The sequence below is a fragment of the Salvelinus sp. IW2-2015 genome, unplaced genomic scaffold (assembly GCF_002910315.2).
Source record: "Salvelinus sp. IW2-2015 unplaced genomic scaffold, ASM291031v2 Un_scaffold1716, whole genome shotgun sequence".
Taxonomy (NCBI): domain Eukaryota; kingdom Metazoa; phylum Chordata; class Actinopteri; order Salmoniformes; family Salmonidae; genus Salvelinus; species Salvelinus sp. IW2-2015.
In genome coordinates, this window is record NW_019943104.1 from 93806 (window position 1) to 165894 (window position 72089).

A 72089-nucleotide genomic window follows, 5' to 3' on the forward strand; every position below is an offset into this window, starting at 1 on the left:
GTTTGGTATTCTTTAAAACACTGTTGGACTATGGATTTTATTAGTTGTCCCAATTGACTTTTTCTGCCACCTAGCCATGTCAAATATGACCACACCATGTGTAGCAAAAGATTTTCCTCACCAGAGAAAAATATGCAGAATATATTTTATACCTACGGGCACTGTTGCTCACTGACATATCAAACTGCAAGTTTAATCAATTCTCAAGACCTTTCTACTTGGGATTCTTTATGGCACTGCTGATTGGAAAGAAGAGAGTGTATTGATTGAGTGACCATTTCACCTCCATAAATGGAAGGCATTTTTCACTTCAATGGTCCAGTGGTACACCGTCCAGCCGAGGAACTGTGGCATCGACTCCATGAATTTAAAATGGCTGTAGCATGGGCAAAGTCAACAGAGAATAAATTCAGTCTGATGTTTCAGATGACTCATCTAGCCAAAGTTTGGGAAACAGACATAGAAATAGATTTAGTTGTATAAACTCTAGGAGCAGAATTTGCACTATTTTTAAGACAGAACCTGCAGAGTGAAATCCCCAGAAGTACAGTACGCAGAAGATTTGAGGTGACAATTTTTATGGACCGAACGGTTTCCTATAATACAGTATGCAATAAAGAACAGATTGTACTGTTTTCTTGTGAATATACTGTATGTCAAAGAGAGTATCGTAACTTGTTGACTATACTCTACCCTTGGGAAATCCATGAGAAAATCCATTGAGTTCCACTTGTTACATCACTCGCAGTTTCAATAATGGCAAAGAAACAATAGGTGCTTTTCAATCATGGCATTGTGTTTTTCATGAAAAGGAATTGAAGACGATAGAATGTTCAGTTCATAGGCCTGATCTAGAAAATAAATCAAATCAAATCTTATTGGTCACATACACATATTTAGCAGATGTTATTGTGGGTGTAGCGAAATGCTTGTGTACCTAAATCCAACAGTACAGTAGTATCCAACAATTCACAACAATACACAAATCTAAAAGTAAAAGAATGGAATTAAGAAACACATAAATATTAGGCCAAGCAATGTCAGAGTGGCATTGACTAAAATACAGTAGAATAGAATACAGTATATACATATGAGATGAGTAAAGCAGAATGTAAACAATATTAAAGTGACTAGTGTCCCATTATTAAAGTGACCAGTGATTCCATGTCTATGTATTTAAGGCAGCAGCCTCTAAGGTGCAGGGTTGAGTAAGCAGGTGATAGCCGGCTAGTGATGGCTATTCAACAGTCTGATAGCCTTGAGATAGAAGCTGTTTTTCAGTCACTCGGTCCCAGCTTTGATGCACCTGTAGTGACCTTGCCTTCTGGATGATAGCTGGGTGAACAGGCCGTGCCTCGGGTGGTTGATGTCCTTGATGATCTTTTTGGACTTCCTGTGACATCGGGTGCTGTAGGTTTCCTGGAGGGCAGGCAGTGTGCCCCCAGTGATGCGTTGGGCAGACAGCACCACATCGGCCTCTGGATAGCCCTGCGGTTGCGGGCAGTGCAGTTGCCATACCAGACGGTGATATAGCTCGACAGGATGCTCTCAATTGTGCATCTGTAAAAGTTTGTGAGGGTCTTAAGGGCCAAGACAAATTTCTTCAGCCTCCGGAGGTTGAAGAGGCACTGTTGCACCTTCTTCACCATACTGACTGTGTGGGTGGACCATTTCAGAGTGTCCGTGATGTGTACGATGAGGAACTTGAAGGTTTCTACCTTCTCCAATGCGGTCCTGTCGATGTGGATATGGGCGAGCTCCCTCTGCTGTTTCCTGAAGTCCACGATCAGCTCTTTTGTTTTGTTGAGGGAGAGGTTATTTTCCTGGCACCACTCTGCCAGGGCTCTCACCTTCTCCCTGTAGGCTGTCTCGTCATTGTTGGTAATCAGGCCTACTACCGTTGTGTCGTCTGCAAACTTGATGATTGAGTTGGAGGCGTGCGTTGCCACGCAGTCATGGGTGAACAGGGAGTGATTTTGGAGGGTACTATGGTGTTGAAGGCTGAGCTATAGTCAATGAAAAGCATTCTTATGTAGGTATTCCTCTTGTCCAAATGGGACAGGGCAGTGTGCAGTGCAATGGCGATTGCATCGTCTGTGGATCTATTGGGGCAGTAAGCAAATTGAAGTGGGTCGAGGGTGTCAGGTAAGGTAGAGGTGATATGATCCTTAACTAGCCTCTCAAAGCACTTCATGCTGACAGAAGTGAGTGCTACGGGGCGATAGTCATTTAGTTCAGTTACCTTTGCTTTCTTGGGTACAGGAACAATGGTGGACATCTTGAAGCAAGTGGGGACAGCAGACTGGGATAGGGAGAGATTGAATATGTCTGTAAACACTCCAGTCAGTCTTGTGACACTGTATATCAAATAGATTTCCATAACATCTACTAGGCCTACACCATACTACAGCCATTAGATGCCTGTGGACCAAAAAAGTTATCATATCGCTGAACGGTTTAATGAAGTTTGAGATGTATATAGTTTGTTATGCAGCAGCAACCCAACAATAACCTTGGGTTCTCTGTATGCTCCACTTGTATTGTCAAGAAATGGCCACAGAAATTACTAGTAAAATGGAAGTGTACTGATGTATTTCTTATGTGTACAGCCTTTGCAGTCTCAGATGTAGTGTCCATTTCAGGACATCCTCTGTCTTCTTTTGAAAGTCTTTCATTCCTGCCAAATATTTAGTCGATTCACATCTAAAATGTATTGGATGGATTGCAGTTTCACAAAGTCTGCACTTGCAATTATACTTTGGTGGGAAACCTTGTTGATTCTTGTAGTGAATTACATTTACAGTGCCTTCAGAAATTATTCACACCCCTCGACTTTTTCCACATTTTGCTGTGTTACGAAGTGGGATTAAACATTTATTTTTTATTTTTTTAAATCAACGATCTACACAAAATACTCTGTAATTTAAAAAACTGCTTTAAATAATGGAAAATAAAAAATKTATATATTTTGATTAGATACAGTATCTATTCAACCCACTGAGTCAATACATGATAGAATCACCTTTGGCAGCAATTACAGCTGTGAGTTGTTCTGGGTAAGTCTCTAAGAGCTTGGAAAACCTGGATGTACAATATTTGACCATTAATCTTTTTTAAATTCTTCATGCTCTGTTAAGTTGGTTTTTGATCATTGCTAGATAGACATTTTCAAGTCTTGCCATTGATTTTCAAGCCGATTTAAGTCAAACCGGTAATTAGGCCACTCAGGAACATTAAACATTGTCTTGGTAAGTATATTTGGCCTTGCATTTTAGGTTATTGTCCTGCTGAATGGTGGATTTGTCTCCCAATTTCTGTTGGAAAGCAGACTGAACCAGGTTTTCCTCTAGAATTTTGCCTGTACTTAGCTCTATTCCGTTTCTTTTTATCCAAAGAAACTCCCTAGTACCTGCCAATGACAAGCATACCCATAACATGATGCATCCATCACCATGCTTGAAAATATGAAGATTGATACTCAGTAATGTGTTATGTTGGATTTGCCCCAAACATAATGCTTTGTATTCAGGATAAAAAGTTAATTTCTTTGCCACATTTTTTTGCAGTGTTACTTTAGTGCCTTATTGCAAAAAGGATGCATGTTTATATTAATATATTTGTATATATTATTCTGTACAAGCTTCCTTCTTTTCGTTCTGTCATTTAGGTTAGTATTGTGGAGTAACTACAATGTTGTTGATCCATCCTTAGATTTCTCCTATCACAGCAATTTAACTCTGTAACTGGTTTAAAATCACCATTGGCCTAATGGTGAAATCCCGGAGCGGTTTTCTTCCTCTCCGTCAACTAAGCTAGGAAGGACGCCTGTATCTTTGTAGTGACTGTGTGTATTGATACACCATCCAAAGTGTAATTAATGACTTCCCTATGCTCAAAGGGATATTCAATATCTGCTTTTTGTTGTTTTCCCCATCTACCAATAGGTGCCCTTCTTTGCGTGGCATTGGAAAACCTCCCTGGTCTTTATCATTTACTCTGTGTATGGAATTCACTGCTCGAGTGAGAGACCTTACAGATAATTGGATGTGTGGGGTACAGAGATGGGGTAGTCATTTATCATGTTAAACACCATTATTGCACACAGAGTTAGTCCATGAAACTTATCTGACTTGTTCAGCAAACTTTTACTCCTAAAGTTATTTAGGCTTGCCATAACAAAGGGGTTGAATACTTATTGACTCAAGACATTTCAGCTTTTCTAAAAACATAATTCCACTTTGACATTATGGGGTATTGTGTGTAGAACAGTGACACAAAACCAAAATTTCATCCGTTTTAAATTTAGGCTGAAACACAATTTTTTGGGGGAAAAGGATCGAGGGAGCCAGGCCGACAAATCTGTGAGGACAGATGCTGGGAGACGAGAACCAAGTACAGGGAGTGAAGATTTAATGGGTAAATGGGCATGAAACAAAACAAGAACAGCATCTGGACAGGGGGAACAAAATGACGTTAATGCAGACACAGGGATGAAACTGAGGAAGTGACAGATATAGGGGAGGCAATCAATAAGGTAATAGAGTCCAGGTGAGTCCCATGAAGCGCTGATGCGCGTAACGATGTTGACAGGTGTGAGTAATGATGGGTCGCCTGGCGTCCTCGAGCGCCAGAGAGGGGGAGCGGGAACAGACATGACAGGTGTGAAAACTGTATGAAGGCACTATATATTCATTTTGTCATCTGGACAGTGTTGCTATGAATTTTATTGGTTCCATTATTTTGCTTCTAATGTCTTTAATATTTTGTAGTCATAAGCCATTCAAACTCTCTGTTAAGTATCCAAGAAAAGGTAGATGAATGCATCTGTATTTATGAGATCACATTTCACAATTTACCCATACATCCAGAACATTCATTTGTAGCCAGTGATGTTTTGATAAGACATTAATGTGGAAAGAATCACAAAATGTAAATCACCAGTCAGACTTTTCTCCCAGGTAAATACATCTATTTATTGTGTAGCACCGATGTGTGGTCAGGTTACTAATCAGGAATGGAAAGAAAATACATGACCACTTTGGACAGAAATGTGGGCATGACTGATTTAGCTGTATTGCAAATTACTTTGTTGTACCCACTTACACATTCCTTTTCCTTCAGGCTCTTTGGCTGTAATAAGTGTTAGTGCTAGAATAAAGAATAGTGTAACATTGCATTTAGGACATTTTGTCATAACAGATTTATATAACAGTGTATAACTTTTATATCACCTATGCATATCACTGTGGTTGATCACTAACAATATTTATCGATACAAGGCAATGGGACAATGTGCAATCCATTAAAGTAGTCACCTCAGATGTCTTCAGACTGTATCTTCATTTTATCCCTGAGGATTTCAAAATATAAGTGCAGATTCCAGGCATACAGTACAACTTCTAAGCTATTTTCTTAAGCTTTGGCTGACAAGGCTTCAGAGCCTCAGAGGAGTGTCTGATTTCCAGAGGTAGAAAGTTAGAAATATCAGTCTGGAAATTGCTTGAAATCCATTGAAATCCACAGAACTGATGGAACTGATGGATTATTTTGTGAAATAGACAGATAGAAGGATAGATTATTATAGGAGATGAATCATAGAAATAGACAGAGCCTCTATCGTTTGAAAGAACATGACTAACATCACTAACAACAAAACCAAACATGTAACCCTATGGAAAGGTCAGGGTACAGTGTGATGGCCACAAATCGATCGTCAATATTTGCTATAGGTTTATGACTTTGAGTAGAAGCATCAGACAGCTGTTATGGCATTTGCTCTTGTGCAAATGGACGTATTAAAGGATGACTCATGTTTTTATTCCATCTCCACATTGTGACTGACGGTGTCTATAATTGTCTTAACTGGGGTTCACGTAATGTGAATGCTGACAAGGGAAAACATAGTCATCCACCTCTAAAAACAACCATAGCCACTGATTGATTAACAAATCAATAATTGTGTTAACTCCAAAATGATCATTGTTTATTGTTTTTGCTTCCTCTGACAGATGTCACACCATCCCCTCAGTCACAATTAAAGGTAACAAAGCATCTACTAGACTGAGCAGACAGAACATACCATTGACACTTCATAAAATATTGAAATAATATTCCAATATGGCTAAGACATCTTCTTAAAACAAGAACTGTGCAGCAAAAGGTTAGTATGTGTACTAGTATGTGTACTGTAGCTTAGAAGGCAGTCATATAAAAATAGAAGTCCACAGGAAATTGTTTTTTTGCAGGAGACTTTCTTTGAAGCTTCAATCTCAGATAGAATAGTTCAACAGCACTTCACTGCAATATTCCTGGTGCTGGTGGTCTTTTACAAGACACTTGAAGTTGAATCTGTGAATACATTTAAGTTTGCAGTCCGCAGGCACCAAACATGCCTTGGTTAGGTTACACATTGTATGTTTACTTGTAATAACTGTATTATACATTGTAATAACAAAGGAAAAACATACAAATATCACACAACATACTTTACACTCACCCCAACATTTTCTGAATTCTTCCTGTTTGATGTGCTGTTAGGAAAGGTGTTTTAGTTGACGTCTTGATCCATTGTTGATTGAGTAGGCCTTCTTTCCTAGGAAAAGGCTTGCCACTTTCTGAGATCAAGAGGAAGTATCTGGATCTGGAAAAGGCATTCCAGCTTGGAGCGTGTTATACTTCTGAAATCTTTTCAACTTTCAAGAGGCTGAGCACAGCCTGAAGATTAGTATGGTCAAACTTCCATCCCGGCACTGGCAGTGACAAAATGTGACTGGTGTTCAATAAATCTGGGTGGCAATGATAACACAGGACTGAAATATTAATAAGATGGATGACAACCATTTTCGTCCAGAATTGGTATAAGATTTTCTCTGTTGACTGATAGAAAGAGGCAACCTCTGAGCCATATGCTTAGGGAGAAAGGGTGGAACGGTAGACAGATCACCCAAGCCACACGCACCGTTACTTTACTGGGTGACGGGATAAAAGCAGAGGCCCAGCACTATGTGAACCTCAGGCTGTCTCATAACAACCACTCGTTTTACTCCCACATCAAATAAGCACTGTAATGCTAATAAACCCTAGAAAATAAATGTCCTGGTAATAGAAATACACTGCTCAAAAAAATAAAGGGAACACTTAAACAACACAATGTAACTCCAAGTCAATCACACTTCTATGAAATCAAACTGTCCACTTAGGAAGCAACACTGATTGACAATAAATTTCACATGCTGTTGTGCAAATGGAATAGACAAAAGGTGGAAATTATAGGCAATTAGCAAGATACCCCAAAAAAGGAGTGATTCTGCAGGTGGTGACCACAGACAACTTCTCATTCCTAATTCCTATGCTTCCTGGCTGATGTTTTGGTCACTTTTGAATGCTGGCGGTGCTCTCACTCTAGTGGTAGCATGAGACGGAGTCTACAACCCACACAAGTGGCTCAGGTAGTGCAGTTCATCCAGGATGGCACATCAATGCGAGCTGTGGCAAAAAGGTTTGCTGTGTCTGTCAGCGTAGTGTCCAGAGCATGGAGGCGCTACCAGGAGACAGGCCAGTACATCAGGAGACGTGGAGGAGGCCGTAGGAGGGCAACAACCCAGCAGCAGGACCGCTACCTCCGCCTTTGTGCAAGGAGGTGCACTGCCAGAGCCCTGCAAAATGACCTCCAGCAGACCACAAATGTGCATGTGTCAGCATATGGTCTCACAAGAGGTCTGAGGATCTCATCTCGGTACCTAATGGCAGTCAGGCTACCTCTGGCGAGCACATGGAGGGCTGTGCGGCCCCACAAAGAAATGCCACCCCACACCATGACTGACCCACCGCCAAACCGGTCATGCTGGAGGATGTTGCAGGCAGCAGAACATTCTCCACGGCGTCTCCAGACTCTGTCACGTCTGTCACATGTGCTCATGTGCTCAGTGTGAACCTGCTTTCATCTGTGAAGAGCACAGGGCGCCAGTGGCGAATTTGCCAATCTTGGTGTTCTCTGGCAAATGCCAAACGTCCTGCACGGTGCTGGGCTGTGAGCACAACCCCCACCTGTGGACGTCGGGCCCTCATACCACCCTCATGGAGTCTGTTTCTGACCGTTTGAGCAGACACATGCACATTTGTGGCCTGCTGGAGGTCATTTTGCAGGGCTCTGGCAGTGCACCTCCTTGCACAAAGGTGGAGGTAGCGGTCCTGCTGCTGGGTTGTTGCCCTCCTACGGCCTCCTCCACGTCTCCTGATGTACTGGCCTGTCTCCTGGTAGCGCCTCCATGCTCTGGACACTACGCTGACAGACACAGCAAACCTTTTTGCCACAGCTCGCATTGATGTGCCATCCTGGATGAACTGCACTACCTGAGCCACTTGTGTGGGTTGTAGACTCCGTCTCATGCTACCACTAGAGTGAGAGCACCGCCAGCATTCAAAAGTGACCAAAACATCAGCCAGGAAGCATAGGAATGAGAAGTTGTCTGTGGTCACCACCTGCAGAATCACTCCTTTTTTGGGGGTGTCTTGCTAATTGCCTATAATTTCCACCTTTTGTCTATTCCATTTGCACAACAGCATGTGAAATTTATTGTCAATCAGTGTTGCTTCCTAAGTGGACAGTTTGATTTCATAGAAGTGTGATTGACTTGGAGTTACATTGTGTTGTTTAAGTGTTCCCTTTATTTTTTTGAGCAGTGTATATCAACCTTGAGACACTAGAGAAGTAAAACATTGTTAATTGTTTCTAAAGAGCTTAATTATAAATGCTACAGCTTGTTACACTCACACCATTGGCCATGATATCATACCAAAGCATACTATACTGTGTGTCTACTTCTTCAACTTGATCGTGCTTGTTGATGCTTTCAAATAACTCCAGTTGCTGTTGCATGGCTATATGCATATGGCATTTATTGTTAAATGTATCCTATTCATGATCCAATGATTTGTCATTCTGCATCAACTGCTCTGGGCTTGAATAGGTTACCTGTCCTGTTCTGTGAGCCAGCCTTGTCTGAAAACCCATTCTATTATTCGATATGGAACAGTTTGATTTGGCCAACTTGGTCAATATCTATTGACTTAGGCAAGTAATCACTGTTTGTTTCTCCTCAATGGCATTGAGGAGTACACCACATCTGTCATTGGCTTCATCAATAAGTGCATCGATGACGTCGTCCCCACAGTGACCGTACGTACATACCCCAACCAGAAGCCATGGATTACAGGTAGCATCCGCACTGAGCTAAAGGCTAGAGCTGCCGCTTTCAAGGAGCGGGACTCTAACCCGGAAGCTTATAAGAAATCCCGCTATGCCCTCCGACGAACCATCAAACAGGCAAAGCATCAATACARGACTAAGATCGAGTTGTACTACACCGGCTCTGGCACTCGTCGGATGTGGCAGGGCCTGCAAAACATTACAGCCTACCAAGGGAAGCACAGCCGAGAGCTGCCCAGTGACACAAGCCTACCGGACGAGCTAAACTACTTCTATGCTTGATTCGAGGCAAATAACACTGAAACATGCATGAGAACACCAGCTCTACCGGAAGATTGTGTGATCACGCTCTACGCAGCCGATCACACAAGGCATTCACAAGGCCGCAGGGCTAGACGGATTCCCAGGATGTGTACTGCGAGCATGCGCTTACCAACTAGCAAGGGTCTTCACTGACATTTTCAACCTCTCCCTGTCCGAGTCTGTAATACCAACATGTTTTAAGCAGACCACCATAGTGCCTGTGCCCAAGAACACTAAGGTATACCTGCGTGAAGATGAAAGAACGTAACGACCCGTAAAGGGCGCTCACGCTGTAGCCATGAAGTGTTTGAAAGGCTGTCATGGTCACATCAAACACCATCTTCCCAGAAATCCTAGAAACCCTAGAACCTCCAATTTGCATACCCCCAAGCAATCCACAGATTGACAGCAGTCTCATTTGCAACGTAACCTTCTCACCTGGACAAAAGGAACACCTATGTGAGAATGCTATTCATTAGTGGGTCATCACCAAGTGCCGTAATGCTATTCAATAAGCTTAAGACCCTGGGACTGAACACCTCCCTCTGCAACTGGATCCTGGCCTTCCTGACGGGCCGCCCCCAGGTGGTAAGGGTAGTAACAACACATCTGCGCACTGATCGTCAACACGGGGGCCCCTCAGTGTGCTGCTCAGCCCCCTCATGTACTCCCTGTTCACTCATAGACTGCACGCCCAGCACGACTCCAACACCATCATTAAATTTGCCGATGACACGACAGTGTAGGCTGATCACCGACAGCAACGAGACAGCCTATAGGTGAGGGTCAGAGACCTGGCCGTTGTGGGTGCCAGGACAACAACCTCTTCCTCACGGATTCCAAAGTAAGGGAGCGGATTGTGTGACTACAGGAAACAAGAGAGACCGAACACGCCCCCATTCTCATCACGGGCTGCAGAGCGACCAGTTGAGAGCTTCAAGTTCCTTAGTGTCACCACCTATAACTAACATGGTCCAAGCACACCATGACAGTCGTGAAGCGGGCACGACAAACTTAGTCCCCTCAGGAGACTGAAAAGATTGGCATGGTCCTCAGATCCTCAAAAGTTCTCACGACAGCATAGCAGCCCTGGAGCATCTGACTGATGTGCATCACTGCCTGGTATGGCAACTGCTCGGCCTTCTAACCGCAGGCACTACAGAGGTAGTGCGTGCGGCCGTACATCACTGGCCAAGCTTCCTGCCATCCAGGACATCTATACCCAGCCGGTGTCAGAGGAAGGCCTAAAGAATTGTCAAAAGACTCCAGCCACCCTAGCATAGACTGTTCCTGTTCTGCTACCACACGGCAAGCGGACCTGAGCACCAAGTCTACGTCAAGAGGCTTCAAAACAGCTTCTACCCCCAAGCACCAAGACTCCTAACATCGAGCAAATGGCTACCCGGACTATTTGCATTCCCCCAACCCCCTCTCCACTCCACTGCCACTCTCTGTTGTCATTATGCTATGAGCACTAATTAACTCAACCTTAACATTACAATTGCCTAACCTAACCAATGAACCATACTATGTCCAGACCTTTGTGGCAAAAAAGTATTTAGCCAGTCCACCAATTGTGCACATGTTCTCCCACTCAACAAAAAGAGTGAAGAGAGTGCCTGTATTTATCATCAATAGTCTCACTCAACTATGGACGACCAAATTAGAAAAATAAAATCCAAAACAAGCACATTGTAGGATTTTTTATAAATTTATTGCAAGATTTATGGTAGGAAAAATAAGTATTTGGTGATAGTAATCAAGTTATATTCGTCAAACAAGTAATTAGGTATACCCTTTGTGTGGCAATGACAGAGGTCAAATGTTTCTAGGTTAAAGTCTTCACAAGGTTTTCACTGCTATCTGTTGCTGTGTATGGTTGCCCGTATTTGCCTCGCATGCGAAGAGTCGCCTTAAGTGTGAGCGAATATGATGTTTTGGGGCTGTGTGTCTGTGCGAGTTAGCACTGGGGATCGGTTTTTCAGTACTCCTGCTTCAAGAATGGATTCGTTATGTGTAATGCTGGTAGACTGGTCGTGCAGGTCCACTCCTGTATGACCATGAAATGCTTCGTGTCGACGTAGCCACCTCCGTCTCGTGCCGTCGCCGGGTGCGGCTGGTGTTGGCTCGTGGCAGTGGCTGCAGCGCTGAAGAAGACCCAGTGCCGTACGGTCCATCTTGTCTCGCAATCCCTTTGCGGATGGCGGCGTAAGCGAGGTCTTGCGCACTGTCGACGTAATGCCTCTCGTACGACCGAGTGCGCGTGCCGCTCATGTCGCTTCTGTCCTGCTATCGCACGGCACAGTCACCGCGTCCCTTTTGCAGAAAAACAGCCCCAAAGCATCATGTTTCCACCCCCATTGCTTCACAGAGTAGTAGGGTGTGCTTCTTTGGATGCAACTCAGCTTCTTTGTCCTCCAAACACAGACGGAGTTGAGTTGTTTACCACCAAAAAAGTTATATTTTGCGGTTCATCCTGACCAATGATTGACATCTCCCAATCTCTCGGATCATCAAGAGTCCTCTGCTAGCAAAAACTTACAGACGGCTGGAAGTTTACGTGGCTTAAGCAGGGGGGAACTGCTGCACTGCGGATTTGAGTCCCCTGGCGGCGTAGTGTGGGTTACTGATGAGGTAGAAGCAATTTTTATTCGAATATGTGGTCCAGCTCTCTGCAGGTCAATTCACTAGGGTCCCTGTGTGGTTCCTTGGGATTGTTGCTCACCGTTATTGTTGATCATTTAAGACACCCACGGTTGAATCTTTGCGTCGGCACAGCCCGAATATCGCGAGAGGAACATATAACCACTGGATCGAGTTAACATGATGCTCCACTATTTTCATACAATTAGTCCTAACAATTTACCGTCCCACATGTGATTTTTACAAAACAAGCTGACACCAACATAAATACCCCGAGTGCAGGAGATTCAGTAGGGCTTCCCTGAGCCTATGGTGCAGTGTCGGTATCAGCATTTGTTATCAATGGATTCCTTATGACTCCATCTCTTTGGCGTCTTGGCCATATATGTGTGAGTTTGGAACGTTTTAGACTGTTGATAGGTCTCGATTTCTTAATGACAGGACTGATCTTTTATCAATCTGATAATCATAGTTACAAATTGAGCAGGTGCCACTTTCGCAGCTACAGGTAACGAGTGCGAGGACAGAGGAGCCTCTTAAAGTATAGCAAAGTAGCAGCGTCGGCAGAGCACAGAAATCTTGCTTGTTTGTAGGTGACCAAATACTTATTTTCCCCCATAATTTGCAAATAAATTCATTAAAAATCCTACAATGTGATTTTCTGGATTTTTTTTTCTCATTTTGTCTGTCATAGTTGAAGTGTACCTATGATGAAAATGACAGGCCTCTCTCATCTTTTTAAGTGGGAGAACTTGCACAATTGGTGGCTGACTAAATACTTTTTTGCCCCACTGTACATACTACCTCAACTAATCAGTGCCCCCGCACATTGACTCTGTCCCGCACCCCCCTGTATATAATGTTATTTTTTACTGCTCCTCTTAAATTACTTGTTACTTATTTCTCTTATTCTTATCTGTATTTTTTAAAACTGCACTGTTGGTTAGGGGCTCGTAAGTAAGCATTTCACTGTAAGGCCAATTGTTGAATTCGGCGCATGTGACTAATACAATTTCATTTGATTTGATATACGCTTCAGTTGTCTCTAAGTCAATGRCATTTGTGCCTCTTTTTTTGCCAGTCATCTGAAAGACACACATAGCCTATACCAATAATTAAATGTTCAGTTTAGTTGGGAGATGAGACCATTTTAAATATTTGGACTATTCCTTATTCACATGCACCTCAGAGCATACTGAACAGAGATGTAAATTAATTCAATGTGATTAGATACTCTCTTTAATTAGGGGTAATCAGCAAAACTGTGAAACCTATTGTTATTCTGTGAAATCGTATTATTTACTTTTCCTTGGTCAAATAACGTAAGTATAGATTGATATTTATTTTTTACTTTTTTTTGCATAGAGAAACTATAAGCCGTGAGTAACTTGGTAAAAAAATAATGGCACCAATGGCCTATAGAGGGCGCTGTTACAAGCAGTCTCACTTAAACCCTCATATCCATCACTCCTTTTGACCTAGATACTTGAAGCTTGGTATGTAGGTGTATTTCCTCATGCAGAACAAATTTGCCTCAAGGATCAATAAGGTCCGTCAGTATAGATTTTCCTCCATCTTTTTTGAAAGCCATTCACAAAGTGCTATACAGAAACCCAGCCTAAAATCCCAAACAGCAAGCAATGCAGCTGTGGAAGCACAGTGGCTAGGAAAAAATCCCAAGAAAGGCAGGAACCTAGGAAGAAACCTAGAGAGGAACCAGGCTCTGAGGGGTGGTCAGTCATCTTCTGACTGTGCCGGGTGGAGATTATAAGAGTACATGGCCATTAAGGTCAGAGTGTTCTTCAAGATTCAAACTTCTGACCCACTGGGAATGTGATGAAAGAAATAAAAGCTGAAATAAATAGTTCTCTCTACTATAATTCTGAAATTTCACATTCTTAAAATAAAGTGGTGATCCTAACTGACCTAAAACAGGGAATTTTTACTCAGATTAAATATCAGGAATTGTGAAAAACTGAGTTTAAATGTATTTGGCTAAGGTGTATGTAAACTTCCGACTTCAACTGTATATACTAGGCTGTGTCAGAGGAATGCCAAAAAAATGTACTCCAGTCACCCAAGTCTTAGACTGTTCTCTCTGCTACTGCACGGCAAGTGGTATCGGAGCTCCAAGGTTAGGTCCAAAAGGCTCCTTATCAGCTTCCACCCCCAAGCCATAAGACTGCTGAACAATTAATCAAATGGCCACCCGGAGTATTTACATGCACCCCCCCCAGGTTAGTCAAGGTAGAAATTACCTTGACTAACTAGTACCCCTGCATGTTGACTCGGTACCGGTACCCCCTGTATATAACCTCGTTATTGTTATGTAATTTTATTGTGTTACTTTTTTTTATTTTTTTATATTTCATTTATTTAGTAAAACATTTTCTTAACTCTATTTCTTGAACTGCATTGTTGGTTAAGGGCTTGTAAGTAAGCATTTCACACTAAGGTGTTGTATTCGGCGCATGTGAAAAATAACATTTAATTTGATTTGATTTACACCAATACACCAACACTGAAAATATTTCACAAATCTTAACATAAACCATTAGTAAAATTAATAGAATTGGTATACAAAGACAACACATTAAGTAATGACTTTAAGAACGATTGCCTCCTGCATTAAATATATAACCATATAATAATCAAATATATATAACCAACCTACGGCACTAGACTAAACTTCACTTGCGTCATCCTTGTGGTATTGAGATATAAACATTGTAATGCTTTCACTGATTGCACATAAAGGAATATAGTTCCTACATGAGAGTGCTTGCTTTGTTATTTAACTGATCTTGTGGTCTTTCTGACATCTGTGAACCCCGTTCATTGCTGCTCGCAGTTATGTTTCATTTGATATTGTCTTTGCTGAATAAATTAATTTGATTGCCATCAAAATTGCAGTGGCCATGAGAAAATCGTTGAGACTACAATGGGTGCTCTCACGTTTCCATCTGCTTCAGCTCTGCTCACAGACTTGATTATGTCTGATGGGTCTGATTTTATTTAATTATTTTTTTATTTTTAAATTTGTATCCCCTTTTTCTCCCCAATTTTCGTGGTATCCAATCGCTAGTAATTACTATCTTGTCTCATCGCTACAACTCCCGTACGGGCTCGGGAGAGACGAAGGTCGAAAGCCATGCGTCCTCCGAAGCACAACCCAACCAAGCCGCACTGCTTCTTAACACAGCGCGCCTCCAACCCGGAAGCCAGCCGCACCAATGTGTCGGAGGAAACACCGTGCACCCGCCCCCCTCGGTTAGCGCGCACTGCGCCCGGCCCGCCACAGGAGTCGCTGGAGCGCGATGAGACAAGGATATCCCTACCGGCCAAACCCTCCCTAACCCGGACGACGCTAAGCCAATTGTGCGTCGCCCCACGGACCTCCCGGTCGCGGCCGGCTGCGACAGAGCCTGGGCGCGAACCCAGAGACTCTGGGTTCGCTCTAGACCACTGCGCCACCCGGGAGGCCTGATGGGTCTGATTGAACAAATATGAAGTACATGCCTAGGCTATTCCTTCTTTGGAGTTCATGTCTAATAATAAACGTACGTCTGAAGTATAAACCCCTAAAATCAGCTAATACTTTGAAATAATCCTATCCTTCTCCTTTTCCTCTTCCTCTCCATCTCCTCTTCCTCCTCATCCTCTTCCTCGTCTTTCTTCGTCTTAGACTTTTTATAGCTCTTTGTCACCCTTTTATGCTTCTCAAGAAAATGCAACCTATACTGTACATACTGTGTATACAGCGATTCATAAAACGAAAAAACTGTAGGCAAAGCTGAAACTATCCTCTGTTAGAAACAGGGTAATAAAAGGCATTAGGTTTAACTCTTGGACTTGAGCAGTAACAGATATAGACACCTTAATGATGGCTTGTTTATCAGTGTCAACTCAGTACATGATATTCCAGGCAATTAATACATTCATTTTCAGACAGGAGAGAGCATTAATTTACATGAAATGAAAAAAAGAAAAAGAGACTCTTTGAGTAGACTCTTCAGTGTTGCATAATAGACATCCTGAAATCAACACTGATATGATTCACCTCTCCATGCAGAATGGCCATTGTCTGTCTCTGCTGACCTTTGATTATGCTTGTTTGAATCCTAATAGTGAGGAGGCAGACACCCTTGAGGTGGATGAATTACCTCCATCCCTATCATAATGAGGCTTAGAAGGCCACGTGAAAAGCATGATACATAGTTGTTAGAGCGGCTTTGTATAACTGCATTATAAATGTTACACTACACCTGCAGTCTGAATGGTCTGATACTCAGGTTATACATGGCCATGGATGGGTATGAGTGTCTACCCTGCAATCTATATTTAAATAATATGATTCCTTTGGACTAGACACCATCCACCAAAATAACATGTTCTTATCATTGTGGATCAATGATGCATTACCCACATTATATTGCATTATGTGAAGAAACGGTCTACATTGAAGTCGAAAAGTTTGCGACTGAAACCTCTTGCAGACAGAATGTCCTCCTTTTCATTCCTACCTCTCTATTTTAATCTCACCTGGTAATTTTCTGCAGGCATTTTAAGTAAAATTCATAAATGTGAACTGTGTAGCAAATCTCATCTGATGCAAATCTTTAGAAAACATGTTTCAGCGGTACTCCCCAGTGTGAAACATACTAACCTTAATTGAACAAACCTTTAAAGGTTCCACTTTAATAAATGGAACACCAGTCACTTTAATAATGCCACTTTAATTATGTTTACATATCTTGCATTACTCATATCATATACAGTTGAAGTCGGAAGTTTACATACACTTAGGTTGTAGTCATTAAAACAAATTTTTCAACCACTCCACAAATTTCTTGTTAACAAACTATAGTTTTGGCAAGTTGGTTAGGACATCTACTTTGTGTATGACACAAGTAATTGTTCCAACAATTGTTTACAGACAGATTATTTCACTTATAATTCCCTGTATCACAATTCCAGTGGGTCAGAAGTTTACATAGAAGTTGACTGTGCCTTTAAACAGCTTGGAAAATTCCAGAAAATTATGTCATGGCTTTAGAAGCTTCTGATAGGATAATTTATATAATTTGAGTCAATTGGAGTTGTACATGTGGATGTATTTCAAGGCCTACCTTCAACCTCAGTGCCTCTTTGCTTGACATCATTGGAAAATCAAAAGAAATCAGCCAAGACCTCAGAAAAATAATTGTAGACCTCCACAAGTCTGGTTCATCCTTGGGAGCAATTTCCAAACGCCTTAAGGTACCACGTTCATCTGTACAAACAATAGTCCGCAAGTATATACACCATGGGACCACACAGCCGTCATACTGCTCAGGAAGGAGACGAATTCTGTCTCCTAGAGATGAACGTACTTTGGTGCGAAAAGTGCAAATCAATCCCAGAACAACAGCAAAGGACCTTGTGAAGATGCTGGAGGAAACAGTTACAAAAGGATCTATATCCACAGTAAAACGAGATCTATATCGACATAACCTGAAAGGCCGCTCAGCAAGGAAGAAGCCACTGCTCCAAAACTGCCATAAAAAAGCCATACTACGGTTTGCAACTGCACATGGGGACAAAGATCGTACTTTTTGGAGAAATGTCCTCTGGTCTGATGAAACATAAATAGAACTGTTTGGCCATATTGACCATCATTATGTTTGGAGGAAAAAGGGGGAGACTTGCAAGCCGAAGAACACCCTCCCAACCGTGAAGCACGGGGGTGGCAGCATCATGTTGTGTGGGTACTTGGCTGCAGGAGGGACTGGTGCACTTCACAAAATAGATGGCATCATGAGGATGGAAAATGATGTGGATATATTGAAGCAACATCTCAAGACATCAGTCAGGAAGTGAAAGGTTGGTCGCAAAGTCAAGGTATTGGAGTGGCCATCACCAAGCCCTGACCTCAATCCGATAGAAAATTTGTGGGCAGAACTGAAAAATAGTGTGCGAGCAAGGAGGCCTACAAACCTGACTCAGTTACACCAGCTCTGTCAGGAGGAATGGGCCAAAATTCACACAACTTATTGTGGGAAGCTTGTGGAAGGCCGAAACGTTTGACCCAAGTTAAACAATTTGAAGGCAATGCTACCAAATACTAATTGAGTGTATGTAAACTTCTGACCCACTGGGAATGTGTTGAAATAAATAAATAAAAGCTGAAATAAATCACTATTATTATTCTGACATTTCACATTCTTAAAATAAAGTGGTGATCCTAACTGACCTAAGACAGGGAAATTTTACAAGGATTAAATGTGAGGAATTGTGAAAAAATCTGTTTTTACTGTATCTTACCCTATGCCGCTCTGACATTGCTCATCCATATATTTATATTTAGATATTATTATTCAATTCCTTTACTTAGATTTGTGTGTATTAGGTATTTGTTGTGCAATTGTTAGATATTACTTGTTAGATACTGCACTGTCGGAACTAGAAGCACAAGCATGTCGCTATACTCGCAATAACATCTGCTAACCATGTGTATGTGACCAATACATTTTTATTTTATTTAAAACCTTGAGGTAGGCATCTTGGTTTCTAAGAAAGCAGCTCATAGCACAAGGGGGATTAAAAGAGATAATGAACAGTAGAAATTAACGCTCTCTGGCTCTAAATGTAAAGCTTGATGAGAAAGAAGAAGGAAGATATTATATGGAAGATTGGAAGAAATCTCTTCAGCCCCTAATCCAGAATCCTGTGAAAAAATATCTAAAGGCAGATTTGTATTTTATTTTTTAGAAAACAGGATAGAATGGACGTACTGTAACAATAAATATTAATTTGGTTCAGCAGAACACAATGTAAATGAATGTTTGTTGTAGTGTGGATACACCTCCATTGTTTATGAATGACTATGATCATCACTGACGCCGTGTGAGAAGACGGCGGTGCTTGTAGTTGGACCTGTCACCTCATTGGCTGGCAAGCATCTGGAGCACTGTTGGGAGCGCAGCAGAGCTGAGTGTATAAATATGCGATCTGACAGCTCCACTATTTACCAAGCACAGCATTACTGTCAAACTAACAGACTCTGGTGAAGGGAAGGGAGGGCATCACGATGCAAACTAAAAGGGAATGTTTCTCTGATAAATGTATTATTTTCTAACACCATACCTAGCCATCACTAACTTGTTGTTGTTGTTGTTTTTCCAACAGAAAAATTGGACAAAATCATGTCGGTTGGTCACCTTTAATTCAGTTAATTACTATAATTAATCACAAAAATCAAGTCCCCAAAGAGCTATGATTGTTATGACATTTCTATACATTGTTACACACAGTATGAGAAAATGCTGTATTTGAAAATGCTAAAAAGTTATATGGAGTATATTTACAATACATTGCATCATAAACACTTTCACATTGTACACATAGATTTACATCCTTCAACATATACAGACCAAAACAGATACTGTACAGTGTGATGAGCACAATAGTTTCAGTGGTGTCAAGTGGCCAACAAGCCGATATCAAACGGACCCACAATCTACATTGTTTTGTGACAATATAAGTCATCTGACATTCAAGTCTATTCTTTTCAGAAATTACTCTATAATAGCAGTCCATAACACAGAGACCGCAGTCTCTAGTGTTTCTCCCTAGTTCTTAATTGCTCAATTATTAGTCCATCCACCTGCCATCCACCTGCTGTTCTTACACTGTAAAAAAAATCTAGTTGCTTCAACCAATTGTTATTAAGTAGCTGGTTCCATTTTTGGGGGGTTACTCAACTTACTCAACTATTCCAAGTGTTACCTGAACAACAAAAAAGTAGTTGGCCCAAACTTAGCTCCAACTTGAGAAAACGTAGGCAAAAATTCTGTCATCTTAATACTGATTTGTTTGCTCAACTTGTCTCATATGCAGGGGTGTAAGTAGATTTAATTTCTTCCTGGTACGGGACCTCCTATGTGTGCGCGCATCAAATAAATGGATGGGCCTAATCATAGAATTACATATACAGTGCCTTCAGAAATATTCACTGGCCTACACACAATACCCAATAATGTCAAAGTGGAAATATGTTTTTAGAAATGTTTACAAATTAATGAAAAATGAAAAGCTGAAATGTCTTGAGTCAATAAGTATTCAACCCCTTTGTTATGGCAAGCCTAAATAAGTTCAGGAGTAAAACATTTGCTTAACATGTCACATAATAAATTGCATGGACTAACTCTGTGTAAAATAATAGTGATGTGTTTTATGACTCCCTCATCTCTGTACCCCACACATACAACTATCTGTAAGGTCCCTCAGTCAAGCAGTGAATTTCAAGCACAGATTCAATCACAAAGTTTAGGGAGGTTTTCCAATGCCTCGCAAAGATGGGCAGCTATTGGTAGATGGGTAATGAGCATGGTGAAGTTATTAATTACACTTTGGATGGTGTATCAAAACACACAGTCACTACAAAGATACAGGCGTCCTTCCTAACTCAGTTGCCAGGGATGAAGGAAAACGCTCAGGGATTTCACCATGAGGCCAATGGTGACTTTAAAACAGTTACAGAGTTTAATGGCTGTGATAGGAGAAAACTGAGGATGGATCAACAAAATTGTAGTTACTCCACCATACTAACCTAAATGGCAGAGTGAAAAGAAGGAAGACTGTACAGAAACAAATATTCCCAAACATGCATCCTGTTTGCAATAAGGCACAAAAGTAATACTGCAAAAAATGTGGCAAAGAAATTAACTTTTTGTCCTGAATACAAAGCATTATGTTTGGGGAAAATCCAACACAGCACATCACTGAGTACCACTCATCATATTTTCAAGCATCGGGGTGGCTGCATCATGTTATGGGCATGCTTGTCATCGACAAGGACTAGGGAGTTTATTAGGATAAAACATACATGGAATAGAGCTGCAGTAAGCACAGGTAAAATCCTAGAGGAAAACCTGGTTCAGTCTGCTTTCCAACAGACACTGGTAGATAAATTCACCTGTCAGCAGGACAATAACCTTAAACACAAGGCCAAATATAAAATGGAGTTGCTTACCAAGATGGCATTGAATGTTCCTGAGTAGCCTAGTTACAGTTTTGACTTAAATCGGATTGAAAATATATTGCAAGACTTGTAAATGGCTGTCTAGCAATGATCAACAACCACCTTGACAGAGCTTGAAGAATTATTTTAAGAATAATATGCAAATATTGTCCAATCCAGGTGTGCAAAGCTCTTAGAGACTTACCCAGAAAGACTCACAGCTGTAATCACTGCATAAGGTGATTCTAACATGTATTGACTCAGGGGTGTGAATGCTTAATGAAATTAAATATTTCTGTATTTCATTTTCAAGAAATGTGCAACAATCTCTAAAAACATGTTTTCACTTTGTAATTATGGGGTATTTGTGTATATGGGTGAGAGAAAAAAAATCAACAATTTAATACATTTTGAATTCAGGCTGTATATAACGCAACAACATGTGGAATAAATCAGGGGGTATTCGTACTTTCTGATGACACTGTAGAATCCCTATTAATTCAATAGGCTCTGTGGGCCTAGAAATAAAGATGTATCATTTAACTTTAAAATGTATTACCTTTTATTGTGGCATTAACACAACCAGTCATAGTGTTTTCCTCTGATTCTCAAACAGTCACTGCAAAGGGCTCCTTTACTAGGCTACCAGTGCACGTTCATCCACTCGCAACATATTTCCAGCCTCTAAACAGTGGTGAATGGAAAGAGACCAAACACCAAAAAGTGTAATGACATTTGGCGATTGTCATTAGGCCAGAATTGATGTGTCCACTGCTGTCTGCGCGGGTCTCAGTTACGGCCACTCTACTCAACGCAATTTGGAGTGCAGGCTTCTTCTATACCACCAGTTATCAAGTCCATTCGCTCATTATTCACATCACATTTTGGAGTGCAGGCTGCTATACCACCAGTTTTCAAGTCGATTCGCTCATTTTTCATTTCTCTGACATGTGGTAATGAAAAATAATGGTGTAATAGCTTACAGTTTTCTTGACATTTTGTTTTAATTATTGTGATAGGCACATATTTTACCAGTAAGGTGTGCCCCCACTATTTATTTAGAGGAGACGCCGCACCGCACCGCATTGCCTTACCTAAAAATGACTATGGAACTAGTTTTATATATATACACACACACACACACACACACACACACCACACACACACACACACACACACACACACACACACACACACACACACACACACACACACACACACACACACACACACACACACACACACACACACACACACACACACACACACACACACACACACACACACACACAATGTTTTCAACTTACATGTTTGATACACTTTGACATACATGATGTCATTGTGCATGTTCATTGATACAGTAATTCTTATTCAACATGACCTCACCTGGGATTTGAAAACACAAGCAAACTCTTGGTTCATGGCATTCCGATCATCCTCTTATACTAACTACCAAGTCTGTGCAAATGATCAGTTTATCTGACTATTCTCTCATCATTGGTTTGATTTACTTATTTCAGCAATTTTAGTTTTTTCTGTATAGTTTTCTTATGCTGGTGAGGTTTTAATGTTACTCCATAATCACTATGATAAATACAATAGTTTTCCTTGAGTGTACTTAAAAGTACACAGAATTGAGATTTACTTTCAATTGCAAAGTGTAGCAATAGAGGTGAAATCAGTCATTGACACAGACATGGTTGTGACTACATAGCAGGAAGATAAGAATGCTGTGAAGCAAGATGTTATGAGTTCAAATCCCATGTTGAATATAAATTACAGCATAAATGAACATGCACAATGTAATCATGTATATCAAAATGTAAAATATGTAAGTTGAAAACATTGTACGTTAAAAGCTCTGTTTGTTTGTCACAACTAGTTCCACAGCGTTTTTTTAGGTAAGATGACCTAACAATAATTTATAGTTGACAGAATTTTTGCCTACGTTTTCTCAAGTTGGAGCTAAGTTGGGCCAACACATTTTTAGATAGTAGTTCAGGTAACACTTGGACCGAAAAGTTGAGTAAACCCCCAAAAAATGTTTGCGGAAGCTGTTACTGAGTAAGAATTAGTTGAAACAATGTAGTATGAAAGTGTTTCTGATAAATGCAAAGATTAAACCCAGGATAGTCTCCAAGGAACCCTCAAGGAGTTCTACAGCCAATCTTTTAGATTGTTTGGGTGACTTAATGTCTTTTAACAAGCAGGTAATGGGTTTTTAATTAGAAATTCTGAGGTTTGGCCTGTGCTATAAGATTGCACAATATATTCGAACAGTAAATACAAGTAAACTACAAAAAAGTATATGTAATAAAAAAAAAGCGCTAGTAGCCTACTGACTTCTGACACATGGCAAAAATAATTACGTCACATTCACTTTATAAAACCTCACTTTACACAAATAACTTATTTCTATTTTGTCCATCTATCAGGCAACGCTGAACATAGTGCCGGTGTTCCCACACTTATCTGTGAAGTTGACCCTCTTAACACTAGTGTTACCAAAGCTGCTGACATCCTCCTGCTCTGTCTGCTCAGGGCTCTCATGGGAAGAGTCCTTCATGACACTGTAATACACTGGCACATTGTACTTGGTAACCTTCTCTGGGTCTAGTCCGTTGCCCTTGCAAAGCTTTTTGAAGGAGGCCCGGAACTTCTGAGACATCAGGTTGTAGATGATAGGGTTGATGGCACTGTTGGTGTAGATGCATAAGCGGCAGAAGAGCAGGAACCATGTGTTTAGGTAGGGTGGGTCCATGAAAGAGTTTACCACCACCAGCGTCCGGTATGGCATCCAGAGCAGGGCGAAAATAATCACCACCACTGCAAGCATCTTAGTAACCTAAATTATGGGGCACAGGGCAAACAAAACGAAAAATGCACAGTGCGATAATTGACTCAAATGTTGCTGGTAGTTTAAAAAWATATATTATTATTATTATATACATTTTTTTGACTGATGAAAGGCACTTTATGCCTGCAAATCAAATTGCAAAAACAAAACAGTGTTTTTCTGGTGTAGTGTAGAACAGTCTAATGATGGTAAACAGAGGTGATAATAACAGAATTCCATGGACTTTGAAACCATTACTATGAGCCTGCTGTGATGTATCCTCCCTTTCTTGAATTACAATCCAAGTAGTATGCCCACATGATGTGTCCAGTTAGGATTGTTGTAATCCCATACTACATTGATAAACTGTCAAATGCTGTATTCTAAATTATTACTGTGAACACATTTTGTACACTATTGTCAATTTAGAAGCCTTTATGAAGCATTTATTACTATCCTCCTGATCTGATGAGCCTACCTGTTTTCTTGACGTCACTGCACCCTTGTTTGATTTGCCCAACACCTTGACTGTGCTGCTGGAGCGTCCCTGGTGTATAGAACCTTCACTATTGCCGTTGAGATTGGTTGGCAAGGGGCTCATGAATAAAATCCTTGCGATGAGACCGTACAGCACAACAGCCACAATCAGAGGGAGGACATAAAACAAAGATAAGTCTAGAAAGTAAATTGGCATGTAGAGGTTTCTTGAGACACGGTAGCCACAGCTGACCAACACCCCATTGGCGTAGACAGTTTCGTTCGTGTCCACTAAAAATAACCACATCGTGCAGTAAAGCGAGGTGAAAATCCACACAAAAGAAATTATCCTCTTCGCCCGAGACACAGTGCAAATAAATTGCGCCTTGATGGAGTGGCAGATAGCAATGTAGCGCTCAATGGTGAAGGCTGTGATGGAGCAGGATGATACATTGATACCCAGGTATTGCAGGTATGTGATGCAAAGGCACCCAGCATAGCCGTATATCCAAGAGTCGACTACTTCAGAAATATTAGGTAAACCGGCCGCTAAAAGGACAATAAGGTCTGCAATAGCCAGACTGACAAGATAACAGTTAGTAGGGGTCATCATGTGCTTGGTGCGCAGCACAACCAACACCACCATTATATTACCCGCTATCCCAACTCCGCATATTATAAGTGCGAGAACAATTGTTATAACTTGTACTTCCATAGAGTTCTGTGGCATATTAATCAGAACTTCATTCTGTGTGAAATTGATGACATCTTGAAAAGTGTCATTAGTATTCTCCATGGTGTTTTACTTGTGTTGGCACATTTCTTCTGCTTTAATTTGCCTTGAGGTGGAACAGAATTAAGATACAAATGATTCCAAGATTGCCCAGAATATATCAAAAGTTATAGCGAACCAATTATTTTGTTTCATAATAAGATACACATATCAGTCAATCATCATGTGAGATGACAAAGACATTTGAAATGAATGAAAGAGCTACTATATAACAATTACAATAACTGAAAATAGGCAGTTTAGCGACCATGGTTAGGAATGGTCTAAGCTTCATAACTCACCAAGTCCAGCTGATATCCACAGAGACAGTAGTAAAAGGACTACTATGTCTCTCAGTAATGCTGTACTACTCCCTCATCTCTGAACACTCTCTCTCTCTCTCGCTCTCGCTCTCTCTCTCTCTTTCTCTCTCTCTCTTTCTCTCTCTCTCTATCACTCTATCTCTCTTTCCATCTCCATATTCAGCCACACATCAAATGGTGCAGTGTCCTTACTGCTGCTTTGGGCCATCTGATTAGGTTTGTTCCTATGGGACGTTATCAACGTCTATGACTATGACTGTGACTGTGCGAGGTGATGATAACCCAGCAGTTAACCACAGCAAAATTATAGACTACAACTCAGCCCTGTCTATCACTAGCAATGACAATATAATATTAATTACTAAACTATGAAGTGTGTACACAATGGTTGCATAAATGCTGGAAATATGTCCCTTGTTTTTATCATGAAGATGAGCAGGGTTCTTTTTATGTCTTCTTTTGGGCAATTGAGACCAGCTAATATTGATGATGCACCCCCCTCCTTTAACCTAACTCCTAACCCTAACCTTAACCCTAACCTTAATCCCTAACCTCTAACTCGTACCCCTAGCTCAGCTAAAGTTAGCCATTTGTAACATATCATACATTTAGCAAACATCATACGAATTGTAATTCATAAAAAATGAAATGGATGATGGACATCTACAAATTAATACCATTTGAAACACAACATAGCTTACTAATTGAAGCCCCTCAGCACTCAGCCAACCTCATCATCTAGCAAACCTCGTCTGGTTTTCTCTCAAACAAAGACAACACATCTAATGAGCGTCTTGGAGCGCATCAGAGAGTAGGCTACTCCAGCCCTACTCTGTCAGCAGGTGGACAGAGCTGTCCATGCTATAGCTAATTCTGAGTGGTTGCTTTCCTTCAGTCAAAGATTGTTGCGTCCCTGTATTGTTAAATTAAGCTATGTAATGTACAAATACACTGCTCAGGCAGATCACTTTTGACCATGGGTCTCTCATAATCACCCCATTTGACAAAGCTTGTTTTACATTTCCCTGATGCTTAATTAGTGACATTTTTCTTGTATGCTAGCTTGGATTAGAATCAATAGATAAAGTTACAGGCAAGATATTATACAATTGATTCACTTTATTTTTATTTTGGTACAGAACCAAAGATTTATGACAAGAGAAATTATAGGATTTATACATTTTTTCCAGGCCTCACAGCAACAAAGCATATTATCTTGACAAAGTCTTGAAGTATGGGGTAAACATGACAAAAAATGAAAAGGGACAAAATGGCTGGATTAAAAATAGATGAACAGGCATTATATTAATACACTGGCTAAAATAGCCTTCTGATGCCTTCTCGGAGTTGAAAGTAATGTGCTGATAAAAATGCAGAAGCCTTTTTAATATATGACAAATGAAAACAGTTTTTGTATTCCAACATAAGTCCAAGAGTTACAGAAACAGTTTTTGCTCTCAGAGAGACATTAAATTAGTTTTATGTGTCATATGAAAATAAGTTTTACACAATCTAAACCATCATTGACCAGAAATAATAAACAGTAATACCAAAACACTAAAACAATAATCATGCTTGTTATATGTGGATTTTAAAACATTATTTTATTAATTAATTTGTGCATATGAAATGTCAAACTGTAAGACTGTGCCAAAATACTTCCCCTCTGAACATGAATCTGAGTCTAATAAATTTTATGTTTTATGATCATGTAAAGAGTATAATGAGTGTTATTCATAACCTACTTGTGCCATAAAAGCATCTCAAATGCACTTAGTGACACCTAGTGAGGCTATGTAGACATCAAACCAACTGTCGTCTGTGGATTGTGGAGTTCTTCCTTGCAGTAAGAAATAAAGTCATAAATGGTCCTGTTCCTCAAGCGGAGTAAAATGTGTTTTATCAACATCTTTTAAAGCGTCAACCTTTTACAATATAAAAGATTGAGTGAAAACACTTGGGATTGTATGTTATATGGTATTTATTTAGTCTAGAAACATGGTCACATGAGTGTATTGTTGAGAGGAGGCAGTCTGGGCGTAAAGTGGTGCTCCACAACCAGGAGAAAGGTCATATTACTGTGACTCAATAACAGGATGCCCTGTCCTGTCCTCAACAGGCCCTTTGAATCAAGGAGGGCAGGATGTTGGCACTGGATTCATTGATTGTATTTTAACACAGGGATAAGCCTGCTTGTGTCACTTTGGAGTTTATGTTTTTTCCAATCTATTTTGTATATTACAGAATCAGTTGAATTTGGAAATATTGAAAAATGTAATCGACAAATTCTCTCAGCTGACAGATGTAGAGACTCATGTTTTTTTGTTTGTTGAGATTCTAAAATAATTCACTACTATTATAATGGCAAGAAATTAAAACAGGATCAGGGAAAAGCATTAAAAGCAGTTCTTTAGTTCTACAGCAGAGGTCTCCCTAAACTACAAATAATAACAGCAAGTCAAGCTTCAAATCAAATCAATCCCATTTTATTTCTCACATGCTTCGTAAGCAATAGGTGTAGACTAACAGTGAAATGCTTACTTGCGGGCCCTTGCCAACAATATAGAGAGAAAAATAATAGAAACAATATAATGACACAAGGAATTAGTACACAATGAGTAACAATGGCTTGGCTATATACACGGGGTACCAGTAACGAGTCGATGTGCAGGGGTACGAGGTAATTGAGGTATATATGTACATATAGGTAGGGGTAAAGTGACTAGGCAACAGGATAGATAGTAAACAGTAGCATACGTGATAAGTCAAAAGAGTAAGTCCAAAAAGGTTCAATGCAGATAGTACGGATAGCTATTCTGTTAACTAGCAGTCTTATGGTTCGGGGGTAGAAGCTCTAAAGCAGGGGTGTCAAAGTCAAATGGACGGAGGGCCAAATAAAAAATTTAGCTACAAGCCGAGGGCCGGACTGTTCGAATGTTCATTGAAAAAATTTTTAAATGACGCATATAGTCTAGTGACCTAATTGACCTACTGAAAACCTAACAAATATATTCCAATATGATCAGATAAATAAAGCAATATTTTCTTATGGCTCTGTCAGTAATCTTTAATTTTCAACAGACACAAAAGACAAATTTCCTTTATATAAAATCCCCATAACATGAACATTAAATGAAAGAAACCGGTATTCAAGGCACCATCAGTAGCCTATATTTCTATTTTAGCAAAAGTGGGCTAAATTTACTTCAAAGAAAAAAACAATAATAGCAATTTTCTATCATCCACTCAACTGAAATATTTTTAAAATATAATTGGATTGAAATACAATAAAATAAAGTGCAAAAATCTATTAATCAAAAACAACACTTTGTTTAAGGAGAGTAACATGCAGTGAAAACAAATATTAAACTTTAACTTTTAAACTGAACTGAGTAAAAACTCTAAATATTGATTGCACAGTAATGTTCACTTGTTTGAGGTTGAGGGTATACTTGGTGGTGTCCATCTTTTCACAAGTTCATCAATGTTCGGGTAAGGCTCTGAGCTGAGGAAATCCTCAGAATTGAGTGGAGGTGTCAGCAGTAAGTCGACTTCTTGTGTGATGTTTGTTCAGGTTCATCAAGAAAAACAGTTGTTCACACAGGTATGTGCTGCCAAACATAGACAACGTTTGAGCAGCCTGGATGCGCAGCTGGGCATTGTGTCGGGGAGGAAACGGCGAACTCCGCAGCACCACTGCCGCATATTTTGCCCTCAGTGCATCATTGCATTGGAGGTCAATCAACTCCATTTGGAGGTTTGGTGGTGAGCTTTCCACGTCAACAGCAAATGGGTTACGAGCAGTTCCAACCTGCTTTTTTGTCTTCAAAGTCAGCAAATCGGCGTCGAAAATCAGCGGCAAGCATACCTATTTATCAGCCAACTGTGCACTCGGGAACGCACTGGTAGAGAGCTTCTCTTTCATGGTCTGGCAGCTGGAAAGTGGCTCAAATTTTCTTTCCGCACTGCGTCTCCCACAGAGTCAGTTGTTTTAAATGCCTTCACTGTACTGTACATATCAGAGATGACATGATCCCGACCCTGCAGCTGCAAGTTCATTGCATTCAGATGACTCGTAATGTCACACAGAAAAGCCATTTCACACAAGAAACATTTCGTCTCGGAGTTGTGTTGTGTCTTTCCCTTTGCTGTCAAGAACAGACAAATCTCCTCACGAAGCTCGAAACATCTGAAGCACTTTCCCTGGCTTAGCCATCGCACCTCTGTGTGATAAGGCAAATCACCATGCTCCGTTTCTAACTCCGTCAGAAATGGCTTGAACTGGCGGTGATTCAAACCTTTGGCTCTGATAAAGTTAACTGTGCGCGTGATGATGCTCATTACATGCTCCATTTTCAAGGCTTTACCGCACAACGCTTCTGTGTATGATACAAGATAAGCTGTCAGCTCACCTGTCGCGTTTTCCTCTTGCATCTTTCCCGTATCTTCGCCACCAGTCCGCTCCTGTGTCCACACATCGCAGGTGCTCCGTCGGTTGTCAAACCCACGAGTTTTTCCCAAGGCATCCATCTCATTTACACATCTTGACACCTCTTCATACAAATCATGCCCGTAGTTGTGCCATGCATAGGACGTAAAGCCAAAAACTCCTCTGTCACGCTTAGGCTGGAGTCCACTCCGCGATGAAAATTGACAACTGGGCAATGTCAGAAATGTCGGTGCTCTCATACACAGCCAAGAATGATGCACATGAAATCTTTTCCTTTTTCACAAGCTGCTCTTTTAGATTGATGGACAACTGGTCTACTCTCTCGCAATGGTGTTTTTGCTCAGACTCACATTTAAAAAGAGGTGCCTTTTTTCTGGGCAAACTTCGTCACAAACTTTAATCATGCAGTTTTTGATGAAATCCCCTCCGTAAATGGCCGGGCTGATTTAGCGATCTCTTCTGCCAAAATAAAACTGGCCTTGACAGCAGCCTGGCCTTGTGATTTGGCTTTTTTGAACAGAGCCTGTCGAGATTTGAGGCCTCGTTTTAATTCCTCTGCCTTTTGTAGCCTTTGTTCCATGTCCATATTCTTGTTTTTGTCCGCGTGTTTCGTTTCATAATGTCGTCTCAGATATACTCTTTCAGTACCGCCACACTTTCCACACAGAAGACACACAGGTTTCCAGCTACCTCCGTGAACATATACTCCGACTCCCACCTTGTTTGAAACCCCCGGTTCTCAGTGTCCACCTTCCGTTTTGCCATTTTTGATGGGTATCTGAAAGTTAATTTTACTGTGATGCTGACGACTGCATTGTGCCCAATTAAATATTGAAATGAAGCAGCCTACTGCTCGGTGCGTCACCGTTGCATTGTGGGAAATGTAGTATTGGTGCGTGTAAAAGATCTGCGGGCTGCCGGCTTGCTGCGGTCTGCGGGCCGGTTCTAATAATAAATCAAGATCATCCCAGGGGCCGTAAAAAACCTTCTCGCGGGCCGGATGTGGCCCGCGGGCCTTGACTCTGACATATGTGCTCTAAAGGGTCATGTTGGTTCCAGACTTGGTGCATCGGTACCGCTTGCTGTGCAGTAGCAGAGAGAACAGTCTATGGCTTGGGTGGCTGGATTCTTTGTCAATTTTTTGACACCGTCCGGTATAGAGGTCCTGGATGGCAAGGAGCTCGGCCCCAGTGATCTACTAGGTCGTACGCACTTCCCTCTAGTCGGATGCCAATCAGTTACCATACGAAGAGGTGATGCAGCCAGTCAAGATGCTCTCAATAGTGCAGCTGTATAACTTTTTGAAGATCTGATGGCCCATGCCAAATCTTTTCAGCCTTCTGAGGGGGAATGGGCATTGTCGTGCCTTCTTCATGACTGTGTTGATGTGTGTGGACCATGTTAATTCCTTAGTGATCTGGACACCGAGAAACTTGAAGCTCTCTACCCGTTCCACATCACCCCCGCCAATGTGGATGGGGGTGTGCTCGGCCTTCCGTTTCCTGAAGTCCACAATCAGCTCCTTTCTCTTGTTGACGTTGAGGGAGAGGTTGTTGTCCTGGCACCGCTGCCAGGCTGTCTCATTGTTGTTGGTGATCAGGCCTGCCACTGTTGTGTTGTCAGCAAACTTAATGATGTTGGAGTCATGTGCAGTCGTGGGTTAACAGGGAGTACAGGAGGGGACAAAGCATGCCCGCCTGAGGGGCACCCGTGTTGAGGGTCAGCGTGGCAGTTTTGTTGTTGCCTGTCCTCATCACCTGGGAGCGGCCCATCAGGAAGTCCAGGATCCAGTTGCAGAGGGTGTTCAGTCCCAGGGTCCTGAGTTTAGTGATGAGCTTGGAGGGCACTATGGTGTTGAACACTGAGCTGTAGTTGATAAACAGCATTCTCACATAGGTGTTCCTCTTGTCCAGGTGGTAGACTGCAGTGTGGAGTGCAATGGAGATTGCGTCATCTGTGGATCTGTTTGGGCGGTATTGCGAGTTGGAGTGGGTCTGTTGTCCATAGAAAGCATAAATTAAAAAGTGTTGTTAAAATTTTTGCCCTGTTTCACCTGTATTCTTCAATAAGAAATGAATGATCTTTTCCTACTGCTTTTTGAAGAAGGATGCAGACACTTTTCTGAGGATGCTCCTAGTGTAGAACTCCAGAAACACCATGATGTATCCCACCAGACACAGTAGTGCCAATAAGACCCTCACTCTCAGGTCTGGTGCAGATGGCTCTACATCACAGCGTAATGCCTCTGGGCTGAATGTCCAGTCATACTGCTTGTGGAAGTTTGCTAGTTCTGTATCCCACAGATAGCTGGGATAATACATACTGTAGGCCTGGGAAGCGCAGCTGAACCTGTCAAAGAAAAGAGAATCCAGTCACCATTTGTTCAATGTGTTATTCAATTTCATATTATTATTGATCTCAAGGCTACACATTATGTAATGTCACATTATGTTCTGGGATGTGCCTGATCGCATTTCGAAAAGTATCAATATTAACATACCTTATATTTTTCACAGCTATGCAGACAGATGTAGCTGGAACATCCAACAGCCAAGGCCCATTCACTGTAACTAGATGGTACACAAAAATAACAATGAAATACAAAGTCACCAATACACTCTTAGAACAAAAGGTGCTATCTAGAACCTATAAGGGTTCTTTGGCTGTCCCCATAGGAGAACCATTTGAAAAAAATGTTTGGTTTCCAGGTAGATCCCTTTTGGTTCCAGGTAGAATCCTTTTGGTTCCAGGTAGAATCATTTTGGGTTCCATGTAGAACCCTGTCCACAGAGGGTTCTACAAGGAATCCAAAAGTGTTCTACCTGGAACCTAAAAGGGTTCTCCAATGGGGCCAGCCAAATAACCTTTTTAGAACCCTTTTTTTCTAAGAGTGTACTATTGGAGCAAGACATCTGGTAAATTCCTGTTTTGTTATTTTACAACTTGTGGAATTAACCATATTTTTCAGGTTAGTTGGTTTTATTTGGATTCCATCATCAGATGACTTTTGCAACAACTGTCTTGTGATGTAAACATTGTCAAACTTAACTGAAATGACATGACTTCAGGTATCAGGCTGATTCAGCTATCAGATATATTGCAAAGTGAGCCACCAGAATTCTTTTTGACAGAAGTGTATACTCCTCTAGCAGTTTCTTGGCATTTAAAAAGTCACTCTCAATCTGCTTGCTTACTGTAATACACCTCTTTTTGATCTCTGACAAGTCAATGTGAGTAAATTTATCACATTTTCTCTGTCTGGTAACAATATTCAGTTCTTCCTGTTTTACTTTGATAGCTTATCTAACGAGATCTCGCTTTGCTTCTTGAAAAAGCTCAGATGAGTTTAAAAAAGAGCGGGCAAAACCTTCAGTTGCACTTTCCCTTTCCCAGTGCATGGGTAACTTTTGAAAAAGGAGCTTATCATTCAGAGTCAATGTCACATAGATATGTGTAAGATTGTTCTCAAAGGGGACAGAAGGGCTCTTGCTCATGCTCACATGCTAACGCACTCACTCACATGGACAACCTATGAATCAAGTTATTGGGGAAAAGTGTGAGCTGAAAATGATGAAAGTTGTTCAAATGCTTGTTCAAAAAATAATTTAGGGAAGTATTGGAGATTTGAAAGGTGCTACAGGATATGAGCAGTGTGGTACAGATGTAAGATCCTAATTGGATCATTCTTTTGTTGCTGAGAATGTTCCTGTTAAGCAGGAAATGCAAACTTGTAGTATATTTTAGTTTTTAAAAGGTTTGTAATTTCCACTTTGAAATGTCAGACTTGATTTGCCCTAACAAAAAATGTATCAGCCCCTACTAAAAAATTCCATTAATTATAATCCACATAATAATTCACATTTCCTGTTGTGCCAAGATTATTTTCCTGCTATAGCAAACTGGCTTAAATGAAGATCCTACATCTGTGTCCTATTTATAGATCTAAACATAACCCTGTGCGAAGTCATTTATACTTCTACTGACTAATAGGAGGAAGTATTTTTATTATCTGGGAATCGATGAGCATGTAGAGAACCTTCGACAAGTTGAAAAAGGAAAGGATCTAATCAACCCCAAATCAATTGTATGTGTCAGAGTCTTCCAAAACTAAATGTTCAGCTAGGTAAAATCATTTACTGTATATTTGATTGGTTGAGCATCAAGGTCTAGCAATTTCATGTATGGTACGACTTGTCAAACTTCCTTTTCCAACATTTCGTAGTAAGTTCTTCTATTTAATGTGTGTTCTGTGCTGCTGCGTTTCTTGTGTTCTGTTGTAGTTTGTCTTGTTTACTGGGGCCTACCCCAATGACCCCTCTCTCACACTGAGTAACTAACTACCTTCGGGTTCTGCAGAGTTAACCATGTGCCAAACCTTGAGATTGCAGACACTTTACAACACCAAACAGACATTATAAGGAATTTACAGCCCTGCACCATTCTTTAGAGAAATAGGGGGCAAAATACTGTATGTCTGCTTGGTTTAAGACACATATGAAAAAATTGTGTTCAAACCACATTTCAATATAACCTTCATTCAAATGTTGTTCGCCTCATTTGGCTTGTTGAGTATCTTGTTTGGTGCTGTCAGACACACGGCTGTTAAATAAGACTTGATTGCACTGTCTATTCTCCTTACTACATATTATGCTGTGTCACTTGGGTCAATGATTAAAAATGACTATAGAGGCTTGGCCCCCTTCTGAATATTAACCCATGGTTTCAAGTTCTTCTGTTATATACATTACTGTGTTGCATGTTTGTTGGTGCCTGCTCACTGACATCAGCTAAATATATAAATTCCATGGATTGACGAAAAAARACACTAACTCATTTGCCATTCAGTTTTATTTGGTAACGAGAAGTATTAAGAAAATAACAAATCTACAAAATGTGCATTGATAAAGCTAAACGTATTACACGAAATAATAATAAAATCTATGGTAGAAAATAGTTATTTTGATTTCCACACACCACATTTCTAATGATTATTTCAAATAAAATAAGATCAGAAAATCATGATTTATGGTTTTAAAAGACACAATGAAAAGTAAAAATGACGTTCTGTGTGTAACTTACAAAAATATGTTAAAACACATGCAGCCAGTGACCCCCATGGCCTAGGTAAGTATGTTTTATGAATAATTCACAAACTCCTGTTATGTGTCAAGACAGTCACAGTTTACACAGCTAAAGGTCAATGGAGGATTGAGTTCAAGTGTCATTTACCAGTAGGTGGAGGACTTGGAGGATGAGAGTTCACTGTCATGAAATGGATTGGGTTTATAATCATCAAGCAGACTGCTAACACCCTAATCAATAAGGATTACCATCACAAACACTATCCAGGGAATGTTACAGTGAGGTACAGTATGAGATGCACACAGTGATCAGTGCAATGTGGCACAATGACCATCAGAGGTCACTAAGATGCAATTCATTTCAGCAAGCATAGCGAGAGATGAGACAAGACATCACAGGTGTCTGGACAAAAACTATGCCCGACATGACTTGTTGTATAACTGTGGAAGAGAACGCAACAACAGACAGACCAACCACTGTCTATTCTGTCGCCCCCCCGCCCTGCCCAAACAAATTATCTTCCAATGGAAAAATGTCATAGGGACCTAAAACAAATCAAGGCAAAACACAGGACACATCTGGGGAGAGCAGGGGTTCGTGACAAACATGAAAATGAGCTGATAGAAATTGGTATAATCTACATGACAGAGTAAGTAGATCACAATGAGAGCCTGAACAAAATATAAACCGTTAAAAAATCAAAACTCATATACAGTAGACTGATCGAAAAAGGACAGTACCTTAGAAACATGGTATAGCCATCATACCATAAGCTAAATTACTTAAAGTAACAGCTAATTGTCCCCAAGTCTATAGTTATTGACTTTGTACATATTCAGAAATTATGATCCAGTATTTACTATATAATACAGTATAATAATTATACTGGATAAGCTTCAGATCTACGGTAAACTAGTAAGGTTGAAAGGTGAGTCGGAGGGGAACTGTATATCTGTGACAGTACTGGACATGTTGACTGGACGAGCCCAGTCTGGATAAGTCTCCAAACTGAACATGGCACGACCCCAAGTGTTCATGGCCAGAGAAACCGATAAAATGCCCAAAATGTTCATCACAAAGCCTGTTTTCACCTGTAAATAGAGAAACCAAACAGATGTATATGCTAGAATACAGTACCTTTAAGTTTAGGAACAGTCTGACATATGGTCATACAGTATATCGGCATAAGGATCTTACCATGTCCTTCACCAAAAGATGGCCAGATGCAAAGGCAATGGAGTTGGGAGGGGTGGAGACTGGCAACATGAAGGCAAATGAACATCCTGTTGTCGCAGGTATCATAAAGTAAAGAGGGTTCACCTTGACAAACATAGCCTGTCAAGAGGAGACAAACACATTTGTTGCTATTCTTTTGACAAAATTGTATTAATGCAAAACTAATAACACTTTTAAACACTTTTCTTCAGACAAACACAAGGAGCACACACGTTAGTAAGGAGTGAGTGAGTGAATCCATCTCTAATTCAATAACTGGGAACGATATTCCAAATTGTTAGTCGTAATTTATTTGGCTTGGGAATTTCACTGAAGATAAGTAAGTATGGCGCACTTGTCATGGTGATACTGGATGATACGATTGAACGATACTGCAGGACATTGTCACTCCCAGCCAAAGACAACTGGTTACTGATAACTGTAGTTAATGTCCAACAGACATACAAATAGACCCAACAGCCATGGTGCTACGCTGACAGATCTGTTAACCCCATGGCAAACACTAAAAAGGTAAATTGCTGTGGGAGATTAGAGTAGAGAGCACCTATTTCCCCATCATATTTTCCCATGGGGAATACTAATCCATGAATTAGTCATCCAATGTAGTTCAAGGCTTTTTGGTAGATAACAAGGGATATTCAAATACTACACACAAAATACATGTCTTCCTTCAAAATGATTACCTACTACAGTAGGCCTGTCCTTTTCATACCCACAGGGTACGTCAATCTCAATAATAGAAACATCTAACTAAATGTTGAATGTTGTGGTCATGTCATAGATCACAGCTCACCAGTTCAGCGATGACGGGCAGGAATATGATAATGGTGGCAGTGTTGCTGGCAAACTCTGTGAAACAGGCCAGGAAAGCTGTGATGAACATGACGGCCACAGCAGGGGGGACCTGGGCAATAGGCTGGAGGTAGGCTCCTATCCACGCCGCCAGTCCTGACTCCTATATTATACAACAGGGACAGAGCATCAACAGACAGCCCCCATCTCAGTAGTAGCAGAAATAGGTAAAAAGTATATAAATCACCACACAATAGATATTTGAATGTGAGTTGAAGGGATTTCATATCTTTGTGCATCATTAAACATCAACAGGTTTTACCCATAGGGCATATTGATTCTATATGTAAATTCTATGATTTTACCTCACATCCCTTGGCCATGGCAAAGCCTCCACCCAGCAACAGAATGATATTCCATGGGACACATTCCTGTGCTTTCTTCCATGATAGGAGAGGAACATATGGAGTATTTGATGCTGAGGAAAACATGACAAGGTATACAATCAACCTCGGCCCACCAGCCAAATCCAGGTCAACCACCGAAATCTCAGAATATCTAACCTGCAAGTGGCCTTGAAAAGGAGTAATAAAGAAAAGGCGGAAGGTAGGGGTTAGAGGTTAAAATAAGGGTTAAGGGTCAAAATATGGCCATGGCTGGTGTTTTGTTTTTCTCTCGGGTACCGCTGGGCCAGAAATGTTTCAATCCCATAGAAAATGTGTGGGTAGAACTGAAAAAGCGTGTGCGAGCAAGGAGGCCTACAAATCTCACGCAGTTACACCAGCTCTGTCAGGAGGAATGGGCCAACTTATTGTGGGAAGCTTGTGGAAGTCTACCTGAAACGTTTGACCCAAGTTAAACAATTTAAAGGCAATGCTACCAAATACTAATTGAGTGTATATAAACGTCTGACCCACTGGGAATGTGATGAAATAAATAAAAKCTGAAATAAATCATTCTCTCTACTATTATTCTGACATTTCACATTCTTAAAATAAAGTGGTGATCCTAACTGACCTAAGACAGGGAATTTTTACTAGGATTAAATGTCAGGAATTGTGAAAAACTGAGTTTAAATGTATTTGGCTAAGGTGTTTGTAAACTTCTGACTTCAGCTGTAGAGCAGAGTAAACAGAGCAAACCAAAGTGTGGCGACACACTTTTGAGAGATGAATAATAATCACACAAACAAAGGGGCTACAGTCTTACCTCACAACAGTTTGCTGCTCAGACTAATCTACGTCATTAACATTCCTCAGGTGATTTACAGTACCTAACAACAGAGCCAATGCAAGTTTTGCACTTCAGAAATGGACTAATGAAAGAAAGAAAGAATATTCTACTTTGATAGTAGTCAATGATACAGATGTAGGATCTTAATTGGAGCCAGTTTGCTACAGCAGTAGAATAATCCTTCAGCAACAGGAAATGTGAGTTATTATATGGATTATAATTAATTGTCATTTTTTGTAGAGGTTGATACATTTTTCATTAGGGCAAATTAAGTTTGAAATTTTAAAGTAGAAATTCCAAACTTTAAAAGCCTTTTTAAACCTTGAATACACTACAAGTGTAGTGTATTCTACGCTGTGCAGGAAAATTCCTGTAACAACAGCGTGATCAAATTAAGATACGACATCTGTACTGTAATTTATTTCTGGTGAGGCATGATGTAAGGGATAATCAACAAAGGCCTCTGCATTCTATGGAAAATAATGAACGATGCAGAAGGTGTGTTCAACAACGTGCTAGCAGAGTGGAAATGACCTTCCAAGGAGTTTCATTATTTTCCAGAGAATGCATAGTTGATTATCCCTTTTATACCATGGCTATAATTTAAAGAAATGTGTTCATTTGCTGGTAGAAATGTGTTCAACATCCACTGAAGTAGCTAGTAAGTGCATTAGTAGTTGCCGTGGTAACCAAACAGGCTCGCTAGTTTGGCTAACCAAACCATGAATTCTAGCTTGCCATTATGAAAATCGAATTCAACAATGCCAATAATGTTTTCAATTCGACTTTTGTTTTCAAAAGCAGCTCAAATATAGAACATGGAAGAATGAACTATAGCCATTGAATTCTACCGTGCAAATATACCATGCGTTATAGGGAAGTATTCAACAATGCCATGGTATAATTAATATTATAAACTGGGTGGTTCAAGCCCTGAATGCTGATTGGCTGACAGCCGTGGTAAATCAGACCGTATACCATGGGTATGACAAAATATTGATTTTTACTGCTCTAATTACGTTGGTAACCAGTTTATAATAGCAATAAGGCACCTCGGGTTTGTGTTATATGGCCAATATACCACGGCTAAGGTCTGTATCCAGGCACTCAGTGTTGCGTCGTGCTTAAAAACAGCCCTTAGCTGAGGATAATTGGCCATATACCACAATCTTTGGGCCTTATTGCTTAAATAATGTGAGTTTAAAACCCTTGATCTACAGTATATGCATACAGCTGCTCCATCTAATCTTTTGATTCGAAAACATCCAATGTGTCCTCTATATCAGTACAGAAAGGTGATATGACTAGAGGCAGTGGTATTTCCATCTACATATTCCAAAATATTTCTTATTATTTGGGACATGTCCTTTCAAGTACTGACCTCTAGAATCAAACCACCAGCTAAGAGAGGGCTTCTGGGAAGGGAAGAAAAATAGGATTGACACAATGATCACTCCAGTGGTCGCATCTGACACATACCTACAGTAGGAAGAGAATCAGAGAAGAGGAAGTCATGATGCAGCTGGTTTCCTCATGCCTCCAGTGAATTATACAGACATTTCCGAGGTAACGGGTAGTGCCTTGTTAGCTTGTAGCAAGCTTATCTGTCTTACCCTTTGTTGAAAAATGTGGACCATCCAGTTACAAATTTGGGATCTCTTGTGAACAGGAGAACGGCAAACAAAATGAAAAAGAATGCGATGGATCCTTCTGCAAAACTAAAATGGAAGATGGAAATTGTTGTCATTGAGGAATCCCCGTCATTGAGGAATCCTTAGTCCTGGAGGGTTGTAGCAGGATTTTGTTCCATCCAACTGAATAAAATAAACAATCTAAAGCATGCGAACAATGTGGCCCTCCTGAACCAGAATTGGCCAACCCTGGTATAGGGCATGATTTAAGATTAGAGCATGTTGCCTGTGATTTAGTCTAGAGATAAGGCTAGAGTCCCTTACTTTATGGGGCCTAGTTTTCTGTAGTCTTCATCAATAACAGCCTCTGCTTTTTTCTCTGCTTGTGCTCTTTCGTCCTGTTTCTTCACACATAACCTGAACACAACAAATAGTATTAAAATAGTGTGAATGTATCTGACAGGTAGGAACATGTATTACTTCATATTATTTTAAAAAGTGTACAGGCAAAAATCTTAGAACTCTAGCACAGACTGCATATATAATCATCTATGGTCACGTTTTTATATTACACACTTTTGAGGAACTTAGATTTGATTTGACCACCATACCGCGTATTCAAGCCCCCGTAGAGGAAAGAAATCCACAGCCATGCCAAGATGAGGAAGAGCACCATGAGAGGAAAGGCGAATGCAAACCAAGAGCCAAAATTTATCAAGTCGCACTCTGGGAAGTAACTAGGACACAAATAAGCAACTGTCAAAAACGGTACAGCAAACATGAAAAAAGTAGTCTTTTATGGTCTAAAATGTAACATGTTCTTCAAACACAGCTATTTGCCAGTAAAATCCTAACTCAGGTTGTCAGGTTGGTGTCATATGCCTTTAAAGGTCCTCAATATCATATTGCTCTTGCCTCTTAGCAAGAGCAATTTCTCAAGAAAGAATTTAGCTAGGACTGTCTGAGTGGGGAGGGGGAAACTGAAAACTAGCTGTTATTGGCAGAGAGGTTTAGAACTCTTTCTTATTGGTCTATTGACTCATTTGGTGATGCCACCAGGCAGGCCAAAACTCCATCCCACCAAAACCGGCTGAAATTTCCGGCGGTCTTTTCAAACAGCTCTTGAACTAAAACTGCAACGCTGCTGAATTTTTCAAACTCAACAGTTTCCCGCATGTATCAAGAATGGTCCACCACCCAAACGACATCCAGCCAACTTGACACAACCGTGGGAAGCATTAGAGTCAACATGGGTCAGCATCCCTGCGGAACGCTTTTAACACCTTGTAGTCTACGCCCGACAAATTGAGGCTGTTCTGAGGGGAAAAGGGCGGAGGTGGGGGGGGGGGGGTGTTCCTAATGTTTGGTATACTCAGTGTATATATAAAGCACAGGAAAATCTAATTTTTGACTGCACTGGGGCTTTCAGAGGGACTTCTGAAGTCTGAAACAGAGCAGTACTCATCTTTTTTCATAATGGTTAAAACCCTTTCATAGACCTTCTCAGGGATACTTTTTCTCCTTACATACCTTTATTGCTCTATCTGACGGGCCTGTGAGGTCTATGAGAGGGTATGTACAGATACAGTAGGAGAAAGAGAGATCAGTCAAGTCCTCAACTTGGGTACCTCTTAAGTTGTCCAATGAGGATGAGGTTTGGCGCCGTGCCTGTCAGGGTGGCAGTCCCTCCGATACTGGCAGCGTATGGGATACAGATCAGGAAGCCTTTCCAAACCTTCATCTGGTACTCTGACTCTGTCCTGATCTCCTGTGCAGTCCTCCCATTTGACCGCACCATCCCATCAGTTCTTAAGATATAATATAGGGAAATGTAACCAAACAGATTGTAACAATGCTAGTAAATAGCTACATGATAACCGTGAACCCAACATGAGAGCTAAAATTGTTTGTTTATGCTTCCTTTCTTACCCATCTATAGACAAGATCTGTTTTTCAGAGGGCAGTGAATGCAGCTTTACTTGTGATTGACCTGATGGATGTTGAAGTTAACAGGTTGTTAGAGTTATTCTCTCCATTGTTCACTGTGCAGTGACAAATGACTAAATATTTTTAAGGACAGGCTTAGAGATAATAATTCCATATTGAATACCAATTTGAAGGAGATTTAGGGGGTTATCTAAGTGTAACTGCCTCTAAGGAGAATCAATATGTTTCCCATAAACCAACTAGTTTGATGCTACAGTATACATAGCTATAGTATGAATGAGACAAGCTATAACAGAGATATTAACAATTTATATGTAATCAAAGCCTGTGAGTTCCAGTTTTCTAACTAGCTTGTCTGTAGACCTCTGTCATATTTAATAAATGACTTGAAAGGTGGCTACTATAATCAATAAATTACCATTTGAATATTGAATAACTTGACATGTTGTGCTCTGAAGGCAATATGATAGTTCACACCCTGAGTTACATATTACAGTTTTAATGTGGAAACATCATTCTTAGCTATAGAAAATTAAAGTATAGTCTGTTTGTCTGTGTAAGGCAGGTGTCAAACTCATTCCACAGAGGCCCGAGTGTCTGTGGGYTTTCGCTCCTCCCTCTTATTTGATTGATGAATTAAGGTCACTGATCAGTTAGGAACTCCTCTCACTTGTTTGTATAGGTCTTAACTGGACACAAATTGAAAGGAAAAAACTAAAATCAGCAGACACTTGGCCCTCCATGGTTTGAGTTTGACACCCTTGGGTAAGCACTACAAACAATTAGCATTAATTCTACCCTTCAGTGTTGATAGACTACATTTGTCCTGGCTTAGCTACTGTATAGGTCTTAATCTTTTCGCTAGATGTGTGTGGGACAGTTGGAGAAACCCTACACAGCAACTCACCCTCTGTCTCCTCTTTCACCTTGCAGTTCTCCTTCAGAGTGGCCAGGTCCCCAAAGAGGCTCTCCAGGATGGCGTTAGCAATGGGAAGCATCATGGCCGTTGTTGCTGTGTTGCTGAGCCACATGGACAGGAAGGCAGAGGTGATCATCATTCCCAAAATCAACCTGTATGGGGAGAGAGATGGGCACATGGGTCAGGTGTAAGTGGAGTGACAAATCAATACTATGATTATCAATAACATTTCTGATAACAACTGGCCTATGTAAAATGGTAGAGAATCAGCTCGAAGACGCTTTTCAGTGGTATTGTTAACAAACACGCCCCCATAAAGAAAATGAGAATTAAAAACAGATTTAGCCCCTGGTTCGACCGTGATCTTGCCGAGTTACTCCACCTTAAGAATTGCATTTGGCGAAAGGCACACGCATACTCAGGCTGACTGGCTATCATTCAGGCAAATGAGAAATAAGTGCACTCAGGCTATCTGGAAGGCCAAAGTTAGTTACTTTAAGGAGCAGTACTCTCTCTGTGGGTCTAACCCCAAGAAGCTCTGGAAAACGATTAATGACCTGGAGAATAAACCCTCCTCCTCACAGCTGCCCATGTCCCTTAATGTTGATGATGTGGTTGTTACTGACAAGAAGCACATGGCTGAGCTCTTTAATCACCACTTCATTGTCAGGATACCTATTTGACTCAGCCATGCCTCATTGCCCGTCCAACATTTCCTAATCTCCCACCCCTTCTAATGCGACTATCCCTGATGCATCTCCCTCTTTTTCCCCTGCCCCGCTACAAAGTTTCTCCCTCAGGCAGTTACTGAGTCCGAGGTGCTAAAGGAGCTCCTTAAACTTGACCACAAAAAAACATCTGGGTCAGATGGTTTAGACCCTTTCTTCTTTAAGGTTGCTGCCCCTATCATCGCCAAGCCTATCTCCCACCTTTTTAGCCTCTCTCCTTTCTGGGGAGGTTCCCATTGTTTGGAAGGCAGCCACGGTTTGTCCTTTATTTAAAGGGGAGATCAAGCTGATCCTAACTGTTCTAGGCCTATTTATATTTTGCCCTGTTTCTCAAAAGTRTTGGAAAAACTTGTCAATAATCAACTAACTGGCTTTCTTGATGTCTATAGTATTCTCTCGGGAATGCAATCTGGTTTCCGCTCAGGTTATGGATGTGTCACTGCAACCTTAAAGGTCCTCAATGATGTCACCATTGCCCTTGATTCTAAGAAATATTGCGCTGCTATTTTTGTTGACTTGGCCAAAGCTTTTGATACGGTAGACCATTCCATTCTTGTGGGCCGGCTAAGGAGTATTGGTGTCTCTGAGGGGTCTTTGGCCTGGATGGCTAACTACCTCTCTCAAAGAGTACAGTGTATAAAGTCAGAAAATCTGCTGTCTCAGCCACTGCCTGTCACCAAGGGAGTAACCCAAGGCTCGATCCTAGGCCCCACGCTCTTCTAAATTTACATCAACAACATAGCTCAGGCAGTAGGAAGCTCTCTCATCCATTTAAATGCAGATGATACAGTCTTACACTCAGCTGGCCCCTCCCCGGATGTTGTGTTAAATGCTCTCCAACAAAGCCTTCTTAGTGTCCAACAAGCTATCTCTACCCTTAACCTTGTTCTGAACACCTCCAAAACAAAGGTCATGTGGTTTGGTAAGAAGAATGCCCCTCTTCCCACAGGTGTGATTRCTACCTCTGAGGGTTTAGAGCTTGAGGTAGTCACCTCATGCAAGTACTTGGGAGTATGGCTAGACGGTGCACTGTCCTTCTCTCAGCACATATCAAAGCTGCAGGCTAAAGTTAAATCTAGACTTGGTTTCCTCTATCGTAATCACTCCTCTTTCAGCCCAGCTGCCAAACTAAACCTGATTCAGATGACCATTTTACCCATGCTAGATTACGGAGATATAATTTATAGATTGGCAGGTAAGGGTGCTCTCGAGCGGCTAGATGTTCTTTACTATTCGGCCATCGGATTTGCCACCAATGCTCCTTATAGGACACATCACTGCACTCTATACTCCTCTGTAAACTGGTCATCTCTGTATACCCTTTGCGATGCTTATTTATAAAACCCTCTTAGGCCTCACTCTCCCCCTATCTGAGATACCTACTGCAGCTCTCATCCTCCACATACAACACCCGTTCTGCCAGTCACATTCTGTTAAAGGTCCCCAAAGCACACACATCCCTGGGTCGCTTCTCTTTTCAGTTCACTGCAGCTAGCGACTGGAACGAGCTGCAACAAACACTCAAACTGGACAGTTTTATCTCAATATCTTCATTCAATGACTCAATCATGGACAGTTGTGGCTGCTTTGTGTCATATATTGTTGTCTCTACCTTCTTGCCCTTTGTGCTGTTGTCTGTGCCCAATAATGTTTGTACCATGTTTTGTCCTGCCACAATGTTGTGTTGCTACCATGTTGTTGTTATGTTGTGTTGCTACCATGCTGTGTTGTCATGTGTTGCTGCCTTGCTATGTTGTTGTCTTAGGTCTCTCTTTATGTAGTGTTGTGTTGTCTCTCTTGTTGTGATGTGTGTTTTGTCCTATATTTATATTGTATTTATTTTTTAATTTTTAATCCCAGTCCCCCGTCCCCGCAGGACACCTTTTGCCTTTTGGTAGGCYGTCATTGTAAATAAGAATTTGTTATTAAATGACTTGCCTAGTTAAATAAAGGTTCAATAAAAAAAATAAAAAAACATGATTATGTATATTTTGCCATATGTAGTGGATTCATATTAGATAATGGAAAATAATCCCAAAATATAAATTATGATAAATGTATTACTGTTGTATATATGGCGATATAGACTTCTCACCAGGCTGGTTTGACTCCAACAATCTTAAGAACTTTCAGAGCTATTCTGCGATGCAGACCCCATTCCTCGATAGCTGATGCCATCACAAGACCGCTGAGAAAGAGAAAATTGGTATCGAGGAAGTACTGAGGGCAGACTTTTTGGGATGGAAGAATTCCCATTGTTGGAAAGAGGCAAACAGGTAGCATGGCAGTGACAGCTAAGGGAAGAGCCTCTGTGCACCAGAACACAGCCATTAGCAGCACCACATACAGACATTTCCCCTCCTGAAAAACATAACAGAAACATGTTGGTGAACATTAAGAGTAAATGCCAAAGGTTATCTATTTCATTAATGTTTGTATCACGCTGTGGAAAGACAAATGTATAAGGAATGTACTTTTTTTCTATGTGTGGAATTGCAAAATTAGGGGGGAATTGTAAATAAATAAGCCCATGAAGTTATTAATAGCTGGGTTAGGTCTCCAATTGGGTTATGGCTATGATTAAGAGGGGTGAATGGAGTTAGGGTCGAGTTATTAATGTGAGGATTGATGTTTTAGCTATATGATGAAGCGGGACCATGTCCTGTTTTTAAATCTAATGGCACGTTTTATGATCCTGATTATAATTTCAGTGAAGTCTTATTCCAACAGATGTTGGTTTAATGGGTGTTCAGATTTAAAGGCAGGTGTGGATATTATTAATCATATCAGTTTTAGGCTATGTGGCAATACTGTATTTAACCATTGCCTGACTTTCAGTAGTAGGTCATGACAATTTTATGTGGTTCAGCAATTTGGCTTAGTTATATACAGTTATAAAACTACTTTTTCTTGTGAGTTAGAGAAATAAATGGTTAGAGTAGCAAGATGTGTGTTTCTTCCAATAACCACTTACCTTTTCCGGTAGACCAAAAAGTAACGGGAGGAGAATAAGCGGAGTGAGGACGAGAATAAGTTGTTTCTTGACGCACCAAAGCTTCTTAGCGAACGTTGATATTGTTTCCATTTCCATGACGAATATTATTTTATTGAAGTGCACCAACGCTTGTTATGTGATGCCGGAGTGCAGAATTTTGAAGCCTCACTTTTATCACTTTGACTCCGTTGTTTTTGCCCTCTTGGAGAAGATTAACTATTGGCTAACAGGTTAACTCATAACGCATTGTTCAAGTTATTAGGGATGCGCGCGCAAGTTGAGCTTGCTCTGTGATTGCACAATTTGTATGTGATTTATTGTGTTTTACTGATAATAACCAACATTTTAACAATTCCAGTAGTCTTGTCTTTCTGGTTCCTCCCTGCAAAATGGATGCCAGCCATGTCAACAGTCATCAAAAATCATTCATGGTTGATCACACAAGGGAAGGGGCCACATAGGTAAACCATGTAAACTTCATTTTAAGAGGATAGGGACTTGAACCACAGACATGTGCCACAAAGGTCCGAATTTTGCAGAAATCATATGTTTGGAAACAAATGGAGACCAAATACATGGAGATTACAATGGTAATCTGTAACACGTGACTATACACAGTTAAAATAGGCAGCATTTACACCTGGAAGCCCAATTCTGATATTTTTCTCACTAATTGGTCTTTTGACCAATCACATCAGATCTTTTCACATCAGCTCTTATTCAGAGCTGATTTGATTGGTCAAAAGACCAATAAGTGCAAAAAAAATAAGAATTGGGCAGCCTGTGTAAATGCGGCATTTAGTTGTTTTTGGTAGATAATTGATAGATACATTCTATTGTTTTAGTGGCTGGTTTAATAAAAAGGTGACTTCAGTTCATTGTTGATTTCAATGGTGGCTCCCGCCATTGCAGACGTTCCTTTAAGCGATAAGCCTAATCGTAAATTCTCCATCTACAAATGTGAAGTGAGGACATAGGCTATTTTAAAAGACATTGGTGTTAAAAGCAGGATAAAAACTTGGTAGCCAACTGTCTGATCTGGCAATGCTCAATCGAAGGCAATGGCAGGCTTGTTTCTCTCCCACAGGAGTAGCTGCCTCTCTATTCGGCTTTCTAAAGCCATTTATAACTACCCTGGCCAGAAACGGTCTCTTCACTGCTGGCACGACTCTGGTGGCCTCTTAGAGGTCAGAGCCAACCCTCCATTGCTCTTGGTCACAGGAATAAGCAGTACTTTCCACAGTTGAACTATTATCTGTGATGCAGAGGTGCCCTCTAGTGTCATAACATGTGTCATACATACAAACTGGTTTGTGGTATGTGTGAAAAATACAGTATGTGTGGAAACCGATTAATATTAAAGTTTCTTAAAGGAAGAAAGACTCCTCAGCAACGGTAATAACGAGTTTGTGATCTGCACAAGTGAAGTTTTACTCATATAAATATATTATTAGGTATTCTTCCTGCTAAATAACATAATCAGTATAACAGGGTGCATGCAGATTAGGTGAGGAGGAGGTTAGAGACAGACAGTCAGCCATAGCTACAGGCAATGGACTAACCATAACTGTTGTGTATTGGGGTTTTGCCGCAGAGCTTCATGGGAGTTGTGTATGTTGAGATGCCAATAGCTTAACTGATTCCCGTCTCCCATCTCATCATTATTGAATTGTTATAAAGACGTGGTTATGAAAGCCATGAGTCATAACAATAACCTCATCCCCAGGCTAACTGTGTCTGTTGAACCAGATTAGGACATGACATTGTGGTTTACGCTTAGCAGACAGTACAACTAAGCAACTATGCTCTTAGATGAAAAAAATGGCCCCCTGTTTACTTTTTACCTGCTATGACCCTGAATATTGGCATTTCCAGCTTGACTGCACATCAACTGTCTTCCCACCTCATTTGTAAAGATCACAACAACAACAAAAAGTCTTAATCCATGCCAGTTGTGTAATGCTATCTTGGATGAAATGCAAACAGACAGAAAAGGTTAGACCTGTTCTTATGCATATATGTTCTGACAAGTCTCATAGAGAGAATAAGGACATATGTCTCAGGTTCTAGCTAGTAGCTACTATAAGAACTAAATGCTAAAATGATATTTTTTTTGTGTGCACAACCAAATCTCTTTGTTTTAAATAATTTTGTGCAAAAGAGCTACTTTTGAAACAATGATTCTTCTCTATTTAGATTTGACATGCACCATCAGTCTTGTCAGTTGAATTAACTGTAAGTTTCTCAATTAGCTAGGTTATTTTTACTTTCAAGAAGGCAAATAGAATTCACCCTTTACTGCAGTGGGCTAGTTTCTTGGTAGTTTTAAACAAATCTACTTTGAAACAAAAGTATACACCTCACACACATGGTAATGGGCTTACAAAAAAGAAGACACCTGGACCATGTCAGATATTGAGTTGAAATGTATTCAATTTTGAGTTTGTATCCCAATATTACACTTTATATACATCACCGAAGACTGAAATATAACAAAATTGAAATAATGTTTATTAATTATGACATTTAGAAAAATATTGCTAACACTTTACTTGACAGCCATTGTCATAACACTTTATGACACAGTCATAACCATGTTATAAAATGTCATAACAACTGACATAACTTGTCATAACCTGTCATAATATCTCGTAACACTGTCATGACCCATATATTTACACCTGTTGTGACATATATTGCATTATTTTATGACTGGTTATGACATGTACATAAGAAAATATTAATATTATTCCACCCCTGAGGCCACTAGGTAATTTGACTGCAGGAAAGGGCTACTGTCATCGATTAAGTATTATCAGGTCAAGTGAAAATTGCGTAACGTGAAACAACTTAGTCTATGTCAAACTACTGAATGTGTGTGTGTGTGTGTGCACAAGTGTGCTTACGTGTATTTGTGTGTATACACAAACACCCATGTTCAGGCTGTCTGTGTGTTCATTGAATTGGACCAGGGGGGCTTACAGTGCTCTCAGAGCTCAGGAGCAAAACAGATAACCACAGTTCTCTCTAGCTCTGATCTAAGAGGAGGAGTAAAAACGATCAGCAGCAGGGCTCCAGAAGAGGCTCTTAAGGGGCAGGTGGCTCACTCACTACCTTGTATCCCTGCATTCCTGCATCTCCCTCAGTGAACTGTTGTCCAAATTCCCACCTGATGAACAACACTTATAGACATCTGCTGCCGCTGGACCTTCGGCTCAATGAAACCACCAGGGAGTCTCTGGCCGGGGAGGACGAACAGGGGAACCTGACCGGCACCGGGACCGGCATCGAGCCTGGTCTATGTGAGGCAGTCCACATCCAAGCTGAGGTGTTCCTGACACTGGGGATCGTCAGCCTTCTGGAGAATATCTTGGTGATCTTGGCAGTGGTGAAGAACAAGAACCTCCACTCACCCATGTATGTACTCCTGTGTAGTCTTGCTGCTGCTGACATGCTGGTGAGTGTCTCCAACTCACTAGAGACGGTGGTTATCGCTGCGCTGAACAGTCGGTTGATTGTGGCAGATGACCACTTTATTCAACTCATGGACAACTTCTTTGACTCCATCATCTGTATCTCCCTGGTGGCCTCAATCTGTAACCTTCTAGCTATCGCCATTGACCGTTACGTGACCATCTTCTACGCCCTACGCTACCACAGCATCGTGACGATGCGGCGGGCTGTCCTGGCCATCGGTGGCATCTGGCTGACATGTGTGTTCTGTGGGATAGTCTTCATCGTCTACTCAGAGAGCAAGGCAGTCGTTGTGTGTCTGATCATCATGTTCTTCACCATGCTGGTGCTCATGGCCACTCTGTACGTTCACATGTTCCTGCTGGCGAGGCTTCACATCAAGCGCATCGCTGTTCTGCCCGCGGAGGGTGTGGTGCCCCAGAGGACCTGCATGAAGGGAGCCATCACCATCACCATCCTCCTAGGGGTGTTCGTCTGCTGCTGGGCACCTTTCTTCCTCCACCTCATCCTCCTCATCACCTGTCCCAAGAACCAGCTCTGTGTCTGTTACATGTCCCACTTTACCACCTACCTGGTGCTCATAATGTGTAACTCTGTCATAGACCCCGTTATCTATGCCTTCCGCAGTCTCGAGATGCGCAAAACCTTCAAGGAGATCCTCTGTTGTTTCAGTGCCACTTGTAGTATTTTCCACTGTAAATACTGAAGTGTTGTAGTTGTTGGTCATTTTCAAAAAGGCACAGAAAAGGCTTTCAATGTGGTTGTTCAATGCGCTGTGTATATGGATACTGTGTATATGGACATTGTTATATGGACACTGTGTATATGGACATTGTTTTATGGACACTGTGTATATGGATACTGTGTATATGGACATTGTTATATGGACACTGTGTATATGGACATTGTTGTGACATGCAGGTTTGGCTTAGTGGCTTTGTTATTGTGATGATGTTTTTATGTGTACGTAGTGTTTGTGAAAATGTGAGAAGCAAACAGTAAAAAATGAAAGATTAAAATCCATGAGTGACTAATTTTATGAATTAGAAATATTCATATGCTTACCTTGACTGCAAGGAAGACACATTAGCAGAATGTGAATATAGATAGATTAATAAAAAACAACAATAAACAAACAATAGGGTGATTTACAGTGCCTTGCAAAAGTATTAATTCCCTTTGGATTTCTTCACATTTTATTGTGTTACAAAGTGACTGGGATTAAAATTGAAATTACATTTTTTACAATCTACACAAAATGCTCTTGTAATGTCAAAGTCAAAGATTTTTTTTTAAAGAATCATAGAAATTAAATAACTATAATTTTTTCATTGCATAAGTATTCAGCTCCCTGAGTCAATCAATACATGTTAGAAACACCTTTGTCATCGATTACAGCTGTGTGTCTTTCTGGGTAAGTCTCTAACAGCTTTGCACACCTGGATTGTGCAACATTTGCCCATTATTCTTTAAAACATTCTTTAAGCGCTGTCAAGATGTTGGGAATGATGGCTAGACAGCAATTTTCAAGTCTTGCTATAGATTTTCAAGCAGATTTAAGTAACAACTGTAACTTGGCCACTCAGTAACATTCACTGTCTTCTTGGTAAGCAACTCCAGAGTAGATTTGGACTCATGTTGTAGGTTATTGTCCAGCTGAAAGGTGAATTCCTCTCCCAGTCTCTAGTGTAAAGCAACTGGTTTTCCTCTAGGATTTTGTCTGTGCTTAGCTCCATCCTGTTTCTTTTTATTGTGAAAAACTTCCTAGTAATTGCCTATGACAAGCATACCTGTCACGCCCTGGCTATAGAGAGGCTTTTTATTCTCTATTTTGGTTAGGCCAGGGTGTGACTAGGGTGGGCAGTCTATGTTCTTTTTCTATGATGTTGTGTTTCTATGTGTTTGGCCTGGTGTGGTTCCCAATCAGAGGCAGCTGTCTATCGTTGTCTGTGATTGGGAGCCATACTTAGGTAGCCTGTTTTCCTACTATGATTTGTGGGTAGTTGTTTTCTGTCTTTGTATTAGTTACCAGACGGAACTGTTTCGGTTGTTCTTTGTTCGTTTATTTTGTATTTTAGTGTTCAGTGCATTTTAAATAAATGACGAACACTTACCACGCTGCACATTGGTCCGATCCTTCCTACTCCTCCTCAGACGAAGAGGAGATCCGTTACAATACCCATACCATGATGCAGCTACCTCCATGCTTGAAAATAAGGAGGCAGTTACTCAGCGATGTGTTGTGTTGGATTTTCCCTAAACATAAGGCTTTACATTTAGGCCAAAAAGTGTATTCCTTTGCTGTGTTTTGTTGAAGTATAACTTTAGTGCCTTATTGCATACAAGATGCAAGTTGTGGAATATTTGTATTCTGTATATTTGTATTCTTCTTGTCACTGTAATTTAGGTCATTATTGTGGAGTCACTACAGTGTTGTTGATCCATCCTCAGTTTTCTGCCATCACAGACATTGAACTCTGTAGCTGTTTTAAAATCACCAATGGCCTCATGGTTACATCCCTGAGCTGTTCTGCAGCTCAGTTCAGAAGGAGGACTGTATCTTTGATGTGTCTGGATGGTTTAATATATAATCCACAGCATAATTATTAACTTGCCCATACATAAATAGATTTTCAATGTCTGATTTGTTATTGTTACTCATCTACATATCACTACCCTTCTTTATGAGGCTTTCGAAAAGCTCCTTGGTCTTTGTAGTTGAGTCTGGGCTTGAAATTCAATACCTGACTAAGGGGTCTTACAGATGTTTTTTGTATGGGTGACATAGGAAGGGTTAGTCATTCAAAAATCATGTCAACGCCTATTATTTAACACAGAGTGAGTCCTATGTCATTTATAATGTGATTTGTTAAGCCAAATTTTACTCCTGAACTAATTTAGGCAGACCTAAACAAAGGGGCAGAATACTTATGCAATGAATTTATTTTATTTATCTCCACTTTGACATTACAGAATATTTTGTGTAGATTGTTGACAGAAAATTACAATTAAATCCATTTTAATCCCACTTTGGAACACAATAAAATGTGAAGAAATCCAAGGGGTCTGAATACTTTAGCACGGAACTGTATATAATCTGGTCTGCTGTAGCCTGTCTGTATCAAATCAGGGATAATGAATCTCATTGCATGTATTTAAGAAAAAGGGATCCATAAAAGCTCAACATGTGTGTGCACTGCACGATTTGCCATCTACCAAGGAATAGTACTATGAACCTATATGATTTTTCACATGATAAACTACAGTACATGTCAAATATATATATATATTTTGACCGTATTTTAATTCAGAAAAATGACTTTTACATAATAATTTGTTATTATTATATAAATGTGATATCCAAATCACCAACAGGTGGAGTACTCATTTTTTCACAGTCTATTTATTTGTGTAGTCTATGTGCCTAGTCTATTTCAATCGTCCCTCAATGAGAAGACACACCTCTGTACATTTCAATGATGCGTATGTGATCCATAGAGTATGTTCCGTTAGTCTGATGCTACCAGACAGTGTAATCTCTTTACGCCAAGTCAGGGTTAGCCTCTGTGTACTCAGTAGATGTTGTCAGCCAATGCACCAGGCAGCACAGCATCTAAACCAGCTGGATTCCTTCACCCCCCCCCCCCCCCCCCCCCCCCACAAACACACACAGGTTAAGGCCAATACAGGCTGGAGAACAATAAGGAGAGAGTGACTTATAGCTCTTTAATTTTGCCTTTAGGTAGGAAAGCAGGGACAGGAACTGAAACAGCAACAGCCATTTATGGGCAGGAGGAGGATTATCAATGACGAAACAAATAATCATTTTCTTAGTTGTTGGTTATACATACATTCTTGATGGGGTTTTTTAAACAGGGAAACATAGCACAGACAAACAGACAGACAGAGATACGACAGAGGTATAAATGCAAGCTGATCACTCTGTTGTTGCTAAGAATTTTCCTCCACCGCAGGTGTTACATAAATTCACTAACATAGGTTATATTAACAGTGCTACACTTTTCATGGAGCCTGATTTTGACCAGCTAATACCCTAGACTAAACGTTCAAATTCTGTTACTGCAGGATTATTTTGCTGCGACAATACTGGTCAAATTAAGATCTCACACCTGTGAGTTTGTTATGACATAGTGCCCTCTTACAAGCAGAGGATGTGAGAGATTCTTATGCAAAAATGTAGCTTTTCTGAGTCATCTCAATCACTGGGTCTGAACACCTCCCTCTGCAACTGGATCCTGGACTTCCTGACAGGGTAGGCGACCACACCTCTGCCACACTGACTCTCAACACGGGGGTCCCCCAGGGGTGTGTGCTCAGCGCCCCCCTGTATTCTCTGTTCACCCATGACTGCGTGGTCACGCACAACTCCAACACCATAATTACGTTTGCTGACGACACGACAGTGGTAGGTCTGATCCCCGACAGCGACAAGACAGCCTTCAGGCAGGAGGTTGGAACCCTGGCAGAGTGGCATAACAACCTCTGCCGGTGTCTGAGGAAGGCCCAGAAGATCATCACAGACTCCGGTCACCCGAGCCACAGACTGTTCACTCAGTTATGATCTAGATTTTTTTATTCTACTTTTTATTACTACTTGTTATTTTGGGACTTTTGTATTTGGCATTTGATTCTTGATTAACATTGTTATTGTACTGCATTGTTGAGTTGAGTTAGCAAGCAAGCATTTCACTGTATCGTGTGCATGTGACCAATTGAGTAGATTTTATGTTAATGTGGAGGGTAATACATTGAACAAATTTGTAGGTGTTTCTTGTGCGAACAAAAGTGCAAACTGGTAAAATCCATTCACTACCTGCATAAGCCTAGATACTAAAATGAGACTAAAATGAGACAAAAAACCAAGGCACAATACAATAGAATACAGAAAAAAACACACCTGAGCCTTCTAACATTTTAATATTCTGGCCTACATAGTTAATAACATGACAGTACAATAACAATAGAAATCCCCACAGCCTGACCCTAACACGGAACCCAAACTGGCTGCGCGCGTGCACCATCGTGCGCCATCGTGCATACATTTATTTTGTCCCCCCACACCAAACGCGATCACGACACGCAGGTTAAAATATCAAAACAAACTCTGAACCAATTACATTAATTTGGGGACAGGTCGAAAAGAATTAAACACATATGGTAATTTAGCTAGCTAGCTTGGACTTGCTAGCTAATTTGTCCTATTTAGCTAGCTTGCTGTTGCTAGCTAATTTGTCCTGGGATATAAACATTGAGTTGTTATTTTACCTGAAATGCACAAGGTCCTCTACTCCGGCAATTAATCCACACATAAAACGATCAACCGAATTGTTTCCAGTTATCTCTCCTCCTTCCAGGCTTTTTCATCTTTGAATTTATGTGGTGATTGGCATCTAAACTTTCATAGTATTACCACGACGACCGGCAACAAAGTTTGTCTTTCAATCACCCACTTGGGTATAACCAATGAAGAGATTGCACGTGGGTACCTGCTTCTATAAACCAATGAGGAGATGGGAGAGGCAGGACTTGCAGCGCGATCTGCGTCAGAAATAGAAATTACTTCTATTTTAGCCCTTGGCAACGCAGACGCTCGATGACGCGCGYGAGCAGCGTGGGTGCAATAATTGAATAACATAGATTCCTACATTTATTTTGCAACACTCGCGCACGCGACGCGAGCGGTGTAGTTAGGGTATCAGTCAGCAGTTCTCAAATTAAGGGTATAAAAATGAGGTCGCTGGAGAAAAAGGGGTCGCAGTTCTCAAACCTGATATAAAAATGGGGTCGCAGGAGAATTTGAAAAATCCAAAGAAAAATATATACACCCCCCCCMAAAAAATATATACACTACATGACCAAAAGTATGTGGACACCTGCTCGTCAAACATCTCATTCCAAATTCATGGGCATTAATATTGAGTTGGTCCCCGCTTTACTGCTATAAAAGCCTCCACTCTTCTGAGAAGGCTTTCCACTAGAACATTGCTGCGGGGACTTGCTTCCATTCAGCCACAAGAGCATTTAGTGAGGTTGGGCACTGATGTTGGGCAGTTAGCCCTTCCACGCAGTCGGCGTTCCAATTCATCCAAAGGTGTTCAATGGGGTTGAGGTCAGGGCTTTGTGCAGGCCAGTCAAGTTCTTCCACACTGAGAATTTTCCTCCGCAGGTGTTACATAAATTCACTAACATAGGTTATATTAACAGTGCTACACTTTTCATGGAGCCTGATTTTGACCAGCTAATACCCTAGACTAAACGTTCAAATTCTGTACTGCAGGATTATTTTGCTGGTCAACACGCTTTACTGCTATAAAAGCCTCCACTCTTCTGAGAAGGCTTTCCACTAGAACATTGCTGCGGGGACTTGCTTCCATTCAGCACAAGAGCATTAGTTCTTCCACACTGATCTCAACAAACTATTTCTGTATGGACCTCACTTTGTGCACAGGGGCATTGTCATACTGAAACAGGAATGGGCATTCCCCAAACTGTTGCCATAAAGTTGGAAGCACAGAATCATCTAGAATGTCATTGTATGCTGTAGCCGTTAAGATTTCCCTTCACTGGAACTAAGGGGCCCGAACCATGAAAAACAGCCCCAGACTATTATTCCTCCTCCACCAAACTTTACAGTTGGCACTATGCATTCGGGCAGGTAGCGTTCTCCTGGCATCCGCCAAACCCAGATTCATCCGTAAGACTGGCAGATGGTGAAGCGTGATTCAAAACTCCAGAGAATGCATTTCCACTGCTCCAGAGGCCAACGAGAGCTTTACACCACTCCAGCCAACGGTTTGCATTGCGCATGGTGATCTTAGGCTTGTGTGTGGTTGCTCGGCCGTGGAAACCCATTTCTTGAAGCTCCCGAAGAACAGTTCTTGTGCTGACATTGCTTCCAGAGGCAGTTTGGAACACGGTAGTTAGTATTACAACCGAGGACAGATGATTTTTACGCAGTACGCACTTCAGCACTCCCGTTCTGTGAGCTTGTGTGGCCTACCACTTCATGGGTGAGCTTTCGTAGCTCCAAGACCTTTCCACTTCACAGTTGCAGCACTTACAGTTGGCCGGGGCAGCTCTAGCAGGGCAGAAATTAGACGAACTGACTTGTTGGAAAGGTGGCATCCTATAACGGTGGCACGTTGAATGTCACTGAGCTCTTCAGTAAGGCCATTCTATTGCCAATTTTTGTCTATGAAGATTGCATGGCTGTGTGCTCGATTTTATACACCTGTCAGCAACGGTGTGGCTGAAATAACCAAATCCACTAATTTGAAGGGGTGTCCACATACTTTTGTGTATATAGTATATATTATAATATCTTCTTTGTATCTCAAAATCACTGAAATGTGCTTAACCTTAAAAATCTAAATCAAAATGATTAAATTCTAGCAATGAAATTCAGCCAGGGACCATGGGAAAAGGCCGCACTTGAATCATTCCCACGGGGAATGGCTAGGCCCACTACGCTGTGAAACCACACACTATAGCTGAGACTTTGATATTACCGGCCGCAATTGATATGGTGAAAACAATGTGTGGGGAGGCAGAGGCACAGAAACTCACATCAATACCGTTGTCAGATAACACTGTTAAATAAATAAGTTATGCTATTGCTAGCAATCAAGAGGAAACTCTGACTGAACTACTCAAGCACCCCAGCTTATGTTCTCCAAATGAATGTTAGCTGTGAGGGCCGAGTTGCTCACGCATTGACTTTTGTTCGCTATACATTTCGGGGGATGCTATTCAAGAGGACATATTGTTCTTTCTCACGATTCCCGAGCATGAAACGGTATAGAGGATGTTCAGTGTGCTGCATGGCTATATTGATTTATTATTATTATTATTATTATTATTATTATTTGACCATGCTGGTCATTTATGAACATTTGAACATCTTGGCCATGTTCTGTTATAATCTCCACCCGGCACAGCCAGAAGCCAGAAGGCCACCCCTCATAGCCTGGTTCCTCTAGGTTTCTTCCTAGGTTTTGGCCTTTCTAGGGAGTTTTTCCTAGCCACCGTGCTTCTACACCTGCATTGCTTGCTGTTTGGGGTTTTAGGCTGGGTTTCTGTATAGCACTTTGAGATATCAGCTGATGTAAGAAGGGCTATATAAATACATTTGATTTGATTTGATTGATGAAAACAGATTCCATATGGGATTGAATGGTGGGCTTTTGCACAGATGGGGCTCCATCTATGGCGGGACGGCATGCAGGCCTCTGCACTCTAGTTATGAATGGATCTCCCTCTGCCATATGGACCATTGTATGATATACCGAGAGCAACTGGCGGCAAAAGAGCTGAGCACAGAATTTATTGCAGCAGGTAACTTTGATTGTAACTACATCAAACCACATCCACTACTTGTACGCCTGTTCGCAAAACTACATGGAGATATTGGATCAGAGCATGACAATGTTCTATTTCACACCAAGGCTTGGTGGTTATTGAGGGGGAATGTTGGAAAGATTTTTCACATTAAGAGAGGGACTGTCATTCACAACGGATCTAAAGAATACAGACTTGGTTGACTTTCTGTGTAATTAAAAGAAAATAACAGAAAACAGCATCAGTAAGTGTCCCACACGAGTGATGACTACTCACCTCCAACGCTTCGAAGAGCACTTTGGGACCTACTGTACTTCCCAATTCGTTTGACTGTGACCCTGGCTCAGTTGACATGCTGGTAAGTGAAATTGAACAGCTGACGAGCTGTCATGTGACCGAATGCTGAAGACAATGCATTCAAGTTCACTACAGAGGAGTTTTGGTTCCTGACGCAAAGGGAATACCCTGCCGTCTCCCTATGAGCATTAATGGTCGCGTTCAAAACAACTGGGAACTAGGAACTGGGAACTCGGAAATGTCCGACTTCTGACTTCAGTGCGTTGAAGACAACTAGGAACTTAGAAAGAAAAGTGTCCCAACTGGGAATTACGATTTTCTAGAGCTCAATCACTGACGTCATGATTTGACCTCGTACTTTTCTGAGTTCCCAGTTGTCTTGAAAGCACCATAAAACTCATGGTAGGCTAGTCTTCGCCACCTAATATGTGTGTGAAGCTGGTTTCAGTGCTCTCGTCTGCATTAAAACCAAATATTGATCCAGGTTGGATGTAACAGCAGAGATGTGGTGCGCACTGTCGATCTCGCCCCCTGACTTTGAGAAGCTCCGACTCGACATGCATCAAGCACACCCACGTCATTAGTGGTGGTGAGATAAGATACATTATGTCAGACTAACTTGCAATTGACTGTCATAGCCCCACATTAAAAGTATGTGATGGTGATTTGAGAAGACAATCAGAAATACTGTTAGAATGTTTTTCAATTGACTGCCAGAGCCCCAAGTAAAAAAGTAAACATTGGCTGTTAATTACATAATTTTACATAATTTTTCACATGGTTGGGGTTGCAAGATTTTTCACATATCAAAATTAGGTTGTGGACCAAAAAAGTTTGAGAACCCCTGCCCTAAGTTGTCCTCACAGCATCCTGCTGTTTGAACAGCGTTGAGTTTACTCAATAAGGCACAATCAGCAGGGGCTACTGGCTATTCTGGACATGAATCATACCTCATCAGCATCAAAGTTTTCACAAAGTGGTTGGAAGGAAAATCAAAACAATGCATCTTCACTCATCAACTCCGGTATTGGCAGAATAAAATCGATAAGGTAGTCTGTGATAAGTAGGGTCAACAATAAGTATACAGAACTGCATTTGCTGGAAAGCTGCTCAGGGTATTATTGCAAGATTTTAGCAAAACAAAGCAGAACTGTATTTGAAGCAGATATTTACACCTTTCATTACATTGTAAGGTTTTACTTTAAGTGATTGCATCTGTCACAAATGTAAACTTTTAACCAGGTGACCTAGTGAACTCTCTAGGGCTGCGTTTACACAGGTAGCCCAATATTTTTGACCAATTCAATCAGTGCTGAAAAATATCTGATGTGAAAAGATCTGATGTGTTCGGGGAAAAAATCAGAATTGGTCTGTATGTGTTAACGCAGCTTAACAAATGTTTCCAGAGACCTAAAATCCAGCAGTTCTTGAAACCGCTGCGCTCAGAACGTGGGTTTTTTACCACGATTTTCTTTACCACTGTTGTTGTTTTTTTCTCCTGCTATGACTCGTCTTGATGTTTCGAATAACCTGTTGAGAAAAAAAATATGTGAATATAATGTTCGCACTTTGGAGAAAAACAAGAGGATGTGGTGGCAGCTGCTGAGAGGTGCCGCTTTGAGAGTAAATGTCACCTCACAGAGTGGATCTCCTGTCTATTGAATCATCTCACCTACAATATAAAGACCCAATGCAGAAGTTTTTATATCAATATCAAATTATTTATGGGTAGCAATTAAGTACCATACTTTCCATTAAAATAGGAAAAAATATGTTTGTTTTTTTGCAAAAAAATATTTCTCAAGCAACAATTTTGCTAGGGCTGTCTGGAAGTGGTCTGAGTGGGGAGGGGAACATTTAAAACGAGCTGTTGTTGGCAGAGAGGTTTGGAACTCTCTTTGTTATTGGTCTATTAACCAATTTACAGAATGGTGATGTCACCATGGAAAGCCAAAACTCCCATCCATGCAAACCTGCTGATTAGAAGGTCCTGTGTAGATTGTATTTTAAACCATAAACCATCAGGAAATAACACTGATTAAATGTTTTCATAGTTTTACAGTGTTAGCTTCATCAGCTGTTGTACAATATGTTATAAAATACAGAAAAAACAGAATTTTGACTGCACTGGGCCTTTAAAACCCCTGCCTTTATGGAGTTTTGATAGTTGTCTGTCATGACCAACATTATTAAAGTAAGATGCCTCCACACTCACTAGTTTATGTCAATGTACCTATGGTACATTTGAGGAGGTAATATTTGAGAATATCCAGTAATGTAGCCTAACAGCTATATATTCTACTACCATGAAACCAAATAGGGCTAATAAAGGCTATACAGAAAATGTATTTGGATGTGAAGAATATTGATTTACCCCAATAGAGATTAGACACAGAGCGATTTTGACAAAGCCCAGTATCAAGAATCCACATGAAGTCCATATGACAGAGACCTCAACCAATTGTATGGGACACATTGGGGTAGTATGAGTCACGTTCTGCCATGCTGTCACTGCCACTGTAGTATGGATCACACAATCTGTGGATATATGATAAGAGTTAAGAAGACCAGGAAAGATACAGTATGCTCACTTTCATGAGTTATTCTCTGGCCTGTACTGTCCCATGCAACCTGGATTTTTGCCTGGCCCAGTGGCTTTTATGGTGATTAAAGCAATGTATCCAAACAATCAATGAATCAACCCTCATTGTAACCTAGGTTATAGTACTATCAATTTCCATATCCTGCTCTAAGTCAAACCAGAATAGCGTGTAACAGTTTACCTGTAGATACATTGAGGGTGACCTTTGAATCTCTGTTGGTCTGTCCTATGTTGGCCCTGAGGAGACACTGGTATGTCCCTGCATCCTCAGGCCTGACTCTGGGAAGAACTAGACTGTCCATTGGTCCAAACCTAGCAGGTCGGGGAAATCTAAAGGGATATGGCTTCTCACCGTTACTTCTTCTGATAATACCAGTCTGGTTGTTCAACTAAATATAGAGAAAAAAATAATGTATTTATATTGATCTATTCTGTTACATCAGAGGAATGGATCCAAATTACCCACTGGGCAAAAACTGGTTCAATCAACGTTGTTTCCACGTCATTTCAACACATTTTTTGTTGATTTCAAGTTGAATTCACCTTAGTTGACAACTCAACCAAATGTAAATCAAAACTAAAAGTTGAACTGACGTCTGTGCCCAGTGAGTAGATTTAATGTCTCATACAGGAGGGAGTTGTTTAAGCCTTCTCTCAGTGAAAATAAATGCTCTAACTTAATAACAATACTGTATTTAATATGTAATATGTGACACTAGTTAAAACAAATAAAAAATTATATTTGCCATTACAGTACAAAATTGTATACATGTTTTTATTTAAAAGATGAACTAATAACCTGCTCACATCATCAACGAATACCCAAATGACTGTCTTTGAAATAGAGATATTCACTGATGATAAGCTACTAATACAGTACCTATCATGGCATACTGTAGCCTACCTTATACCATGTAACAGATCGATAGCTCTTATCCTGGACAGCTTCACACTTCATAGAGACATCTTCATTGCAGTCTGCTTGGATTATTAGTAGACTATCAGATAGGGCTAAACTGACCATCACATACACTGCTGTAACAAACAAATACAAAATAAACACATAGAAGACAACTTTTAAATCCTAGTGTGAAGCAAGTGAGTTTGTTTTGAACTGTAACATTTTTATTTCACAATTATGTCCCACATGTGAAAATTCTATTTAATTGTACATTCTGACGCAAATAACCTTCCAACCTTCTAGGCCTGTGTTTAATGAGGGCATTGTCAAAACCATCGATATGATAATAATGTAGCAAATTCACACTTACCCCAACCCAAATCAGCATAGTGATATCTCTTATGCATCTTCAGTAGAAGTTATGACTTGAAGACCTGCTCTACAGTAGCAGGTAATCATACAATTGTAAAAAGGTAGTGGGAAGTTGTGAGAGGTAGGTTAAGGTTAGGTTATGGCCTATATTTTTGGTTTTTATTTCCAAAGAAGAGCTGTTTAAATCGAAAGAAGAGCTTCCTCTTCTCGAAAATGTCACAGATTCCCGTGCGTGCATGCATGGGAATCTGTGACATTTTAGAGAAGATGAAGCTCTTCTTTCGATTTAAACACACACACACACACACAAAAACACACAAAGACAGAGCCAAAGAGAAAAGTTGCTATATCATGCCATCATGTGGCAGTTATGTGTAAATGGTGTTTGATTCAATTCAATTCAATGCTTTTTGCAATACTTAATATACAGACTATGGATTTATTACTTGCTTTGATATACCAGCAAGAAAGCAAGCTAAGCAACCCAACTCCCTCCACTCAGGAGTCATCATGATACAGAGTAGTCAACAGGTTCACTTCAAACACATACAGTAAGAGACTGTCTCATCCTGTTGTTTTCATCCAGAGGACCTCCCCATTGTTTCTCCTTTTTGGTATGTGTCACTCTTGTTAATGAAAGAGGTAGTGAGATATATGAGTTATTATTAGGAGACTGACTTTATGGAAAAGGGAAGAGTGAGGTCTTTGGATTCCAACCATCTGGATTAAACAATGCCTTCTTCAGGAGATGCTGACACAATGAGCAACAGGGAGGGAGGGAGGTGTAGCAAGCTGCTGCTGAGGACCAAATAAGATCAACGGAAGCTTTGCCGCTTCCTATTGAAAGCTGGTCATGGCAGCTGTGTTTACAAGTTTACAAGTGTTTACACATTTGTAAGAAGTGGTGATCTTGGAGATGATGGCTTAATGCTGGATAGGTTCATTCGGATTTTAAGGCTGATTCCTACTAGAGTTAAGCATGTGTAAAAGGAATGTAAACTTTTCTTCTTATGCGTATTCTGACCTTGAATTTAAGCATGAGAATAGTATGCTATTCACCCACTATTCGTTTTAGGTGGAGATGGAATAAATAAAGGTGTGGCGGAGGTGTGTCTACTGATACGCCGTATTCTGACCATTACTTATTTCCCTAATAATTCCACCACCTTTACATGCGAGGAAACCCTGAATAAGGTGTAGCGAACCTTCCGGTTCCAAGTGGAAAAAGCATGTACTTATTTTTTTTCTATACACATCACACCATTCTCCATGCACTGTAATTTACAACTTGGTAAGAGTTATTGAAGAGAAGTAGGTAAATTAGTAATCTGTAACAGTTTGAACCCGATGCATGGCTCAATACTTGGTTGTGTCATCACATAGTTCTATGGTTAGTACAGGCAATAGACAAGGGTATAGCCTACTATTGTACACTATTCTCCCTATGAAATGTATATACACTAATCTTCCAACATTACCATGGGTTAAAGAACTGAATGTGGCAATTTTCAGAATTAACCAAACCACTGTTTTCTTTATTTCGTGCATAAAGGCTGTCCAAAGCATTTTTTTAATGATTCATGAATACCATCCTAACCCTAATCAGAGATCAGAGTATTTTTTAACACATAGATCCCCTGAACGCAGCTCACTTTCCAGCCCACTTTCCAGCTCACACTCTCAAACACATAGATCCCCTGAACGCAGCTCACTCTCCAGATCCCAATCACCTGAATACTGATCACCCGCTCACACACCTGTATGTCATTTACAGACAGTATTTAGTTCAGTTCATTGCACCCCCTCATTGTGAGGTATTGTTTGTTTTGATACACAGTCTATTCGGACTGCTGTTCATTTACATATTAGTCCTCCTGTGTATCATAGTTTTTGGCTGTTCTCACTAACAATGTTTTTTTACCTATTCCCTGACTGTACTTYTGCCTATCAGATTTCCTGTCATCAACCCCTTGCCTGATCTCCCGGACTAAGTTATTAGCCTTTTTCCCTGCCTGTACTGTTACCTTTTTGGATTCCCTGTGTATGACCTTCTGCCTGTCCCTGGACCCTGCTACCTGCCTTCTCCTGTGGTCCTTTACTAAATAAACACCTGTTGCACCCCGCGCTTGAAACCAGCTCTCTGTCTCCCATCATACTCATTACATTAACCTACCAATTGGTGCTTAAACAGAGACAATATGCATATATTTAGATGGATTTTTGTCATTGATACCTAATATTCTGAACCTGTTCTCTCGATAAATTCTATTGAGTCTGTCAACAAAATTCTGAAACTGAAAGGTACAACGTATTGGCTTAAGATAAATGTATTGAAAACCCTATTGAATGAAAACTTCATGAAAAAAATCTGTTGGCCAGGAAGTGGGGGGGATTTCAGAGGTTGAATTACATTACAATTACATATTCAGCGCGCACAAGGGAACCGTACCTGCAAAGCCCTTTATGCACCTTCATAAGGTAAGTCTGAATACCAACTACCGAGAAGTGCGTAGGAAAGGCATCATTTCCTGAGTCAGAATTGGGCTCTTTGTGATTTAAATCATTTAAAAGTTATGTCATGTTATAATTGCTTTCATATTGCTCAATGCCTTGAGAAAATGTACTGCTATAAAGTGGAATGGAATATTCCAATCCACTTGGTCTAACAAATATATTCCCAATTATTTTGATGATGAGGCTAGTAACACTGTCAAAATAATCTTTCCCTCGTCGGACCATGCCAACGTCCAGGTGTTCTGATGTTATGGTCAGTAGGACGCATCTTATTCAAGTGCTGTGGAATGTGCTGCAACTGATACAATATTTCAGTGTGTGCAAAACAGAGGACATCCTCTCAACTGCTGCAAAGGAGAATTCCCAAAGATTTTACAAATATCGATGTAGTAAGTTGCATATAGTCTAAAAACAGTCATTGCTAAATTTCCAGAAGGAGTGACTGTGTCTGTGCTTTTTGGGGGGTGGAAAATTTTAACCTGATCCTCCATATTCTGTACTGTACTACTTCCAGAGTGTTGCAAACTACAGTAAATCCCCAAGGTTGTTAGGGTGCCCAGCTGCAAGTGTAGGGCTCCATGTTTCTGTCAACGAGGTTGTTCATTGCTCACTCTCTGGCCCCTGATTGAGGATATCCTCTGAGTGTTTGCCTTTGTGCTGCAATGAAATAAGCCAATGGTTCCTCTCTAGGTCTCCAGCAGGCCTAGCACCTAAGCCAGCTGGGACACTTTCCCATGTGACACACACACACACCATCCTGGTCTTACAAGACATGTTAACATTGTCTGACACACATTTCTTGCAGCTCATGCAAAACTTTTACTACATTTTCACATTAGAAGATACAAATTGTTTCATGAAATACTCCAACCATGTTACTTGTGTGGCAGACAGTATGACATCATCATCATGGTCTAAGCCAAGTTCTACTCCCAACTCACCCACTCATCGTTTCGCTGACATGGAAAAGAAACTGCCCCTTTCATAATAGTTCATAATTTGATGATGATTAAATTGCTTCATATTTTGAACAGGTCAGTGTGAGCACGCACAAGCCTGTCTCACATTGTGCGATTGTTTTTACAAGAAAGCATTGTCTTGGAGTGGCTGTTGCCAACTTGTCACCTCTGCCTCTGGGCCTGGATACTGAGGGTGGGTCACAGCAACCCGTGCCAGAGTAAAGCAACACTAGGATAGCCTGTATTGTTCCGCAATAACCTTCTCTGGGAATTCCTCTGCTTTTCCCCTCCACCCTCTCAAACAACACACACACACACACACACACACACACACACACACACACACACACACACACTACAACCCCACCTGCCAAGCTCAGCAGCAAATTAAAACAATGATTCCTGTGTGCATATGCTCATGGGAGGGTACTGCTACAGACATGACCTGTTATTCAGGCAGCCCATCTCCTGCAAAACCTAATCTGCATGGTCAGACAGAATTCCTCCTTCTTCTCCGGAAAAGTTAGTCGTAAAAGATTAGAAGTGAAGGGGGTACATCCAAATCTCTGAATGGGAGAGCCAAAACGCATGTCCGACAGCCATTAATATCTCTGACATTCAGGTTGAGCAAAGGGACATCTCCCCTGTCAATGGGTATTTGAAATATTGTGAAATAGTGTTTATTTCACGCTGCGGGCCTGCTTGGAGAGGATGTGATTAAAATATTAGCCCTGCACACTGTTTTTTCAGCTAGAGCTCTTTAGCAAGGCCCTCTGGACTACACATGTCTGGAGGTAAGCACATGGCAGGGAATTGGGGCAGAGCTCCCTTATGGTGTTGAAATAACCCTGCACTTCCTACACTTTTCTGGATGAAATGTTTTAGTTTTTCTTGTGGGGGAGAGATGATTATATATCAGAGTGGTCCATACACAAAAAGTTATTTTAGTTTTTAATATACTGGACTCCTACAGATCTTAATTTGACCACTCTGTTGTTGCTGAGAATTTTCCTGCATTGCAGGAAATGCAAATTTGTGTGTATTCAAGGTTTAAAAAGGCTTCAAATTTTTTAGAAGCCTTTAAAAATCCTTCTAAAGTTCATAATTTCCATGTCAGACTTGATTTGCCCTAACGTAAAATGTATCAACCCTTACAAAAAAATGACCATTAATTATAATCCACATAATAATTCACATTTCCTGTTGCTGCAGGATTATTTTACTGCTGTAGCAACCTGGCTCAAATTAAGATCCTACATCTGGATAATGGTATTCACCAGAACTGATAACACACCATTGTTTGGGGGGTAACTCTCTTTATCCACCTGATTGTGCATCCTTATGATAATAGTACCTGATTGCATGCTCTGTATTCCGATGTCCTCCTCAGTTCTCCTTCAGTCCTTCAGTCCTAGTTCATAAGTATGATGAAAATTGCTCTCTTCATGAGTGTTAGGTAAAAGCTCTCCATTCCAGCCCTATGATGTGTGCCACCCATGCAATTCTGTCCCTTTTCACTAAACTGCTGCCATATCAACTTTCATAGAAAGGTTGATTAACTGACGATCATATGACACGCTGGAACCCAAGCTCCACCAATAGGAGAAAGCTGTGTCTGGTTTTAGCCAAGTTTTCTTTGCCCCTTGCTTTTGTGGAGATTCCACTGTAGTTATGCATGATGAGTAAAGTGTTTGAGTTGACATAAGTTATATCTATACAGATCAGCTGCAAAAATATCACTTCTTACAGTAAAATCACTGAAAAAGATGTTGCTGAAAGTGACTGAGTTTGCTTTTCTACAGTTTTTTCCCTCTCCTTCACAAACAATAGAACACATATGCAGGCCATTTTTCATCTCAGTTGTCAAAGTGAGAGGAGGTGGAAGTGCTGTCTAGCTCCATTTCACCCCTGCTGAAAGTCTTCCTGTAGGAAATATTTTGGGGGGGCAGTGGGGAGATACAAGCTTCCGACCCCCCCAACACAAAATACAATATAAAACTTCCCCTGTAGGTCCCCAAGGCAGGTACATCCTTGCCCGTTTTTCATACAAATTAAACCACATCCACAGTGGACTTTCTTATTCTGCTGCCTATGCTTTTCTCCTGTTCCGTCTTATGGGTTATCATCAATTTCTCCCTGTCATCCCTGGAAAAGCCTGCTGAATTTGTTGGTTTGAAAACACACTTTTTCATTCATTCAGGCATTACCGCAGGGAGCCGTACATCTGGGTCCCACTGCCGGATGATGTCAAGACTGCTGCTGACCCAAGGCCTGCCGCACAGAGAGTAGTTCCAAGAGGTCAGCTGTGCGTGTTTTTCCTTCCTGTGCCTCTGTGACATCTTCCTGCCGGAGGGAGCCTCAGGGGAGCCATTTGGGGAGGCCTGGGCCCAGAGCACGAGGGGCTGAGCACAGCAAATTCTAATTAGTCACTGACAGGGCAGGTGGGGGGAGGAGGAGAGGAGATGGACTTGGACCCGGACCCCCAACCTGCCTGGACCGTTTACTGGCGAGAAATGTACTTTCCATGTACCCTGTCTAACACCAGGGATCCTTCTTTTAACCATAGGAGGCTCTGCTGCACTCTGATCCATCTGCAATCTCATTCAAAGTGATCCTAGATAGGAGCAAGTGTGAGCACTGAGTTTGTGTGTCTATGTGTCTAGTCTCTGCCTGCTGAAACCAACACATGGAACCGTCCTTGGAAATGTCTCTCTTGATAGTCTAAAGTTTAGAGCTCATGGAAAGATAGAGAGATACGGAACAGATTCAAACTTAACCAGGGCACGGCATTAGGGTACAATATCCCAATACCACGTGAAGACTATTCCTATATTTCAACAGCATGGCCCTGTGACTTCAAATCAACAAGGTCTCCTTCCACTTCTTTAGCCTCTTGCTCCACAAAGACCTCCAACCTCTCAACCTCCCTCCTCCTCCATTGGGTTCACTGCAGTGATTTATACCTCTGACATCCCAACAGCTGTGTCAGTGTCTCGGAGCAGAGTGCAGGCTACTATTTGTCGTGACTAATTGATAGCAGACTTCAAATAAAGCAACCGTGAGATTTGCAAGAACACACCAGTCAATGACACAAGAAACCCTGATCCTTAGCTAAGGCTCTGCAAAATTCACAAACACCATCTTGGAAAAGCTATTGCAAACAATAGAATGAGAATCACGAGAGAGAGAGAGAGAGAGAGAGAGAGAGAAAGAGTGAGAGAGAGAAAGAGAGAGTGAGAGAAATAACTTTTAGATTGAGTCCCTGATTTTTAAGCTCTCTTTATACTTGCCGCTAACATGCGTCCTTAATCCTGATATTGTCCTGATCTTGTCTGTTTACACTTAAAAGATCTGATCAAAATCCGTTCACAATATGTCTTTTAATCATCTACACCAGTCTGAAAATGTGAGCACAATCAGAAAGTTGACATGATCAGGACACAAGACGCGTGTCACCCAGGTCATAGACTATTCTCTCTGCTACCGCACGGCAAGCTTTACCGGAGTGTCAAGTCTAGGACCAAAAGGCTCCTTAACAGCTTCTACCCTCAAGCCATAAGACTGCTGAACAATTAATCGTATGGCCACCCGGACCCCCCCCCCCCCTTTGTTTTTACACTGCTGTTACTCACTGTTAATTATCGCTTTACCCCTACCTACATGTACAAAATAACTCGACAAACCTGGACCCCCTGTACATAGCCTCGTCATTGTTACTTTTATTTTGTTACTTCTATTTTAATTTTACTATTTTTACTTTAGTTTAGTATATATTTTCTTAACTCTTTCTTGAACTGCATTGTTGGTTAAGGGCTTGTAAGTAAGCATTTAACGGTAAGGTCTACATCTGTTGTATTCGGAGCATGTGACAAATCAAATTTGAGTTGATGTTAGCACAAGGTATAAACAGGGCTTACGACTAAGACTGAAATACAACTTTGATTAAAATCTTATTAAGGATATCCAGATAAAAGTTTACTGTATGTCTGTATGTTATGACACTTTCATATACCGTAGGTACTTTAGAGTAAATACATTTTGAGAGGTTTATCCATGATCTTGTTTTTTTAAGATGTAGATGACTTTCTCCTTCTCTTTCTTGTTTAGCTGTCAAGACAAAATAAACCCGCCAGAGCAGAGAACAGGCAGTCAGTCAGGATACAATGCTAAAATGACAGCTAAACAAGAAAGAGAAGGAGAAAGGAGCATACCTCTTGGACATGCCATCCAGCTTGAAAACCATGGCTCCCAGCTTCATCCTCTTGAGGATATTTAAATGTATTTTGTACTCTCAAACCTTTGGACAGTTTTTCCCATTGTTTTGAATGCAGTAAATGTTCTTGGACCATACAGTACACACACATATATGCATTTTCCTTATATGGTTACTTTTACTCTTACTACATTTGCACACACTGTATATAGACTGTTCTATTGTGTTATTGACTGGACGTTTGTTTATCCCATGTGTAACTCTGTGTTGTTTGTGCTATTGCTTTATCTTGGCCAAGTCGCAGTTGTAAATGAGAACTTGTTCTCAACTGTTCTACCTGGTTAAATAAAGGTGAAATAAAAATACAAATGTAGGATCTTAATTTGATCACCCTGTTGCAGGAGAACTTTCCTGCAATGCAGCAAATGTAAGACTTGAAGTGTAGTTGAGGTTTAACAAGACTTCTGAAGTTGATTTTCCCTTACAAAAAATGTAAATGAATTGTAATCCACATAATATTTCACATTTCYTGTTGCTGCAGGATTATTGTCCTGCTGTAGCAAACTGGCTCAAATTAAGATGCTACATCTGTACCATCTCCAAAGGTTTTATATCGTAGTTTAAAATATATATATTATTTTTTTTGCAATCAATACGCTACCCTACATGCTTTAATTGTAAATGTTGTTTTAGTCAAGTAACATTTTCTTATAACATTTTAGCATCCTGACTGACTGCCTGTTCTCTGCTCTGGCACAGAGGTTGCCATGAGAAAATCCTTAGCAACAGAAATAAGAAACACTGAAACATCATCCAATCTGTCTCTAATCTCTAATCCTTTCTTTCTGTGGCTGAGCATGAACTAGACAAGGAATCAACTGATTTGGTATGCCATATGATTGAGTGTCTTTTAATTAACTTTTGATTGAAAATAGACAAAACTGTAACGATAGAGAAGAAATCGACATACATGAAGTTCAAAGGAAAGAAAACTAACCCTTAGTAGGGGAAATTTAATTTAGATAAAAAATATATTTTATTTCAAAATGTAATACATGTACAACACAAATATCACACAGATATAAAAATCTATAAATTCTCTATCAATAAATGCACTGCATTTTTTAAAGGCTTCACATATTAGGCCTTGTTTTGTTCCATTGCCTTTCCCTCAAGTATAAATAGTCTCTGGTAACATTCTCCAGGATGATGAATATGGCTCTGTTATGACCGGCTTTTAGTGTTCCCTGAGTTGTGGATGGGGAGTTGTGGTTCTGGTTGCTGTGGTTTATCGTCTGGTGTTCTATCTGCGGCTCATCCTCAGTGAACCAATACCCCGCATCTCTTTGCCATCATTAATCTGGAAAAAATAAAGAACCATTTTAGGGGACAACGGATAAGTGAACAATTTCCACTTGGCACTGTATATCAGTACAACTCCAAGCAGCAGCAGCAGCAACAACAACCGCAACAACAACAGCAACAACAATATTATAATGTATAAAGTATATGATAATAATGATGATGATGATGATGATGACGACGACGATATAGTACAAGCTACAATAACTTTGTTTATAACTAGTACATTACATAAATGTAATAATAATCTGTAATAAAGGTGTATTGAATATTGCATTAGACATACATTTACATCCACTTAAAAACATGCAAACAATGAATGTTTTATTTTTCAAAATAATAGACCATCCAATATTCTAATTATTTTGTTCTTCAAAAATGATATTACTTGAAACATTAGCAGTGGAAGAAACAGGCGTAATCTTAGCACACTGAATAACACATGTCATTAAAATACATTG

At 40.6% G+C, this 72089-nt stretch overlaps 4 protein-coding genes, 1 long non-coding RNA gene and 1 pseudogene across 7 annotated transcripts in view; 1 reads left to right on the forward strand and 5 right to left on the reverse strand.

Moving 5' to 3' along the window:
- Positions 1–23586: 23586 nt before the first annotated feature.
- On the reverse strand, positions 23587–25264 carry LOC112071776 (thyrotropin-releasing hormone receptor-like). Its single transcript, XM_024139206.1, has 2 exons — positions 24470–25264; positions 23587–24000 (listed from the first exon to the last, which is right to left on the reverse strand). The coding sequence occupies exons 1-2, from the start codon at positions 25262–25264 to the stop codon at positions 23587–23589; spliced, it is 1209 nt and encodes a 402-aa protein (XP_023994974.1).
- A 6779-nt stretch (positions 25265–32043) lies between these two features.
- Positions 32044–33548, reverse strand: LOC112071777 (osteoclast stimulatory transmembrane protein-like; annotated as a pseudogene).
- A 2044-nt stretch (positions 33549–35592) lies between these two features.
- LOC112071770 (Na(+)/dicarboxylate cotransporter 3-like) lies at positions 35593–46758 on the reverse strand. Its single transcript, XM_024139203.2, has 13 exons — positions 46556–46758; positions 45677–45942; positions 42842–43005; positions 41917–41977; positions 41616–41795; positions 40599–40724; positions 40312–40404; positions 39970–40074; positions 39738–39835; positions 37489–37601; positions 37125–37286; positions 36293–36430; positions 35593–36186 (listed from the first exon to the last, which is right to left on the reverse strand). The coding sequence occupies exons 1-13, from the start codon at positions 46670–46672 to the stop codon at positions 35998–36000; spliced, it is 1812 nt and encodes a 603-aa protein (XP_023994971.1). The 5' UTR covers positions 46673–46758; the 3' UTR covers positions 35593–35997.
- Positions 46759–49748: 2990 nt separating this feature from the next.
- On the forward strand, positions 49749–50756 carry LOC112071778 (melanocortin receptor 3-like). The gene has a single exon (XM_024139207.1). The coding sequence runs from the start codon at positions 49749–49751 to the stop codon at positions 50754–50756; it is 1008 nt and encodes a 335-aa protein (XP_023994975.1).
- A 9043-nt stretch (positions 50757–59799) lies between these two features.
- LOC139024628 (uncharacterized) lies at positions 59800–62723 on the reverse strand. Of its 2 annotated transcripts, none has more exons than XR_011475967.1 (5): positions 62579–62723; positions 62212–62339; positions 61489–61696; positions 61080–61243; positions 59800–60235 (listed from the first exon to the last, which is right to left on the reverse strand). It is a non-coding gene; the product is annotated as an uncharacterized lncRNA (long non-coding RNA). The 2 variants fall into 2 exon arrangements; XR_011475966.1 differs by having other exon boundaries at positions 62212–62342.
- Positions 62724–71199: 8476 nt separating this feature from the next.
- LOC112071773 (transcription factor 15-like) overlaps positions 71200–72089 on the reverse strand; it is an 18391-nt gene continuing 17501 nt past the window's right edge. The window contains exon 7 of one of the 2 annotated variants that reach the window (XR_011475968.1): positions 71200–71626. Coding sequence is in view for 1 of the 2 variants with exons in the window: in XM_024139204.2 (XP_023994972.1) it covers positions 71570–71626 (57 nt within the window). In the remaining variant the exon portion in view is untranslated. The remainder of the gene's footprint in view (positions 71627–72089) is intronic. The other variant, XM_024139204.2, reaches the window with a different exon arrangement.

What these genes read in the sequence shown, in the direction of transcription:
- LOC112071770 (XM_024139203.2), bottom strand. Translation starts at nt 46,672, where the DNA reads ATGGAAATGGAAACAATATCAACGTTCGCTAAGAAGCTTTGGTGCGTC. An exon ending in TCCACATTTTTCAACAAAGG is followed by an intron (nt 39,836 to 39,969) that starts GTAAGACAGATA and finishes TTCCTACTGTAG; the next exon opens with GTATGTGTCAGATGCGACCA. An exon ending in CCATGGCCAAGGGATGTGAG is followed by an intron (nt 37,287 to 37,488) that starts GTAAAATCATAG and finishes TGTATAATATAG; the next exon opens with GAGTCAGGACTGGCGGCGTG.
- LOC112071776 (XM_024139206.1), bottom strand. Translation starts at nt 25,264, where the DNA reads ATGGAGAATACTAATGACACTTTTCAAGATGTCATCAATTTCACACAG. An exon ending in CAGTGACGTCAAGAAAACAG is followed by an intron (nt 24,001 to 24,469) that starts GTAGGCTCATCA and finishes CCCATAATTTAG; the next exon opens with GTTACTAAGATGCTTGCAGT.
- LOC112071778 (XM_024139207.1), top strand. Translation starts at nt 49,749, where the DNA reads ATGAACAACACTTATAGACATCTGCTGCCGCTGGACCTTCGGCTCAAT.